The sequence below is a fragment of the Eriocheir sinensis genome, chromosome 53 (genome assembly GCF_024679095.1).
Source record: "Eriocheir sinensis breed Jianghai 21 chromosome 53, ASM2467909v1, whole genome shotgun sequence".
Classification (NCBI taxonomy): domain Eukaryota; kingdom Metazoa; phylum Arthropoda; class Malacostraca; order Decapoda; family Varunidae; genus Eriocheir; species Eriocheir sinensis.
The window spans coordinates 1,954,716-2,017,120 of NC_066561.1; the positions used below are offsets into that span (position 1 = coordinate 1,954,716).

At 42.1% G+C, this 62,405-nt stretch overlaps 1 protein-coding gene and 1 pseudogene across 2 annotated transcripts; one reads left to right on the forward strand and one right to left on the reverse strand.

Annotated features, from left to right (window-relative positions):
• Positions 1 to 13,119: 13,119 nt before the first annotated feature.
• Positions 13,120 to 46,566, reverse strand: LOC126983162 (uncharacterized). 2 transcript variants are annotated; one of them, XR_007735566.1, is made up of 6 exons: positions 46,180 to 46,566; positions 18,284 to 18,484; positions 16,355 to 16,418; positions 15,611 to 15,779; positions 14,907 to 15,048; positions 13,120 to 13,279 (listed from the first exon to the last, which is right to left on the reverse strand). XR_007735566.1 is itself a non-coding variant. In XM_050835654.1 (5 exons), the coding sequence occupies exons 1-4, from the start codon at positions 17,362 to 17,364 to the stop codon at positions 14,916 to 14,918; spliced, it is 906 nt and encodes a 301-aa protein (XP_050691611.1). In that variant the 5' UTR covers positions 17,365 to 17,371; the 3' UTR covers positions 13,120 to 13,279; positions 14,907 to 14,915. The 2 variants fall into 2 exon arrangements, 1 of the variants encoding a protein (XP_050691611.1); XM_050835654.1 differs by lacking the exons at positions 18,284 to 18,484; positions 46,180 to 46,566 and adding an exon at positions 16,825 to 17,371.
• On the forward strand, positions 27,262 to 29,053 carry LOC126983161 (uncharacterized; annotated as a pseudogene).
• Positions 46,567 to 62,405: the final 15,839 nt, after the last annotated feature.

A 62,405-nucleotide genomic window follows, 5' to 3' on the forward strand; every position in this document is an offset into this window, starting at 1 on the left:
AAATTGTTCTTTCGTGTGTTTATATGGTAGATTATCGATGCAAATCGGCACGTTTGCGGTTCATATAAAACAACTTGAGGGTTTTTTGCAGAGCTGGGCACTTCCGATCATCAGTCCGATCGTCCGATCTTCCGATCTGATCGGAACAGCACTTGACGATCGGAATGCAAAGACTGGATCATCGTTGTAAAAGGTAATCGGACTGTGGAGATCGGAACTTCACAAACTAACTTCCGATCACCGATCACAGAAAAAAAAGTGGTCAACGTTGTCATGGCAACAAGGGACTGCATAATTCTTACAATTACTTTTATACATGTTGCTAAATAGTTACTTCAATAAGCGTCATTATCTATAAAATTAAGCGATAATTATTGATCGTTAATTTATTCCTTCCTTCGACACCCCCCCACCCACCCGTCGGGTTCCCCCCGCAACAAGAGGAGGAGGAGGAAGGAGGTCTCGCGAGACAGTGCAACATGCCGCCCAGACTAATGTCTAAATAGTTTTATTGACATTGGCCCAGACCACGGCACCAAACTAACGCCCCATACCCCTCCCATCCAAGAACTTATCTAACCTCTTCTTGAATGTATCTATCGTGTTGGCGCTCACCACACGACTTCTACGTCTGTTCCACTCATCCACTACTGCTGGTAAATCAATTCTTGCCCATGTCTTTGTTGAACCTGAACTTATCCAACTTAAACCCATTGCTACGTGCCCTACCCGGTGTGGTGTCATCTGCCATCCACGTATCCTAAGACATCCCATCCAATCTACGCATGCGCGGGATTTGCTTACAAACAAGAGGTGGATGAATTGCGACACGGTACCGTGTCTTTGTCGACTGCCTATCGCGATATGTTCCACCTGAATTTTTTTTTTTTTATCTTTTTAAAAGTAAATGTTGACGTATGTTTTGAATTTGAAAATTGCTTGAAATATGAAAGTTTCTTCCTGCACCCTTTGTATGTCAGTAAATGAGGTAAATGAGGTATGTCGGTAAATGTGATAAATGAGATAACCTGGTCCCCTTGTATGTCGGTAAATGTGATAAATGAGATAACCTGCACCCCTTGTATGTCGGTAAATGTGATAAATGAGATAACCTACACCCCTTGTATGTCGGTAAATGTGATAAATGAGATAACCTACACCCCTTGTATGTCGGTAAATGTGATAAATGAGATAACCTGCACCCCTTGTATGACGGTAAATGTGATACATGAGATAACCTGGTCCCCTTGTATGTCGGTAAATGTGATAAATGAGATAACCTGCACCCCTTGTATGTCGGTAAATGTGATAAATGAGATAACCTGCACCCCTTGTATGTCGGTATATGTGATAAATGAGATTACTTACACCTCTTGTATGTCTGTAGATGTGATAAATGATATAACCTGCACCCCTTGTATCTCGGTAAATGAGATTTATGAGATAACCTGCACCCCTTGTATGTCGGTAAATGTGATAAATGAGATTACTTACACCCCTTGTATGTCGGTAAACGTGATAAATGAGATAACCTGCACCCCTTGTATGTCGGTAAATGTGATAAATGAGATAACCTACACCCATTGTATCTCGGTAAATGAGATTTATGAGATAACCTGCACCCCTTGTATGTCGGTAAATGTGATAAATGAGATAACCTATACCCCTCGTATCTCCGTAAATGTGATTAATGAGATACCCTACACCCATTGAATGTCGGTAAATGTGATAAATGAGGTACCCTACACCCCTTGTATGTCGGTAAATGTGATAAATGAGGTAAAATATTTTTGTTGTTTACATCTCAGCCTATAGCGCCGGTAGGCTTTCTTCAGGGGCCTGGTGGTCGGCCCAAGCCCGTCATGGCGCAGGCAATTTTTATAGTGGCGCTAGTTATGCTTGGCTCATGCTGCCCCCTGGAACTCATTTTTTATTCGCTTGTACGGTTTCTTCTAGAATCCGGGATGATAGGTGGTCTTCTGGACAGCCTGTGAGTAGTCTTAAGCCACTCGGCGGTGACTAAAAAATACCAGGTGGTAGCGTGGGGATTCGAATCGACATTGTCCATGGCGTGATGAATGCTGGCCCCGCACGCTAATCACTCAGCCACCGCCTATCCTTGTATGTCAGTAAATGTGAAAAATGTGATACCCTACACCCCTTGTATGTCGGTAAATGTGATAAATGAGATAACCTACACCCCTTGTATGTCGGTAAATGTGATAAATGAGATAACCAACACCCCTTGTATGTCGGTAAATGTGATAAATGAGATAACCAACACCCCTTGTATGTCGGTATATGTGATAAATGAGATAACCTACACCCCTTGTATGTCGGTAAATGTGATAAATGAGATAACCTACACCCCTTGTATGTCGGTAAATGTGATAAATGAGATAACCTACACCCCTTGTATGTCGGTAAATGTGATAAATGAGATAACCTACACCCCTTGTATGTCGGTATATGTGATGAATGAGGTAACCTGCATCCCTTGTATGTCAGTAAATGTGATAAATGAGATAACCAACACCCCTTGTGTGTCGGTAAATGTGATAAATGAGATAACATACACCCCTTGTATGTCAGTAAATGTGATAAATGAGACAGCCTGCACCCCTTGTATGTCGGTAAATGTGATAAATGAGATAACCTACACCCCTTGTATGTCGGTAAATGAGATAAATGAGATAACCTAAACCCCTTGTATGTCGGTAAATGTGATAAATGAGATAACATACACCCCTTGTATGTCGGTAAATGTGATAAATGAGAAAACCTAGACCGTTTTATGTCGGTAAATGTGATAAATGAGATAACCTGCACCCCTTGTATGTCGGTAAATGTGATAAATGAGGTACCCTACACCCTTTGTATGTCGGTAAATGTGATAAATGAGATAACCTATATTCCTTGTATGTCAGTAAATGTGATAAATGAGATAACCTACACCCCTTGTATGTCTGTAAATGTGATAGATGGGGTACCCTACACCCTTTGTATGTCGGTAAATGTGATAAATGAGATAACCTGCATCCCTTGTACGTCTGTAAATGTGATAGATGGGGTACCCTACACCCCTTCTATGTCAGTAAATGTGATAAATGAGATACCCTACACCCCTTGTATGTCAGTAAATGTGATAAATGAGAAAGCCTTCACCTCTTGTATGTCATTATATGTGATAAATGAGATACCCTACACCCCTTGTATGTCAGTAAATGTGATAAATGAGGTAACCTACACCTTTTGAATATCGGTAAATGTGATAAATTAGATAACCTGCATCCCTTGTATGTCGGTATATGTGATAAATGAGGGAATCTACACCTTATGAATATCGGTAAATGTGATAAATGAGATAACCTACACCCCTTGAATGTTGGTATATGTGATAAATGAGATAACCTACACCCCTTGTATGTCAGTAAATGTGATAAATGAGATAACCTACACCCCTTGTATGTCAGTAAATGTGATAAATGAGATAACCTACACCCCTTGTATGTCGGTAAATGTGATAAATGAGATAACCTACACCCCTTGTATGTCGGTAAATATGATAAATGAGATAACCTACACCCCTTGTATGTCAGTAAATGTGATAAATGAGATAACCTACACCCCTTGTATGTCGGTAAATGTGATAAATGAGATAACCTACACCCCTTGTATGTCAGTAAATGTGATAAATGAGATAACCTACACCCCTTGTATGTCGGTAAATGTGATAAATAAGATAACCTACACCCCTTGTATGTCAGTAAATGTGATAAATGAGATAACATACACCCCTTGTATGTCGGTAAATGTGATAAATGAGATAACCTACACCCCTTGTATGTCAGTAAATGTGATAAATGAGATAACCTACACCCCTTGTATGTCGGTAAATGTGATAAATGAGATAACCTACACTCTCTTCTGATTGATGATCATGTTTCTCAGATTCTCTCCATTTAATGGTAGGCTATCTGAATTATGGGGTCCATGTCATTTTTGAATTTGGCCATTTTCCCCTAAAAGCTGCCATGCTGTCTTGCCGCCATCTTGCCAGGACAAACTACGATATCAACACTGTGTTTGTAAACATCGGGTTCCGCGCATGCGCAGATCAGGATGGGATGTCTTAGGATACGTGGATGACAGATGACACAACACCGGCTCACTTATAATCAAAACCTTATTGCTTATGTTCTTCTTGTAACTGATTTATTTATGGACCAATATCTTTTATTTAGAAAGCTATTTAATCAGGAAGGATAGGAGATTATTGGTCACTGTCGCTAAATAGGTGTTTCTTGTGATTCTTATTTAAAAAGATAATAGTAATTATTATAAATTTTATTGATCGGATGATCGGAATGGTGATCAGAACGGCAGTACTTGAAAAATGATCGGATGATCGGAATCGGATCAGTTGCCCAAACTGATCGGATGATCGGGGATCGGAACAGCAAAAAAGTGATCGGTGCCCACTACTGTTTTTTTGTATTCACGAACATTCAAATATATCACTGAAAATATTCAGTTGATCTTCACGCAATCACGAACTAAAGCCGGTATTTCACGGGAACGATTTTGCTCGGGACCCAGACCTTCGGGCGGTGACTTTCGCTGAGCTGCTGTGTGAACATGACATGCACCAATCACACGAGGACGCTACGTTTGATGGGCATTGAGCAATCTTGGTTTTGATCTAGACTTTCAGGGACCGTATACCTACTCTCAATTAGAAATAAATGTTGATTAATTTCTCTCAGTCATATTATGTATTAATATAATTATTTTTACACCGACAACATAAATGAATTTACATTAAATTCACACCTCACCCTTCCTTCCTCCCTTCCTCAACTCACCTAGATGAATTAGATGAATTTAAGAGTTGCTCAGCTGATACAAATACGGCTGTAGATTTAACTGTAATGGTTAACAACACACCCTACAGACACGCAACAAGACTCTTGCATACTTCAACACCTGGATGAACACCTTATTCATCTCTTCCCCTCACAAGCTCAGGACATTGCATCAACCAACTCAACGCCATCTTTGGCGACAACCCAAAACTTTGCAATGTTCTCTCTCATGATGTGCAGCTATTTCCCGGAACAACACCTATTCGCCAGGCTCCATACAGGCTCAACCCTCAGAGGCGGGAACAAATAAAGGAGATGGACTATCTACTTGAACAGGGTTTGGCCGTCCCCAGCAGCTCTTCATGGGCGTCTCCCTGTCTTCTCGTTGCTAAGGAGGACGGTCAGCTCCGCCTCTGCACAGACTACCGCAGAGTGAACGCCGTAACCGTGCCAGACGCCTACCCTCTTCCTCGGGTAGATGACCTTATTGAAGTGGGTAATACTAACAACTGGCAACACCATCTACAGCAGATCAAAGAAGTGCTCCACAGGCTATAAGAGGCGAACTTCACAGTCAAGCTGGCAAAATCAACGTTTGGAGCAGCAATTGTATCCTCTCTGGGCCACCAGGTTGGCAGCGGCTGCGTGCAACACAAAACCGCCAACGTCGCTGCCGTCCTTCAGTACCCGGTTCCCGCTGCCCGCAAGGAGCTGCGTCGCTTCCTCGGCATGACAGGGTTTTACCGCCGCTTCTGCCCCAACTTTGCAGAAGCCGCTGCCCCTCTGACCCAGCTCACAAGCGGAACCGTAGGGTATAAGTGGACCACAGACTGCCAGCAAGCCTTCATCCAACTCAATAATATGCTGACTCAAGGACCGGTCTTGCAGGCTGCTGACTTCACCAAGCCCTTCGTCCTGCATACCGACGCCAGTGACATCGCCTCAGGTGCCGTCCTCCTCCAAGAAAAAGACGGCATCCTGCACCCCATAGCTTACCATTCCACAAAGTTAAAAAAAACATCAAAAGAACTTCAGCACCGTGGAAAAAGAACTGCTGGCCATCATAAACTCCATCCAGAAGTTTGAGAACTATTTACAAGCCGGTAGCCAGCCTCTACATAGACCATAACCCCCTGACCTTCCTTCATCGTGACAAGTTCTCTAACCAACGCCTCCTCCGGTGGTCTCTTATGCTGCAGCCCTACGCCATCGAAATTCACCACATCAAGGGACGTGACAACTGCATCGCCGACGCCCTTTCTCGCCCACCTAATACCTAATGACGAGGGTCCCACCATCCTTACGCCTCACTACTACACTCCTTCCAATCGTTACGTCCTTCCTAAGCAGGGAGGTATTATGGTACTCTCGTCCAACTGAGCCTCGAAGCGCGCCATCAAACAACATCACCTCACGAATAACTAGTTCACGCACGAATCCTCGAAGCTCCAGCCGCACCAGCTCATTCACTCGAGGACTCGTGACTCTCCACATCGAAGCTTCACCCACCATTCAGCTAAATGTCACGAAGCCTCACACTTCTCGGACCGACTCGCCCGCCGAGGTTATAAATACCTCCAACTGCTTACCCCAGCCAGTCTAACCTGAGGTAGCTCACTTTTCCGAAGATGCAAGGGCTCTTCATTCTCCGAGCAAACACACACACACACACACACACACACACACACACACACACACACACACACACACACACTTCATCAGTAATTCTCATATTTGGTTCCTTCTTTGTAACTCTAACTCTTAACTAAGCACTTCAGTGAACCAAGCCACTTACTCTTGTCAGTGTAACATTGCCTATTTTTTCATATGTTCTCTTCTGATGTCAAGTAATTATTTGTCTTATTGGGTTAAGTATTAATAATGAGTAAAATCACCATTTACTTTCACTTAACCTTACAATTATGTGTTATGTCACAGTTAGCTATCTTTCCAACACAAATCATCCCCTAGACGTCAGTTAACTGTATTCATAACAACAGTTTGTTATAAAAAGATCATTGATGAATAATAGGAAGTGGGTGATAAAACAGAATTGTGGAACAGCACAGTTAATAGATTTAGGAGAACAGTGACCGTCTACCGCAGCAGAGATAGAACGGAAGGAGAGGAAACTGGAGATAAAGATACAGAGAGAGGGATATAATCCGAAAGAGGGTAGTTTAGAAAGCAAAGATTTGTGCCAGACTCTATGAAAAGCTTTCGATGTCTAGCGGAACTGAGAAAGTTTCACCGAAACGGCTAAGAGAGGATGACCAAGAGTCAGTTAAGAGAGCAAGAAGATCGCCAGTAGAACGCCCCTTACGGAACCCATACTGGCGATCAGATAGAAGGTTAGAAGTGGAAAGGTGCTTGTGAATCTTCCGGTTAAGGATCGATTCAGAAGCTTTAGATAGACAGGAAAGTAAAATTATAGGGCGGTAGTTTGAGGGATTGGAGCGGTCACCCTTCTTAGGCACAGGCTGTACGAAGGCTTACTTCCAGCAGGAAGGAAAGTAGATGTTGATAGGCAGAGACGAAAGAGTTTGACCAGGCAGGATGTCAGCACGGAAGCACAGTTTTTAAGGACAATAGGAGGCACTCCATCAGGTCCATAAGCCTTCTGAGAGTTGAGGTCAGAGAGGGCATAGAAAACATCATTAGGAAGAATCTTAATAACAGGCATAACGAAATCAGAGGGGGGATGAATAGGAGGAATATGCCCAGAATCGTCCTGGGTGGAGTTCTTACAGAAAGTTTGAGCGAAGAGTTCAGCCTTAAAGACAGATGAGAAGGCAGTGCTGCCGTCCGGGTTAAGGAGAGGAGGGAAAGAAGAAGAAGTGAAATTGGAGGAAATATTTTTGGCTAGATGCCAGAAGTCACGGGAAGAATCAGAGAAAGCTACTACTACCATTAGCTATGTTTACTCCTCCTCCTCAGCCTATCAATACTATTACCACTATTACGACTAAAACTGCTACTACTTTTACCACGACTACTGTTGCTACTACTATTTTTTTTACTACCAATATCAATGTTTCTCCTCCTTCTTCCACTATTAGTATTATCACTATTACTACTAATGCTACTACTACTACTATTATAACAACTACTACTGCTAATATTACTACTACTAGTCTACTACTAATCTCACTTCTACTTTTTAGGGGGAGATACGGGGGTGAAAGAGGAAGGGGATACAGTAGGGTAAGAAGGAAGTGTGGGAAGGAAGTATGAGATGATAGGCGGCGGGCTCTCCGCCTTGCTATTCACGTGTTTTATGTCTTTCTATTAAGCGAGCAGGGGAGACCGGGTCTAGTTGTTACAATTTTTATTTTGTTGTTTTGGGGCTCGGCACATACAATGATTTACTGAAATGAAGTTTGTTTCCTAGTCTAATTAGGAAAATGTCTCCATTTATTGAAATCACTGGCAAAAGAACAAAACGTTAAGTAGTACAGCTCTAATTAATGAGGTGGTGTCAGCTGTAACAATTTACCCCGGGCAAGGGGTAAGTTGTGACACCCTTTGGAGTAATTTGTTACAGCTGATTTTATCTTAAAATTACATTAAAGGAAACCTTTATATGAATATGCCTGGTGGCACTTACAACTCAAAAGTATGTTTAAACAAGTTCTCGAAACTCTGAATTACAGCAAGTGGTCTATTGGCATGATTTAATATTCCTAGTCCTTGACAGCTGATATTCTGGGTTAATCATCAGTCGGAATCATTATCCTTCATCAGTTTCTGGTTGCACAGATCATTCAGATATTCCCGGCGTCCGTCGGTGCAGTCAGAGTGTGCCCAGTCCTTACAGATCATACACTCTACCCATTATTCAGCTGGAAGTTGTTATAAGCCTGGGGTAAGTTGATTTTTTTTTTTTTTTTTTTTTTTTTACAACAAAGGAGGCAGCTCAAGGGCACACAAAAAAAGAAAACAATAATAAAAAAAAAGCCTGCTACTCGCTGCTCCTAAAGTAAAACAAAAGAGGTGGCCGAAAGGAAGATCAAATACAGGAGGAGAGGTGTCCTGATACCCTCCTCTTGAAAGAGTTCAAGTCGTAGGCAGGAGGAAATACAGATGAAGGAAGATTGTTCCAGAGTTTACCAGCGTGAGGGATGAAAGAGTGAAGATGCTGGTTAACTCTTGCATAAGGGGTTTGGACAGTATAGGGATGAGCATGAGTAGAAAGTCGAGTGCAGCGGGGCCGCGGGAGGGGGGGAGGCATGCAGTTAGCAAGTTCAGAAGAGCAGTCAGCGTGGAAATATCGATAGAAGATAGAAAGAGAGGCAACATTGCGGCGGAATTTAAGAGGTAGAAGACTATCAGTATGAGGAGGAGAGCTGATGAGACGAAGAGCCTTAGCCTCCACTCTGTCCAGATGAGCTGTGTGAGTGGAGCCCACACATGAGATGCATACTCCATACGAGGGCGGACAAGGCTCCTGTATATGGACAGCAACTGTGCAGGGGAGAAGAACTGGCGGAGAAGGTACAGAACGCCCAGCCTCGAGGAAGCTGATTTAGTAAGAGATGAGATCTGAAGTTTCCAGTTGAGATTTTGAGTTAAGGATAGACCGAGGATGTTTAGTGTTGAGGAAGGTGATAGCTGGGTGTTGTCAAAGAATAGGGGATAGTTGTTTGGAAGATTGTGTCAAGTGGATAGGTGGAGAAACCGTGTTTTTGAGGCGTTGAAGGACACCAGGTTCTTCTTGCCCCAATCGGAAATAATAGTAAGGTCTGAGGCTAAGCGTTCTGCAGCCTCCAGCCTTGAGTCGTTAAGTTCCTGAAGGGTGGGTCTTCTATTAAAAGAAGTTGTGTAATGCAGAGTGGAATCATTGGCGTAGGAATGGACAGGACAGTTCGTTTTGGAAAGAAGATCATCAATGAACAACAGAAAAAGAGTGGGAGATAGGACAGAACCCTGTGGGACACCACTGTTAATAGATTTAGGGGAAGAACAGTGACCGTCTACCACGGCAGAAATAGAACGGTCAGAAAGGAAACTGGAGATAAAGGTACAGAGAGAAGGATAGAAACCGTAGGAAGGTAGTTTAGTAAGCAAAGATTTGTGCCAGACCCTATCAAAAGCTTTTGATATGTCCAGCGCAATAGCAAAAGTTTCACCGAAACGGCTAAGAGAGGATGACCAAGAGTCAGTTAAGAAGGCTAGGAAATCACCAGTAGAACGCCCCTTGCGGAACCCATACTGGCGATCAGATAGAAGGTCAGAAGTGGAAAGGTGCTTTTGAATCTTCCGGTTAAGGATTGATTCAAAAGCTTTAGATAGACAAGAAAGCAAAGCTATTGGACGGTAGTTTGAGGGATTGGAGCGGTCACCCTTCTTAGGCACAGGCTGTATGAAGGCATACTTCCAGCAAGAAGGAAAGGTAGATGTTGACAGGCAGAGGCGAAAGAGTTTGACCAGGCAGGGTGACAGCACGGAGGCACAGTTTTTAAGGACAATAGGAGGCACTCCATCAGGTCCATAAGCCTTCTGAGGATTGAGGCCAGAGAGGGCATAGAAAACATCATTTTGAAGAATCTTTATAACAGGCATAAAGGAGTCAGAGGGGGGATGAGTAGGAGGAATATGCCCAGAATCGTCCAGGGTGGAGTTTTTAGAAAAAGTTTGAGAGAAGAGTTCAGCCTTAGAGATACGTAGATGAGACGGCAGTGTTGCCGTCAGGACTGAGGAGTGGAGGGAAAGATGAAGAAGTGAAGTTGGAGGAGATGTTTTTGGCTAGATGCCAGAAGTCACGGGAAGAGTTAGAGAAAGCAATGTTTTGACATTTTCTATTAATGAAAGAATTTTTGGTTAGTCGGAGAATAGATTTGGCACGATTTCGGGCAGAAATGTAAAGTTCATAATTAGCATTAGTTTGAAGGCTCTGGTACCTTTTGTGAGCTACCTCTCTATCATTGACAGCACGAGAACAAGCGTGATTAAACCAAGGCTTTTTAGCGTGAGGAGTAGAGAAAGAACGAGGAATGTATGCCTCCATTCCAGAGACAATCACCTCTGTGATGCGCTGAGCACACACAGAGGGTAACTCTGATGTGCGCCCCTCTTCCAAGCTGGACGCACTTCAGATGGTGAATATCGATCCATCGTTTTCCTACCGCGCCTTGCACTCCTTATTCAAGCCATTTGGCACAGTCCTTCGTATCCGTCTCATTTATGATGGAGACTTCAAGTCAAACAGATGCTATGTGACCTTTGCCTCCAGCGCTGAAGCCCAGTCGGCGTGTGATGCTGTTGCGACACTGCCTATCGCAGGTGCTGCACTGTAAAAAAAAATCTGTAAATTTTACAGAAAATTCACTGGTAATGTGGCTGCCAAACTTTATCCGTAAAATTTACAATTTTCTGTAATTTTATTTTTCTGTAAAACTTTACAACTTTTCCGTAAATGATGTTCCGTAAAATTTACAGCTTTATGTATTTTTATTTTCTGTAAAATATTACAGTATAATTTCTGTATATGATTTACAGGAATTACTTGTAAATAAAGTGGGTAAAAGGGGAAATTACCTGTAAAAAAAATGAGTAAAAGGGTAAATTACCTGTAAAAAAAGGGTAAAAGGGAAAAAATGTATTTCTCAATTTTATTGTATTTTACTGGAATTACAATACTGGTCCAAAATATTTGTAGTTTACAAGAACTAGTGAATAAATTAACAGTAAGAAGTTGTAAGAAATTTCTGGTTAATGTCCACATTATTTACTCTTTATGTTAGCAGCACAGTATGCAAACCCTTAATATATCAATCCAATTGGGGTGAAGACTGAATCGAGAAAACCAAAAAAAAAATAAAGAAATAAAAAATAAAGAAATAAAATAAAATAAAATAAAATATAATATATATATATATATATATATATATATATATATATATATATATATATATATATATATATATATATATATATATATATATATATATATATATATATATATATATATACAGTAGTACCTTGAGATACGAGCAGCCTGACATACGAGTTTTTTGAGATACGAGCCACGATTTGGTCCGTTTTTTTGTTTGAGATGCGAGCGTAATTTTGAGATACGAGCACTAAAGAACACTAAATAAAACTTTTTTCTTTTATTTTATATATATTTTTTATGCATTGATAAAGTATACTGTTGTTGTTTGACATACGAGTAGACTGACTTACGAGCTAAGTTACAGAACGAATTAAACTCGTATCTCAAGGTACTACTGTATATATATATATATATATATATATATATATATATATATATATATATATATATATATATATATATATATATATATATATATATATATATATATAAAATGGTGTCATCATTTGCCCTTTTCCGTATAAACCATTTTATCAGGAAAGCAGAAGAAAGTTTGTTTACCTCTGTATGTGTAGTACCGAGTATACATGAGCCAAGAGAAAAGTTTTGTATATGCAGAAAAGATAGGATATTAGAAAAATCATGTTTGATAAAGACCAAATTAGATATATCAAGGTTCAATACTGTATACAACTTATCATGTGAAGCAGCAAATACAGATTTGTGTCAATTCCTACAGTAATGACAACCAAAAACATTTGACTGCATATCCTAAATCAAGAGCAACATTTTTCATGACAATCGTTTTAAAATGAATATACTGCGGAAAGCTGACTATTCAGCGCTTACGAGGCTTTTGAATATTTACCAACAATATTATTATATACACAATAAAATACTAAAACTAAAATTCAGTACTTAGAATAACTTACATCGACGGCTACACTTCAAGAACCTTTTTTTAATATGAACGATACTTTTCTTAACAGATCTTGAGTATCACATATCTACCTGATTTGGCAGGACACAGAAGTACAAAAATATTCCTTATCTCTGTAGGGAAACACTCCACCTGAGCCAAAGTACACAAAAATAAAATCACCATTCTTAAGGTAAGAGAGAAGCATTAAAGGAATGTAAGGTTTATCATATGCCAGGAATGCCTATTTGACAGGCTTGTTAAATGCTTATTTCCTTGTGTTCACATGAAAAAGATAATCTAGCCTTTGGAATCTGAATGAGGTAAAAGGAGAAATTACCCGAGCAAAGTTTTAAAACTAAAGCACCATAAAATATTATATTTATCCATGCACACACACACACTATATATATATATATATATATATATATATATATATATATATATATATATATATATATATATATATATATATATATATATATGTGTGTGTGTGTGTGTGTATGTTTCATTACAAAGGACCATTCCAGAAAAAAAAACTTACTTGTTGACATTTCATTACACTGTGCATCATCAGGCATGGAGAGTACTTTGATACAGTCGAGTAGCGCTCAGTTTCTATCACCTTCCAGTTCCTTCCCCTCCACTGGCTGACAGCACCTGTAATAATTAAGACCAAGATATAAACATGAAACAAAATTGGCATTGCTGTCTTGATTCTTGAACACGTAATATTACATGAATATCAGCTAGGTACATACTACAGGGCAAGATGTTTATTTATATTGAAGAAAACTGACTAAAGAAAAGACCCACTAAGCTTCCAGATAAGAATGACCAGCCCCCTTCCACTGTCACAAACATACAACCAATTTCAAACTGTCACTACGTATTCATAACATCGCTAATAAAATTTATAAGAAAATAAGTAATTTTTGGTGTGGTAACACTATAACACCTCTTATAAAAGCTATAAATCAACAAATAAATTTTGGGTGTGGTAGCAATAGGAGGAGATTCTGGGCAAAATCAAATGGTAAATCAATGAATGAAATACATAAATGTACATGAACTTCCTGGAGGCTACTTTCAGTTAACCAAATCCTATGAAGTGCTTCACAATTTCTTGGGAAAAAATAATGAGCATTATTAAAGACTGAGTACGTGTCTCAACGGAGGTAATGGGAGACAACAGGCTAAAAGGTGTAAAGACGGCAAAGTTGGCGAATTCCGATATTTGGGGTTCATGGTACAGTAGACTCACGTTTATCCGACCTCCGATTATCCGACCCTTGAGGGGTTGGATAGCAAGTCGGATAACCAATTTTTTAATTGTTATTTGTCTTAAGACTTCACAAACAACACAAATAATTACACAATACACAGCTGTCTAGGAATCATGAGGGTACATTTGTACCACCCCGGCCCTTTGCTTGCCTTAGGTCCATGCAGTGTACTAAGAGGGAAAAAAGGTAGGTTTCTTTCTTTCTTTATTTTTTTAATCCATATTTTATACTTTCAGGGGGTGCATAGGGCAGCTTAGGTGCTGTAGAGCCTGTATAAATAATTTCAGAAAAATTTTTGCTTTTTTTTTATTTCTAACCCGCTCAACCAAACTTTTCACTTATCTGACCACTCTCCGGTCCCGTTGGGGTCGGTTAAACGAGAGTCAACTGTACAGGGTAATGGAGAGTGTGGTAGGTAGGTAAAGAAGAGAGTTTAATCAAGATGGAATAGATGGAGAAAGACAGCAGGAGTGATATGTGACAGCAAGGTTTCCGCAAGAAAAAAAGGGAAGATTAATAAAACAGTAGTGAGACCCGCCAAGCTGTACGGTATGGAAACAGTACCACTAACTTTTTCAAAAAATAACAAAGAGGCAGAGTTGGAAGGAGCGGAATTGAAGACGCTGCAATTTCCTCTTGGAGTGACGAGGATGGATAAAGTCAGGAATGATTACGACATAGGAATAACACACGTACGCCAGGTTGTGGAACAAAGCAAGAGAGGCGAGGCTGAGGTGGTTTGGACATGTCAGGAGGAGAGACAAGGAGTATGTGGGGAGGAGGATGCTGGACAAGGATCTACCCAGCAGGAGGAAGAGAGGGAGACCAAAGAGAAGATTTATGGATGCTGTGAAGGGAGGCATGCAAGTGGTGGGCGTGACACAGGAAGACGCAGAAGACCAAGCGCGTTGGAGAACAGCGATTCGCTGTAGCGACCCCTAATGGGAGCAGTCAAAAGATTATTAAAGATTAAAAATGTTTTCAGAAGTAATGAATATTACCTTGTGGATTTAGCACCTCCACTCTACATCAGCAATAGCATTAATCAGGGACAGAACTCTGGGATGGACTTGGGTGCGTCTCTTGCAGTGCTTCTTTACTTCAATCTTGCTGCCCCGCTCTGGATTGATGCCAACAAAGCATCTGCAATGATAGACAGAAATATACGTGTTGTAAATACTGGAATTTTTTCTTCAGCCTTAACAACACTATGTACTAAATTTAATATGTAAGCTATAACTGCATACCACAGAAGTAGATGTTGCTCATTAACAATCTACTCAGTTTCAAAAGAATACCGTAAAGATATTTTAGAAGAAAATTATGATTTCTTGACAGGTAACAATGGAATTTTTTTCTTTGTTCTAGCCTGTGTGCACCGGTAGGCATTATGTGTCCTTTGATGTCGTTCAGGGCAGCCCGGTAGTGGTGGAGGCAAGGATTTTATAGTGACACTTTTAGAAACCCATGCCCCCCCTCCCCGAACTCAACTTTGTTGCATGTGCAACTAGATTTCGGTTATCAGGGTGACATGTAGGTGATTTTACGACACTCGGCGTATGACACAAAGTTTCAAGGTGGCACTGGTGGGGTTCGAACCCATGCATAGACATCAGTCCGACCCCACGCTCACCACCTTATCCATTCGGCCCCCGCCTCCCTCTAGACATTTTTACCCTTAAGTTCCATTTAAGAAAATAATTACCTTTGAATGAACTCCAGTGTCGATGCAGAATCAACAGGGTACATTATATTGAAGTTGTAGTAGGAGGCCAGCAGCATAGCCAGCCCAGTAGTAAATGTTGCGATATGGTCAGTGACAACAACACCATCAATTGACAACATATATCTGGTTGCCGTCAACCTTGATGCCCCTGAAATGTAATAAAGAAAATTAACATGCCTCTCTTGTAATTTTATGATACACCTCTAACATCCTAACCGCTCCGTCCACCCTTCTATGCTTAAGACGGAACTGCTTTTAGATGTTTAACCTCCTCCACCTCCAGCCTTTGTCCCAAAAGATCATGTAATAATAATAATAATAATAATAATAATAATAATAATAATAATAATAATAATAATAATAAAATAATCAAAATAATGATAATAGTTTCACCTCTCTTCTGTATAGTCTGTAGGGTGTTGCAATATAATTAACTTTGCCTGCTTTCTCTCCTTACAGCACTCATCACTCACCCTAAGCATCATTCTACTGAATGTATCCTTTTTTCCCCCCCGAAAAAAGCAATATTATCCATCTATATGCAAAATTACCTCCATAAACTGAATTATTCAATATTTTTGCCATAAAATTGTGTACTCCTACCACAATTTACACTGTTAAGGGTTGCAGCACTAAACCTCCTTTGGTTGCATATCATTATCCATAAAAATAAAAGCTAGGTTTCATGATAATATTGGTAAATATCAGCCAAGCTTAACTTACCAAAGCCTATTAAACATGGTGTCTTGGGAAGGTCCTTTTCCAATTCAGGTCTAGCTGCAGTTGGCTGAAAAATGAATAAGCAGAAATAAATATAAATGAAAGCCTTCACACTTAGGGAACATATAACAAATTACTCCTACAAGAACAACACAAACACATAGAGCACAATAGGCACAAAGAGTTCAGAGATACATGCAAACGGACAAAATGGCAAGACATACATACAGGTGCATGGAGACAGACAGGTACTCGGTGCGACGCACAGGTACAGATGGACGAACAAACACAGAGAAGGTTCACTTCAAGGGGTTAAAATCTTCCAGTTCCCAGAACTCAGCTGTCAAAGTACTGTACTACTACGCATTGTTAGAGGCACACAATGTATGATCATATTGGAATTTTTTAGATCATCAGTTTAGTATGGTATTTACTTTTGTATACAACTTGAACTATTAATATAGAAAACTAACCTTTACACATACATACAGAGAGTCTTCTTTTTCATTTAGGTAAGACATAGCAGCACAGATCATAGCTGCTACCTCTGCATTGCCATTATCAACAGAGCATTTAGCCTCCACAAGTTCCTGTTGAATTCTCCTTATATTCATGTTTGGTTCTTCTTCTATCCATTTTAGAATTCGTGCTCCCTTACTAGCAATGGCAGACTCTACTTTTTCACTTATGTTAATGCCAGTGAGTTCCATAAAATGAACGAACATTCCTGCTGCCTCAAATAAATAAGGCCATTCTATTTTTAAATGAAGAACATCCATTTTCCTTTGTATGATGTCTTGCCTTTGAGAAAAGTAGGTATCCTTCATCAGATATTCCACTTCATCATGAAGTTTTTCTTTGTATTTCTGTTTTAATAAGCTTTGCTTATCTTCTTGTGTTGTTTCTGATTCCCCCTCTGGGTAATCACTCGGCATATAATTAATGCATCCATACTTATCATGCAAGTATATTTTGGTGACTGGACCAGCTCTCACAGCATCTTCCTCCTCCATTACAAGGGAGTTTCTACCTTTCCTTTTGAATGAGTTACTGTCAGATTTTCTATTTATGTTGTCAAACCGTGACTGCAATTGTTTCAGAAGGAATCATAACCAGAACCAACACGAGTGCCTTCAATCTCATCTAGGAAAGACTGAGGATATGTCTTCACAATCTTTTGTGCAATTGTTGCTAGTGACCTTTTACCTGGCTTCTGAGAGATCTTACTTATTTCATCAACTAGAATTCTCACCATCTCTCTTCTTGCTGATGGTTTAGGTCTTAACCTCTTTTGTAAACATGTCATTAGATTTTTCTTTGAAAATTTTGACCATGGTATTTCAAATTCATCTGCCCAAACAGGATTTACACCAGGCCGTAAATTTGCTGCTATTTCTCTTTCTTCCTCTGAGGTTGAAGGTGGTGAAACCGATTCAGATATTATAGATGTGTCTGATAAAGCAGTCTCTTGTGATGTCTGAGATGGTGTGGACCCTGAAATTTAATTAAAAAGAAAACCTATATAACATGATGCCTCTTAAGTTTCCTGGGCAGTACAGTCAAACCTCAAAACTCAAAGTGTCAAAAAAGTAAATACAGTGTATAAATGAAAGTATTTATAACTGCATTGACCTTAGTGAGAAGTGCTGATGGCAAAAATTTAATAGCAAATTTTTCTGCCAGTGAAAACAAACGAGTTAAGAGCAGTCCTATATGTTATGGCCATCATCGGCTGCGTTTGAGTTCTAAGAGTTAAAGAAACAGTGTTCAGATTCCAAGTTATTCGGGTTTTGGGGCGTTTTTGTTTCTTGCATGTATCTGTTTATTTCATAAGGTATATTATCTCTGACAAATTCATGAAATGTTAAGAGTAGATAACACCCACATCTGCTGCAAAAATTAAAGAAAATTTAGCTTAAAATAATTCTGTACCTTGTTGCCAGTTATGAATAAGTTTCCGCACTTGAATGTCCTTCAGCATCGGAAGATCAGATGACTTAACATACTTTAGGTCATCTTCTGTTTCAACACCTAAACCTATAAGGTGTTCACACGCTTCCTCCAGTACTTGTGGAAGAAGATTGGGAAGAATACTCTGAACTGCATTCTTGATTTCCTCCATACTTCACAGCTCTGATGACAAAAAAAAAAAAAGATAAAAAACGAAAAATGCAAAAAAATAAGTAGTAATTTAGCATTTAGTACTAGAATGAAGAAGAGTACATAAGAAAATGGATATGATAATACAGTGGACCGTCGATATAACGCGAGATAGGTTTCAGGAAAGTTCGCTTAATGCTAATATCACGTTGTACTGAAATAAGGGTGCATGTCTTACTTAGCACAACGGGGGTGTTTAGGAAAAATGAGCGACAAATTCAACTCTCGTAATTTAGTGAGGATTCGTTTTCAATAGATTTTGGACTCCTAAATTTACACGTCACTTTATATGGAACATTTTATACCAATTTGTGTTATGTCAACGGTCTACTGTGTAAAGAGGTTCCCAAATTATTTATAGTCCTGTTTAGTTTCACTTCTGAGGTATACAGTAAACCCGCATAAGTCACACTAATCAGAGGAAAAGCAGATACGAGATAGCCAAAAATCTGAGATATCCGATGGGCTGTTTCCAGTCTGTTTACTACTGAAAACCCCAGGTCTTCTGGGACCCCCCCAACCCCCATTATTATTTCACTGTTTTATCATTTTGAAATACAGTAATTCCTCGATAAGTGACGGTCCGATAACCGACGCTTCACATAACCGACACCTTCAAATTACAACAAACCCTATATATCTGGCACTGTTTCCCTGGAACTACACACACTTTTGAGTAAATTACTAAAACCCTCACAGATCTGACATTGTTTGCCTCATGCAACCACCTACTTTGCCCAGATCTCCACAACCAGTCTCCTGAAATCCCAGCACAGTGAAATTTGGGATTGTCCAACAGTCCAGGAACTTACCCCCTTATCACATTGAAAATGGGGACCGTTGAACATCATCCAGCAACCTACCAACACCAATATCACACTGAAAATGGATCGAGATAACCTACGTTTTAGATATGGCATGACGTCAGAGGCCCTGTTGGTTATCGAGGATTACTGTAATATTAAATCATCAATTTTCTCATACACTTAAGACACCTAAAGTCATTGTGTACTGCTTAAGTACAGGTGTCCAAATTGCTTCCATTCCCAGTTATAGAGTTTCAGCGTAAGGCATCTGGTTGGCACCAGAAACTCTGACACACACATGATTAACTACAATCCGGGATATCCAGATTTTGTCCAAGGGTCATAAAGTGTCTAAGAGATCTGATATCCGAAAAGTGTATATCCAATTCATGCGGGGTTTACTGTATTTTCAGAACTTTACCAATGACGAATATTTCTGAATGAACAATTATATAAATACTTTTATACAAACTTGTAAATTTATAATCTATACAACTTTTCATAAAGCAAGTACAGTACCCTCATGTACAGCACAGTACATAGTAGTATTATATTAAGTCTGCTTTATATCTTTTTTCATCAAAAAATATCTACACAAACAACATATCTTACAAAAAAATTGATGGGTGTTAGAAAATAATCCTAAAACTCTAATGAGGAGTTTCTCTCCTTTGTTTACCTTGCACTTCCACCAACATCATGGCCAAAACAATCCTTTGTGGCAGCAATGTTGCCCTATCCATGTGATGATATTACATTAAAATCATAATTGGGAGCACCTGCCCGCAAGCATGTAACAGTGTTAGTCAGTATCGAAAGTTACCTCATGTGAAGCCACCTTCAATCTATGCTCGAAGAGCTGTGTGCTGGACTAAGTTGTCCTGTACAGTAGTAGGATGCACTCTTCAGACCTGAGGCACCATTCAAGACGATTCTGTGCAGCACCTGTGTGTGCTGTACTTTTACTTTTTTTTTTGGGGGGGGGGGCTTCAGTGGTGTACGTGAATTGTGCTGTCCAAAGTGTGTTGTAAGTGGGAGTACTGTACAAGAGTTACCGTTACTAATACATAGTATTTTATTAATTGACACTTACCTGTCTCAACAGGGCCCAAAATCAGTGTGTCTCGACTACTTGTACTACACACGTCACTATCACTATCATCAGCCTCATACCCATCATGGTCCTTGGGTACCACCAATTCAAGTCCACGTCTCAGTTTTTTTGTACGGAACTTTGACGATCAGTTTCCAGTTCAACTTAATCTTTCGTTGCGTCCTTCTAATCATGTTCCATTACTCCATACATTTTTACTGCCTAGAATACAGATCAGTATAGGGCATTGTATTACTCTCAAGGATTCCTAAGTATGCCACAATTTTTTTTGTGTGTGAGCAATATTATAATCCATAAAAATCTGGTGTCCCCAATGAATATTTTCATCAACTTACCTTACTCATTAAACAATGTCTTATGAAGATATGGTATGTTTGAGTGGGATGAATAGTGATTTTCCTTTCTTGTAGCCATTAAGAGGTACATAACTGATCAATTTTGAAGACTATACATTGAAATGAGGTGGGTGTCGAATTGTGCAATAGTGTGTATACATGTAAGCTTTTTGAAAGCTGTGACTTAAATTCTTGCACTAAAAAGTATACTTGTGTACAAGGATTCAATATAATGAACTGAATTTCTCCAAACAGTAAGCCATTTTCACTTTTACTTAATACAACATAGTGCCCTTTTTTGTAATGACTGCCTTTTATTACTACTTCCAGACTAACTTCTGCACTATCAGCAATCTGACACATCTTTATGGCTGTTTGGATACCTTGATTATATGTATCTGAAATTAGAGGAATGCTTTTTGTTACCTCTACTCTGTGTTGAAAATAGGGGCTGGCCTGTTTATAGGATTGTAATAATTGATGTTTTTCACTCATTGTCTGGCAGACATTCTTGAAATTCTGGGCACTTCTAATACATCTTTTGAAATAGCAATGCTTACTTTCAAAACGCAGTGTCCACAAGTGTATTAATGGACCAAACTGCAAAATTAGCTTCGGATAGTGTTTCAAAAAATGATGTTTGGGTTTAAGTTTCTCGTCCGGGAAACATGATAGCCTGTCTTCTAGATATTCATCGATGAGTATAGAAAGATATGCAATGTCTGAGTCTTTAATCTTTGGGGCACATACTATTTCCACGATATCATGCAGTAAAAGAAACAACTGCCAAACTGGATCATCTACATTTTCGTTCCTACAACATCACATATAATAACAGGTAACAGCCTTATTAAGCACCAGTTTTGTGCTGCTTGACCACCTAGTCTACCCCCAGAAACATTCACCTGACATGGCTTTGAGGCAGCATCTGTACCAAGATAAGGAAACAAATTTATACGCTGGTTGAGTTCTGCATACGTTAGCCATCTTTTAACATTTATGAGATTCTTCAGAATCATGGCTAAATCATAATCTCCAACACCCTCAAAAATATCATGACCTAAACATGGTGGCAGACCAGATGAACAAACATGATAATACTTCAAAGAATTGAAAGCAGAATTAAATTTAATACCATTAATGTTATTCAAAACAATGTGTTCTTGTTCAAGATGCCTTATTGCTGCATTATAATTTTCCACTGTTCTCTGTGTACCAACAAAAACAGGGTCACTCAGAAATTCTGTGAGGGTGATGGTACAGTACCGGCAGAAGTGTTCAACTGTACTAAAATTTTCAGTAAAGCCACCTACACCATGGGACCCCAAGTTGTCTCCTGTAATACAATACAGTGTCCCCTTCACAGTTTCATTATGTAGCTGAATCCCATTGTTCTCTAGCTTCTTTAAATCTTCAACTAAATCATGAAATATTTTATCATGGCCAAAATGCTCCAAGTCTACTTCTTTACACAGGAGAACTAAGAGGGTATTATCAACAACAGAGCGAAGATGAGGTCGAAAATTGCCAAGCGTCAAATAAACCCCAAGAATTTTGTGCTTCTTCTTACTTGACCCTAAAGGGTTGCATATTTCAAAAGCATCTTGATAAAGAATAAGCCGTAAAGAGTTAGGATAACTTTCAAATAGTCCATTACTCTTAAACGCAAGCCCATCAGTAATATCACTGACATAACAGTCACCGTGTGCTTGATCTTGGTACTCTGATGTTAATATGTATTCTTTGAAAACAGACTCGTCCTTAAAAAGGCACTGTAATGTTTCAAGTACTGGAATATATTGATAGGTGCACTCTTTGTTCTGACTGTTCCTTCCCAGATAATGACACCGAGGCTGAACGTAATTAAAGGTCTCTTTGAAGAATTTATTACGACTGTAATTAGATCTTAATGGTCCACTGTTACACTTAGAAAATATATCAGATTCTTCAATGCCATTTATAATTTCTTCAATTTTTGGTTCAGGAATGTCAAGCTGCTTCAATGAAGTGGTAAGTTTCTGCAGGCAATAAGAAAACCCAAGTGAGTGAATATTTTGAAATTCCTCCACAATGCACTGAATAACCGATGATGGCAGCAAGTATTTTGACAACAATTTTAAATAAAACAAAGCAAGATTTCTTATAAATAATTCATCATCTGTGGTCTGTATTTCCTCATCACTGGTCCCTTCACATAGGCCTATGGAATATCATTTTCTGTTGTAGTGGAATCCCCCGAGCTTAGCGACATGTCACCAAAAAAATCTGAATTTGATGAGCAGATCATTTCACTTGGCAGGTCCTTAACTGTCTGATATCTGTGATATCTACTTAAATGTACACTAAATGTGGTCTTCTTTGAGAACATTTTGGAGCACTGATTAAATGGGCACTGAACCCTGGTGCCGTCATCCATGTGCTGTCTTAAATGATTAAACAAATCTTTGATCCCATCACAAACGTGTTGGCACAGCAGCGTTTTACACTGTAATTTCATATGGAGACTCAAAGCCAAATTTTTTTCATGATTTTTTGACCTTCGTTCTTGGTGGTCACGATATATATGAGCCTTTAGCCCTGTATATGAGAAAAGCCTCCGTCTGCAGCCCCCTAATGGGCAACTGATAACTCTTCTGTATTCATTTGAATGTAACAGGCAATGATTTCCATAATTTCTAATAGACCTAGATACATGATTACAGTGGGGACATGCAAACTCTGAATCCATGTCAGAACTGATTACTCGAAAATAACTAGTATGTACTTAAATGTACTTGCCCTTTAGCTTTTAATATTCTTATGTTCAGAAGCCATTAATTTTTTTCTGAGTGGTGGACTCATGGAACAGCCTGGCGCCTAGATATTAAGTAAGACCCCTAATCATTAGTAACTGGAAGCATACATTTAATTTCAAATATACACAAGCACCCTGACCAGTAGACTCTGCTTTAAGGCGAGCACCAAAAGTGCATACTATTACTATGGCTTATGAACAGACTGACACTACACGTTATGCAGGAAAGTAACGGTTGGGTGGTTAGGGGTGGTGGCTGTGGAGGGGTGGTTATGGGGTGGGGAAGCTTCCTGCGGTGAAAGCTTATGGGCCTGTCACACCTTAACGTTTTAGAGAACGTATGGCTAGCGTACGGAAAACGGTGGCACACGCTCAGCATACGCTTGAATAAGTTATGGGTACGCTGCTCCATCGTTAGGGTACGTTGAAGTACGGTGGCGTACGGTGCCGTACGTCGTCGTACGCAGGGACAGCGAGAAGTTTTTGAGCATGCACAAAATTCTCGACGTATGCCAGCGTGTGGCCAGTACGTTATGCATACGCTGGGGATAAGTTAAAGGCACGTTAGGCGATCGTTATCATTCGTTCTCTGATCGTTCCTCACGCGTTGTATTCATTAGTATAATGGACAGCGTTCCTCACGCGCTGAGTACGTTCCCCGATCGTTGTCTTATACGCTCTGCATACGTCGACAACGCGCCGAAAAACGAAGAGTTCAGCGTACGCCACCGTTTAACATGTTTACCATACGCTAGCCATACGTTCTCTAAAACGTTAAGGTGTGACAGGTTCCTTATTAAGTACTGTGAGTATATGAACAAGACACATTAATACTGAAATGGCATACAAACTGAGGCTTGGCACTACACGTTAGGCAGGCAGGTATAATGGTTAGGGGTGGTGGCTGTGGCCACGGTGTTGCTGTGAGGTGGGGAACTTGCTACGTTAAAAGTTTACTAAGTACTGGTATTATGTGAATGACACATTAATATTGAAATGACATACGAACTGAGGCTTGGCACTACACGTTAGACAGACAAGTAATGGTTGGGGGTGTTGGCTGTGGGGTGGGGAAGGTTGCTACGTTGAAGGCTTACAAGTACTGGTGTTATTATGAATGACACATTAATATTGAAATGGCATACAATCTCTTTAAAGACGCTTTGTTAGAGCCAACTCCCAGGGACAGCCAGGTCCCTCCCCCTCGTTGGTTTGTTGCATACTATAGGAATGGGCGTGGCAACTTAATTCATGCTGCTAGGTACCTCGCCAAAGAAATTGGCACGATCCCTGAGGGGAATCTGAAAAAGTATGGGAAGGGAGTGTTAGTCAGGGCTAAAGATACTACTCAAGCTAAAATGCTGCAACATCTACCATGCCCTGCTGACAGCATGTTTGAAACGGTCAAAGCACACCATACCTTCAATTATAGTAAAGGCAGTATATATAATAATGACCTTTGAGTTCTCTGAGGAGGAAATACTTGGGATGTGCCCTAGTTCTGTTCATAAGGTGTCTAAGATGAAGGGTTCAGCTAACATGATACTTCTCACCATTTTTGGTTCTACCCTCCCTGACCGTGTCAGTATTGGCCCCCTCCGTCTTCGGGTAAAGACTTTTGTTGACCGCCCTCTACAGTGTTTTTCATTTTACGGGTATGGTCACGGTAAGAAATACTGCACTGAGCCTTCTCGGTGTGGTAATTGTTCTGCATTAGCCTCACACTCCACGGCGGAATGTGAGTCAGATGCTTATTGCTTCTATTGCCAGGATGCTCACCGGTTGTCTTCCAGACAGTGCCCACGATATCGCCTGGAACAGGATATTTTGCAACTTGCAAATAGTCAGTTTATCAGCCTTGGTAGTGCGCGCCGTGAACTCCTCTACCACCAGAAGGCCGGTACTGGAGCAAAGACGTACACCTCATCGCTAGGCACTCGCTCTTCTGCCAGCCCGCTGCTCTGGTGTCCTCTACGTCTACGGTATCCTCCCGGCCCTTTGAAGCTACTGTTACTACGTCCCAGAATAGATTCTCCCTTTTGTCCTGTGATTCTGTGGAGTTACCTCCAGGTTCTGATGGGGCTTCTGCGGCCTCGTCCCAGGTGATGCATGTTGATGTATATGCACCTCACATTGCTTCACCGAAGTCCGCCAGAGGTATAAACAAGCGGTATCGCGGTTCTACAGATTCAGTTGAATCTGTTGAATGAGTGACTTAGTATCCTGGGTAGGCGGTGGCCGAACTGGTAGCGTACTGGGTCCACATTCACCGCGTGATGGACGACGCGGGTTCGAATCCCCACGCTACCACTCGGATTTTTCAGTCACCGCCGAGTGGCTTAAAACTACCCACATGCTGTCCTGAAGACCACCCATCAACCCGGACTCGAGAGGTAGCCGTCCAAGCGAATCAAGAACGAGTTCCGGGGGGCAGCATGAGCCAATGCAAGATGGCGCCACTATAAACACTCGCCTGCGCCAGAACGGGCTGGGCCGACCATCAGGCCCAACCTGGAAGAAGCCTTGGGCCGACCATCAGGCCCCACCGGGAAGATGCCTACCGGCGCAATAGGAAACAACGTAAAAAAAAAAAAAAAAAAAAAAACATGGCAGGGGAGGAACACTACGTGTATCTCAGTAATTTAGGGAGTCGAGATATTTACCCGGAAAATGCCCCCAACCACTTTGAAAATAGAATTAATCCTCCTATACAACTCGATCCAAATAAGGAATATGAAGTGGGCATGATAAACTGTCTTTACCCTAAAACGTATTACGGTATATCAGAAGACGATTATACTTCAAGGATTGAAATCTGGGGAAAACTCCATAAAGAACCCAGGAATTCTTATCTACTTTATACCTACGTACCACAGGTTAACATCGCGGCTGGTGATACAGGGAACTTGATAGATATATTAAATTATGAGCTGGCACAGACCTTTCATGAAAATATGAAGGACCAGTATTCACGATACTTTGAGTCTGACGTGTTTTTTAACTATAACGAAACAATGCAAAGGGTAGACTTGCTTGTTCGTAAGGGAACCTGTACGAGCGATAATCATTTCTGTCATCTGGGTTTTAGATATGGTTCTAAAACAGCCCAAGCATTAGGGTATGACCAATCGCCTAAGTATATTAGTTACGGACCGGAAGTAATATATGAGGACGAAGTCACGCTGGTACCCGCGCCTTTCCCACCCCGAGCAGACGGAGGGGTCGATTTCGCCATGTTTTATGTTGATTGTGTGGTACCGACTAGATACAGCGGACAAAATGTGAAACTACTCGAAATGAGAACCATGGAGACAACGGGAGGTCGAGCTTATAACCAAACGGCGTATAAACCCGCGTATAAACCCCTCAATAAATCAATCATAGACTCTATAGCCATTAAGGTTACAGATCAAAAGGGTAGACCGATTAACTTTGGGAAAAGGAAAACCATGACGCTTCTACTCCACATTCGTCCTAAATAAATACCGCGACTTTATACGACTGCATGTTATTCTTCATCTAGCAGTCACGAAGACAGCTTTCATCCCCCCCACGCGTCATGACTTTGACACACTATTGTCTAAGAGTCATGCTAGAGGTGCAGGGATAAAAGATATTAGCGTATTTATTCCGCCTCTTCCAATACAACGCGCTGGACTATTCACTGTGTTGAGTGGTCTTGCTAAGAAAGCCATACCTTTCCTGATCCGGAATGTCGCTCCAGAAGCATACCGAATGACTGAAAGGGTTATAGACGACGTTTTAGAGGGGAGACGACTCCGCGAGTCCTTAAAATCAAGGGGTTTAACAGCGTTAAAGGGTGTGGGGAAACGAGTGGCCCGTGGAGGTGGAAGAACGATTCGACGGAAAAAGAAAAAGAAAACGGGGAGAAAAAGGCAACTGCGACGTAAGGTTGCTAGGGTATGCTATAAAAACGACATATTTAGCAATACTCCTGTAGTTTAACGTAGAAGATGAGCGATTACGGAGTAAACGTACAAGGTGGGGGTGTCTCCACCCCTCTTAAGGAATACACAGCCACAGTCACCGAGTCTTTTCCACGCGTGACAAAGTCACGATTAATAGAAAGTTCCATCGCGGCGAGGAATAAGTTAGACGTCCTCCCCATTAATTTGGAGTGGGGAAATGACGGCGTTACAGATAACTACATAGAATTTAGAGTAGCTGGAGTTCCGGGTCAATTTCTCGACCTTTCTACCCTAACCATCGACCTTCAGTGCAGTGTGTCGAAGGAGGACGGAAAAGAATTTGAAGACTCTGATCAGTTTGCATTTGCTAACGATCTCTCAAATACTATCTTCAAAGCATGCACGTGTTATCTTAATGAACAAATGGTCGAATCCAACCCCCTTTTTAATTACCACAGTTATATCAAAATGATTACGTCACTCCCCCAGGACAAACTCGATTCTATAGGACAAACTGCGTTCTACCATCGCGACTATGACCATGCAAAGGGGATAGTCGATATATATGATGAAGACTATTTTATAAGGGGAAACAAACGTGCGAAAGAAATAATTTCGTCCTGTAAAGAACATGGTATGTCTATAACAGGACCTATATTCATGGACATCGCCAGCATTGATTCATACTTATTGGATTCAGTTGACCTGAGAGTACGCTTGGAATTAGCCCCCCAAAATTGGATCCTAAATACACATCAACCGGGTGATGGCTTTCGTTTCAAGGCTAACTCGGCCCGTCTCTGAATTTATCGCGTCATCCCTCACTCGGCGGCCTTGGAGTCACTCAACCATTCTCTGATGTTGAAACCCATGCAATATACATATAATAGGACATTGTATAAAACGTATGTGTTAGGTGTAAATCAAACGAGTCTTGTAGCCGAGTTACCCTTCGCACAAATTATCCCACAGAGCATTTGTATGGCAATTGTGGGAATGGACAGTTTACAAGGTTCCTTTGAGAAAAATGGTTTATATTTTACCCACGCTGACCTCTCTCAGGTTCACATTACCACAAATGAGTCTACGGTATATAATATTCGAAGTGACTTTCCACATCACACCACGAGACTGTTCTACACTACCATTGAATCGCTAGGTTTAGAAACGGGTAACACACTACTTTTCCACGCCTTTAAGGCAGGAAGAACCGTATGTGCTTTCAACTTTGTACCTGAAGATGTGCGTAATGGAATTCCTCTTGAAAGATCGGGAAATTTACGAATTAATCCAGCTTTTAAAAAGGGGTCAAGTAAAAATCTCATTGTCATGTTCTTTGCGGAGACCACGGGTATACTAGAAATAGACAGTCATCGTCACGTGAGGTGCATTGTGCGTGCATAAGTCAATATGAACGCATATGAGATAGAACTAGGTCTCACAGGAGTGTTAGGTGACAGAACAATTTTTCTAGGTTGCCATACAGAGGAACGAACACGCGACTTACTCCAATACTCCGAAACCAGGTTAAAACCTTGCGTATTTATTCTTCTTACGCAGAAGTCTAAAGCTTCTTCTACTCAACAACTTGGACACTGGATAAATGTATATATTAATAATGGATCAAGCATAATAGGATACTTTGACAGCTATAACTTACATCCGAGCTTGCTTTCATCTGCTTTACAAAACTATATACAAACTCGTCCGAATATCACGGTGCGTCGGCTAGCATACCGAATCCTGGTGTGCGGTATATACAGTATGTATTTCTGCTATTTAGTAATTACGACCTAAAACGTGTCATGCAATGGACACGGGACATTTAAAAAATAAGTTTCTCTATAACGACAAATTAATAACCCATTTGAGTTACCGTCTCTTTAGAATGCCCAACTGCAAAAGGACATTCTGTATATATGCAAATAAAGCAGATTGCCAACGAGAAATATGCGATGTCGGACCACGTGGAGGTCGAAAGAGAAACGCATTATAAAAAATGAGAGTGAAGGACACAACAGCTGCATGGGGGATGGGGGGGGGGGGGGTGAATATAGGAGGTGAGCTGACTATTCACTTCTATTTTGAACCTATTTTAGTCCCTATATAAACTCGATGAGACTGGACTGCATCACTCATTGAAAAGAGCTACCTGTACCTTCGACGGCGGTATGAATCCCGCAAAAAGATTAACTCGAACCAGTGGTTTCGGTAAGGCTTGTTTTAACAAAGCAAGGAAAACTTAACGTTTTAAAGACGTTCGTAAGTATTTGATTATTTTCTGATATATCCATGCATATACTGTGTGTGTAAGTTATGAACGTATTCATGTATGCTTACCTCTTCATGAGTGTGTGTGTGCGCGTGTGTCTTGTCTTAATAGAGGTCATTTGTGTGTGTGTGTGTGTGTGTGTGTGTGTGTGTGTGTGTGTGTGTGTGTGTGTGTGTGTGTGTGTTTTCCTGATGACACGATGAAAAAAAAAATCCCTGTATAACCTATGAACGTATTATTTCCTGCTTTTTCAGGTGGGCTGGTGATTAATATCAACTACTATCAGAGTGATGCAGGCGAGACTGACCTCAAGAGGAAAAACCAACCTGTCGTAACTGTCGATTCCGAAGATTCTGGGGTCGATATGAATGGCGTCGCTCGTCAGATTCACTTCAGTGATTCTGAACTACTTTCCCCCGACGCCTCACCTAAGAAGACAGATTCGTTCTTCGATGCTACCATCGACATAGTTTCGCCAGACCACCAGAAACCAACTTCACTCCCTGGGAAGGACAAGACAGGAAATTCATCCACTCTAAAGGAAAAGACAAACCACGCTGTGATAACGTCGAATGAGAAAGACCTCAAACCAAATGAAAAGACCTCGTTGCAGAAGGAAGGAAATGAAAGGAAAGAAAATATGAAGAAAGGAGTAGACGTAAGTGACGCGAAGACGCCCAGCGATTTGGGAACTTCAACTCCGAAGAACTTAGCCCCACCGAGGATTCCGAAAAAAACGTGTATTTTCTCGTATAGTGAAAAATGAACAAGTTTTGAAAAATAAACCGGTAATGAATAATGGACCAGTAATAGACAGTGATGAGGAGGACGACTCATTGGCTTCTGAAAAGAAGGTGCTCGCTCGGGTAATGAAGAATATACCGGCGGTCGATAACGATGATGACGACCTATTTGCATCGCAAGCGTATTGATACCCAGTCCTATGTATGCGATTGTCTGTATACATATACATCTCGCAGTTTACTTAATAAATAAAATATTAAATAAAACAGACTTTGATTTACAGTTTGTGGGTTGGCAAGGAGGGAAAGAGGATGGAAAGGGGGGGGGGGGTCCAGTCCAACGACTTTTTCTGTTAGCTGGTATGGGAAGCTGGGAGGGGGGAAGGGGGATGAAGGGCGGAAGCAGGTGTGTGATTTGTAACGAGTGTTTTTTCATCCCTCCGTATAGTTTCCTTGCCATTCTCATTTTGTTCACACGCAGTAAGACCCAACAGGTAAGTCATCCAGTCATTTTCACATGTTGTTTCTCTTTCTCCCTTTCTCTTTCACCTTTTTTCATCTTCTCTCTCTCTCTCTCTCTCTCTTTGTCTTCTCTCTCCCTCTCCTATTCTCTTCGTTCTTCCTCTCCTTTTCTCTTCTCTCTTCCTCTCCTTTTCTCCTCTCTTTCTCTCTCTCCTTTTCTTCTCTTCCTCTCCTTTCCTCCTCTCTTTCTCTTTCTCTCCTTTCCTCCTCTCTTTCTCTCTCTCTCCTTTCATCTTCTCTTTCTCACTCTCTCTTTTCCACCTCTCTCTTCAACCTTGGACAAGGCCGAACCACATTCTAATCTTACCCAAACCCGCCACCCATCCCTCCCTCCCTCCTACCCATCCAAAACAATAACATTGGACGGGTCATTGACTTTTCGATCCTTCGCAGATACTCACCTCTTCGTACCCTATTTCCGGTCACAACAACAACATTCATACTTTCCGATCAATCACCTCATTCGGACCCTAACACATCCCATACTGTATTTCCGCCCGTTTTCACAACCTCTTCGTACTCAAACAACACAGTCATTCGTGCTGTATTTCCAGTACAACTGGTTCGCGACCTCTACGTACCCGATTTCCGGTCTAACATACCCTACGAACACACATTCGTACCCGATTTCCCGTCTAACATACCCTACGAACACTCATTCGTACCCGATTTCCCGTCTAACATACCCTACGAACACACATTCGTACCCGATTTCCCGTCTAACATACCCAACGAACACACATTCGTATCCGATTTCCCGTCTAACATACCCCACATCCGGTTATTCGTTCCCGATTTCCGTTCCCGATTTCCGCTGTAAACAACCCCGTAAAACGACATTGCCGTACGTATATCATCATAGCCAGGGGCAAAAATGATTTACATATGGCATTTTATCCCCTACTCATCTCGCCATAATCTTATTCATTCCGTCGTTAAGCAGCACATGTTCATTGCACAGAGCTCATTTCCTTGAGTTTTCTTTAGCTGGTAATAACGCACATATTTTTATCAGGCCCTAGTGTTCACAGTCTGTTTCGTCTACATCTGCATGCTCTCCTAGGTGATGGATAATGCGGGTTCGAATCCGCCGCTACTACCTAGGATTTTTCAGTCACCGCCGAGTGGCCTAAGACTTCCCACCCGTCAACCCGGACTCTAGAGGAACTGTCCAAGGAAAAATCAAGAATGAGCTCCCGGGGGGCAGCATTAGTCAAGAATAGATAACGCCGCTATAAATACTTGGCAGGGCCATGCCGGGCTTGGGCCGATAACCAGGCCCAACCAAGAAAGCGTTCGGGCGCTATGGGCCAGACTCCATATCTGGGAAGCGGGCCAGTAATGTCCGAAGGTCTGACCCCACCTCTGGTGCTCCTCTAACTCTTTCCTCATTAACTTTATAACGTTCACGGCTCAAATCTTTATTCCGTGGACCGTCTTGCCCCTTCCTTGAATCATCATTTTTTTTACAGGAATACTGTTTTGTTGTAAGTTTCGTCTGGGTACGCAATGATATGCCTTGTTCTCATGCTGACGACTTTGAATAACTGAACTACTGAGTGGAGCTAATCAGGACTCACTCTTTTTCACTGAATTATCTGTCTAAGATGATTTCAATAGTCACCGACATCTGTGTTATTTATTCTCTTTCACCGACAAAGTCGTTGAACAAAAGTACGTCTATGCTCTCTATGATAATGTTGTAGCTTGGTTCACAGAAAGCCTGGGGAAGATGTGAGCCAAGGTAACCCGGCTTTCACACTTGCCTTGGGTCTGTCGTGATGAATTCTCACCCAACATAGTAGCAAGTGTCAATGGAATGGAAATTAGAAACAAGACCAGGAAGAGACAAAGTGTATGCCCACAACTGTACTTATACATTTCTTATTTTTTGGAGCACGTTGATCATACCTACTCGTATCTGTGGCCACCCTGGAGACACCCACCACGCCAACCCCCTTCCCGATCTCCCCTTTCAGCTTATTCTCTGAGGATAGGGAGGTTAAAGAGGGGAAGGAAGGGGGATAGAAAAAAGTAAGAAGTAGGTTAGGGATATGAGCAGTGAGGAAAGGGAGGAAGGAGCGGAAGAAGGATGGATATTAAAGCTGGGAGCGTCTATTAGACGGGCAGGAGGGAAGAGGCTTTGGGAAACGGACCGAGTTAATGGAGGAGAAGCAGGGTTGGGAGGAGGTGTTGAAAGAGAGGCTGATGGGAAGGACTGTTGGTGACGATGAAAGGTGGAAAGGGGAAGGGGAAATGGGAGAGAGTATAGTTGTGACCATTACGTTGTAGTTAATGGAAAAGAAGCAGGGTCGGGAGGCGGTGTTGAAAGAGAGCCTGGTGGGAAGGACTGTCGGGGACGGAGAAGGGTGGACAGGGGAAGGGGCAGTGAGAGAGAGTACAGTTGGAGAGCGGGGTGAAGGGAGGGAAGAAATTGGTAGCATGTGGGGGAGGGGATGAAGAGGAGGAAAGGCGAGCAGGAGAAGGTGAGAGAAGGAGCAGAGGAATGAGGTGAGAGAGAGAGAGATAGAGAGAGAGAGGAGGAAGAATAAGGAAAAGAGGGAGGTGAGGACAGCACTGGAGGTGAGGGAGAGGAGGGAGAGGAAGGCGGTGAAGGGGAGGAGGGAAATAAATGTGTGGGATGGGAGGAAGAGGAGGGAGAGGAAGGAATGAAGGAAGAGGATGAGAGGGTTGTTGGTAGGGAGAGGAGGAGAGGAAGGGAGAGGAAAGATTAGGCTTAAAAGGATTATAGGAGCGAGAGGAGGGAGTGTAGAGAAAGGAGAGGATGGAGTGGGACGATGGTAGGGTGAGGAAACATGGAAACATGGAAACATGGACTAGCAGGCAGCAGAAAGCCTGTTGGCTCATTACTAGGCTGCCTGCGTTCAGTGATTTAATCAATCCGTTTGCCATAGGAGTGGCTTGCAGGGAAGGATTAAAGCACTTGTGTACCTACTCTTGGGAACGTTCAGTTCACACCCGTTGCAGCAAAGTGGCGATCAATGCGTTTCTTGAAGGAGTTGATGGTCTCTGCGCTAACCACTTCTGCAGGAAGGCTGTTCCAGTGGCGAACAACTCTGTTTGAGAAATAACTCCTGCCGCTGTCGGTATTGCATCGCTTTGCTTGAATTGTTTTTCCGTTGTTTCTTGTTCTCAGGTTAGTTTGTAGCGTGAAGAGTTTGGAGTGATCAACGTTGCTGAGCTTGTTCAGGTACTTAAAGACTTGTATCATGTCTCCCTGCAGTCGTCTCTTTTCCAACGTGAAGAGGTTGAGTCGCTCGAGTCGTTCTTCATAGGGTTTCGTCCTCAGTGATGGTATCATCTTCGTGGCGCGGCGCTGTACTCTCTCAAGTAATTCAATGTCTTTCCTGTAATTAGGAGACCAGAATTGCACGGCGTATTCCAGGTGGGGCCTTACCAACGAATTATACAAGGATAACATAACTCCCGGCGTCTTGTATTCGAAGTTCCTCGATATGAACCCAAGCATTGTATTGGCTTTCTTACAGGCGGACTTGCAGTGTTTTGTTTGTTTCAAGTCACTGCTGATGGTGACCCCGAGGTCTCTTTCCTCTTGCACAACATGTATTGGTTCGCCACCCATGTGGTATATGTGGTTGCTGTTTCTGGATCCGATATGCATTACTTTACATTTGGTAGTGTTGAAGGACATCTGCCATTTTTCCGACCACCGAGTGATCAGGTCCAGGTCTCTCTGGATAATTTCGCAGTCTGCCGTCGTGAGGGCCTTCCCACCCACCTTTGTGTCGTCGGCAAATTTTGAAAGATTGGATTTTAATCCTAGTTCTAGGTCGTTGATATATATGATGAAAAGTATGGGTCCCAGCACTGACCCCTGTGGCACTCCACTTGTGACCGGGAGCCACTCGGAGGCCTGTCCGTTGAGTACAACTCGTTGTTTTCTTTCAGTGAGCCAGTCTTTGATCCACGCTGTCAGATCGTCACCTAATCCCGCCGACTTAAGTTTCTTGAGGAGTCTTTCATGTGGCACTTTGTCAAAGGCTTTCTGAAAGTCTAGATATATAACATCACTGGGGATATGATTATCCCAGTTTTCATAGATACCTTGGAAGAAGTCCAATAAATTGGTTAAGCATGAGCGCTTGTTCCTGAAACCGTGCTGAGCATCGGAAATGATGTTGTTGTCTTCAAGGAACCTAACGAGTTTGTCTCTGATGATCTTCTCGAGGATTTTTCCCGCCACTGAGGTCAAGCTGATTGGTCTGTAGTTTAGGGCCACACTTTTGAAGATCGGTGTTACGTTCGCGTGTTTCCAGTCTTTCGGGACTTTGTTTTGTTGTAGTGACTGATTGTAGATGGCGGTGAGTGGCTTGAGGATTTGCTGCTTGAGTTCCTTGAGCAGCCTGGGTGACAAGTCGTCGGGTCCGGTAGACTTGTTTGTCTCGAGTTTGTCTAGGTACTTTTTTCACATCCCGTTCGTCGATTGTACCAATTTCTAGGGGAGTGATTCCCATCGGTGGGGTAGGGCTCTCGGGTACGGACTGGGTATTCTCGACCGTGAACACAGACGCGAAGTTCCTGTTTAGGATTTCGACCATTTGTCTACTGTCCTGTGTTAGTACGTCACTTTCATCTTTTAGGGGACCGATATTGCTTTTTGTCTTCTTTTTGGTTCTTATATACGTGAAGAACTTTTTCGGGTTGGACTTGGCTTCGCGTGCAATATGCTTTTCATAGTCGCGTTTACTCTGGCGAATGAGTGTTCTGCAAGCTCTGAGGCTTTGGTGGTACTGTTTGCGTGCCTCGTCAGTGCTGTTTTCCTTTAGCAAGTTGTATTTTCTCTTCTTCAAATTAATCGCCCGTCGAACTTGGGTAGTCATCCATGGTGTCCTTGTGGCATTATTTGTTCTCCTTGTCTTCATGGGAACAGTCGTTCTCTCTACCTCCAGGAGTTTGTTCTTAAAGCCGTTCCACGCGCCGTCCACCGGAGTGAGGTTCATGGGTTCCCAAGTTGTCTGGGTTAGCAGCTCACGAGCGAAGTTAAAATTGGCTTTTTTGTAGTCTGGAATCTTGGACGTGTTTTCGGTGAGTTCATGGTCTGTTCTGATTTTTAGGCGAATTAGGTGATGGTTGCAACCATCCAGTTTTTCGCCGACTTGACATTCACGTGTGAGATCTGAATCACTCACGAGTACTAGGTCTAATAAGTTATTTTCCCTCGTCGGTTGGCTAACAATCTGAGTAAGAAAAGTGTCCTCTAACATTTCGAGCAATCTGTTACCCTCCCGATCTCCAATCATCGTGGTCCAGTCAATGTTGGAACAGTTAAAGTCCCCGATAATGACGGACTGTTTGTTTTGTGTTATGGTGTGAATTTCCTCGTACAGCGCTTCGTCGTCCGCTGCTTGTTGCTTTGGAGGTCTGTAAACGGTTCCAATCGTTATTTTGTTGTGCTTGCTAGTCTCCAGTTCAACATATACAGTGTCGTATTTCTCTGAGTCTTCTTTGGTTATTTCCACGGCAGGGTATTTGTTCTTGACGTAACAGATAACACCTCCTCCTTTCTTGTGAAGTCTGTTTTTGTAAAAGCTCTTGTATCCCGGAATTGAGAATTCGGCCATTAGGTGGTCAGAGGTGGCCCACGTTTCGGTGATGGCAATCACGTTCGGACTTTCTACGTCAACATAGGCAAGTAGCTCATCCCGTTTGGGTATTAAGCTCCGCGCGTTGGTGTATAGGACATAAATGTCCTTCTTGACTTCAACACTTCGAGGCACAGTAGTCTGGTGTCTGCTTGTGTTTTCTGTTGGGGGCCTTGGTGTGTAATGAGCGGTCCCTACTGGTTGGTTGTTTACGATACTTTGGTGCCCCTCCCGCGCTCGGAGTTTTTTGAGTACAAAAGTACCTCCTCGTTCAGCAACCTACCAAGCCGTGCTGATCCAATCGCATTGAGGTGAAGACCGTCAGGACGGAAAAGGTCGGGGATATCAAAAAATGATTCCACTGACTTGCGAACGAAACTTCCTCGTCCTGGCAGAGGTGCTTCAATCTGTTGTTGATGTTCGACGCCTTTCTGTGGAAGCCTGTGAAGGCGTTGATTCTCGGAAGAATCCCGGAGACAATGATGTGGCTTGACTTTTCCTTGAAGCGGCGGATTACTCGTCGGTAGTCAGCTATAATTTCCTCCGTGGACATTGTTTGAACGTTGTTCGTGCCAGCGTGCAAAACAAAGAGTGTGTCCTGCTCCGTGCGGTCTGAGACGAGGTCTACCGCTTCTTCTATATCTTGTAGTTTTGCACCAGGAATACAGTAGCGTCTTCTGTTCTTGATACTTCGTCCACAGAACTCAGTCAGGAAAGGGAGGGAGAGGAAATAATAGAGGGGGGAGGATTATAGGAGCGAGAGGAGGGAGGGTAGAGAAAGGAGGGGGAGGGGAATAATGGGAGGGGATGAAAGGGAGGGGTGGAGTGAGAACAGAGAGAGGAGGGAGGGTAGGAAAGGATGGCGGAGAGTGTAAGGTGGAAGAGGAGAGAGGTGAAGGAAGAGAAGAAGTGGAAGGAGGGAAGGGACGTGAAAGATAGGAGAGAGGAGAAGAAGAGAGAATACGGAGTGGAAGGGAAGGAGGAAGATAAAAAAACGGATTATTGAGGAAGCAGTGGAAGGAAAAGAAGGAGAGGAGGCAGGAGAGGGAATGGAAGGAAGGGGGATAAGGTGAGTGAATTGAGGGATTAGAGCAAGGTGAAGGACGACGGAAGGGAGAGAAAGGAGGGGTGGGAATTAAGATGAGAAGACTGAGGTGAGGGAAAGGAAGGAGAGGAAAGAGCAAAGAGAGAGGAAGGAGAGAAGAGAGGAAGGGGGGGACAAGAGGATGGAGGGGGACAAAGAGGAGGGGAGGGAGGGAAAGGACCGAGAGTCAGGAGAGGGAAAGGATTTGCAAAGGATTACATAAGTAGTCAGGACACACAGACCCTTTGGTCCAGACGAGGTGGTCTGTCCTTAAACCTAAATATAATGTATTAATTCAAATGCCACCATGACTTTGTATTTCTTCTTTACTGAATACTAAGTTGAAGAAGGTGTCGGTCATGCTTGTTTTGAGATGAGTCAGTCGTATTGTACTGGACCATTTTGGGTCGGAGCTTATTCACATCTCGTGCTACAACGTTGGTAAGGAAAAGAATCGTTGGGAGAGAGAGGAAGGTGGGAGGGAGAAGAGGAGGAGGTAGTGAAAGTTGAGTCTGTTCGCTTCCCGCGCGACAAGGGCCACACACCACTTCACGAAAGTGACACCATAGCTTAGCTTAGCTTTACACGCCGGGGGTATACAGACAAGGTACCCGATGCACAATAAACAACACCAGAACAACTAACGACCCTACACCATACAACTGCACACTCCTGCTGTCTTTCCTCTCCCCCACCTGTACCTTCGCCACTAACCCACTTCGTCTTCTTACAATACCCTTGATTAAAAAAAAGTGATAGTAAGGAGAAAAAAGTGTGGGAGAAGAGTTATGAGGAGAAGGAGAGGGGAAAGAAAGAGAGAGAGGGGTAGGAAGGAGTAGAAAGGGAGGGAGATGAGAAAGGGGAGGGAAGGAAGTGAGATAAACATTGAAGGAGGATAGAGAAAGGCAGAAGGTGGAGGGGGAATGGAGAGAAGTAGGTGAAGGACGGGATGGAGATGGAGGGGAGGGAGAGGAACACAAAGAAACACAAAGGAAGAACAAACAACAGCAGACCTGCTGGTCCTTACGAGGTTGTTTGTGACAAGCTACACTAACTATCTAATCAAAGGTGAAAGATGAAGGACAGCAAAGGCGAAGGCTCCTCCCCACCCCCCCATCCCTCCAGCCAAAGCTGGCAGGAAAGGAAAAAGAACCATGCAGCATGGAAAAACTGCATGGAAATTATGTAGGAAAAAGGAAAGAACTACCATTACTGCTACCACTAACCGGGCGATAAAAGCGGACAAGGACACCAGTATTCGAAAGAACTTAACGTTATTACGACAATGAGTAATATCTTAGTTGCTGGTTGGATTCAAAACACTTGTCTAATCTATTCTTGAAGGCCGTAACTGTTGTACTATCAACGACATCACAGGGTAGAGAGTTCCAAACATTAACAACTCGATTGAAGAAGAAGTGTTTAGCTTCGTGGGACGAGAATCTTTTACCAATTATCTTCAAATTGTGATTTCTTCTTGTTCTATTTGATCGATCAATTGTAAAGTAATCTTCCGCATTAATATCACTGAATCCTTTGAACATTTTAAACACTTCTATTAGATCGCCTCGCATTCTTCGTTTTGATAGGCTGAATAAATTTACTTCTTTAACCCTTTGTTCATATGACAAATTTCTCAACCTAGGAATCATCTTTGTTACTCTTCGTTGAACTCTTTCCAACTTTTCTATGTCCTTTCTGTAATAGGGAGACCATAACTGTACACAGTACTCTAAACGGGGTCGAACCAACGAATTATACAGTTTTAATATTACTTTTTCCGATTTATTATTAAAGACTCGTCCGATGAAGCCAACCAATTTGTTTGCAGTTTTAACTACCTCTGAACAATGCTGACCGGGCTTTAAATCGCTTGATGTAGTGATTCCAAGATCCTTTTCTTTACTTACTGCAGAAAGTTGTTGGCCATTCATTACGTACCGAACGCGATTGTTATTTTTTCCGATGTGCAACACTTTACATTTGTCAACGTTAAATTTCATTTGCCATTGACTGACCCAACGTGCAAGTCGATCTAGATCTGATTGTAAAGCTTCTTCGTCGAGTGTCGCAGTTACTTTACGAGCAATTTTTGTGTCATCAGCAAATTTTGATACTTTGCAAGTGAGCCCATCATCGATATCATTAACATAAATTAAGAAGAGCATGGGGCCAAGCACTGATCCTTGAGGTACGCCGCTTTTGACATCGAGCCAGTTAGATGTTAAACCGTTTAGAACTACCCTCTGTTTCCGCTCAGAGAGCCAGTACACAAGCCAATTATGAATGTTACCTGAGATACCGTACGCCAGTAGTTTGCTGAGCAATCGTTGGTGGGGGTCCTTATCAAATGCCTTTTGAAAATCCAGATATATGATGTCTACTGATCTGCTTTCATCGAACACCTCAAACATATAGTGAAAAAAATCAAGTAAGTTAGTTAAACACGAACGTTTACTACGGAAGCCATGTTGCGAATTATTTATTATATTATTTTCTTCGAAGAATTTCACCATATTGTCGCGAATGATAGTCTCCATTAACTTACAAACAATCGATGTCAGGCTAATTGGTCGATAGTTTCCTGGATGAGACTTGTCCCCCTTTTTGAAAATTGGTGTGACATTTGCAAGTTTCCAATCCGACGGAACTTTTCCAGCTGTTAAAGATTTATTGAATATGATGGAGAGCGGTTTACAAATTTGATGTTTGATTTCTTTTAAGACCCTAGGGGTAATTTTGTCTGGACCAGGAGCTTTGCTTACTTTAATCTTTTCAATTGTGCGTAAAATGTCACTTTCTACGATGAGCACGCCACTTAACATCTTTTCGGCCCTTCTAACCTCCGGCGGTTGAGGTGATAAACAATCTTCGTCGGTAAATACGGATGCGAAAAAGTTATTTAGGATTGTAGCCATTTCATTTTCATCGTTCGTGTGGTTACCATTTTCATTAGCAAGCGGTCCGATACCACAATGGTGTGACTTTTTATTATTTACATAGCTAAAAAATTCTTTAGGATTAGATTTACTCGTTTCCGCTATATATTCTTCAAGATTCTTCTTGCTTCCTTTTATTAATTTCTTGGTTTCGCGGCGAATTCTGTCCAACTCTAGTTTGTCAGCCTCGCTCTGAGTTGATATGTATCTACTGTATACGCATTTTTTAAGAGATAGGCTATTTTGAATTTCGTTATTCCACCATTTGGGTTTCTTCTTAGAAGCTGAACGTCTGTTACGATAGGGTACGCATATGCTTATGGCATTGTTCAATATTGTGGTGAAGGCCCCTCAAGATTTATCAATATCTGTTTCCGCCGTGATTTCAGTCCAGTCAGAATTATTTAGAATTGATCGGAGTCTTACGAAATTCGCTCTCTGATAATCAGGCACCTTTTCTTTACTAGGAGTTACTTTACTTTCTTTCATGTTGATGCTGAATGTGATTGTTCGGTGATCGCTAGAACTAAAAATTGGACCAACATTTACTTCGTTAACTAGATCAGCTGTCGTTGAAAAAATAAGGTCAAGTATATTATTTTCCCGAGTCGGTTCTTAAACGTGTTGATGAAAATCACTTTCTAGTAAATTTGTGTACAGGTCGAGCCCTGTATGACAGTTCAACGGTTCACCCCATCTTTTCACTGGCAAGTTAAAGTCCCCAACAATTACTGCCTCGCAACTGCTACTTGTTTCTAATAATAATTCACTTAATGCGTGGTCGATATCAAGAGTCTGCCTTGGCGGTCTGTAGATAAGTCCAATTACTATTTTACGAGATTTATTTTTAATTTCAATGAAGACCGTGTCTACATTGGTTATAATATCTGTTTTCACGGATACTGGATGGAGAGAGTTGTGGATATAAAAGATAACGCCTCCACCCTGTCTGTTCTCTCTTTCATGACTAAAGATGGTATAACCCGGTAATCTATATTCCGCAATGAAATCTCTATTTGAAGTGTCAATCCAAGATTCTGTGATTCCGATGATGTGATAATGATTTGTAGCTGCGAGGACTTCTAAGTCTTCAAATTTGTTACGTAGGCTACGAGCGTTTACATAGCAAGCTTTAATGTGATTCGAGTCGGGAGTTTTTCGGGTTGAGTGCACCTTACGGGGGAGCTGCTTGTGTTCTCGCCTCCGCGTTTTGTGGCTTTCGAAGAGCCACTTGGTCACAGAGCAGCCTCCCGAAACGGGCTGCTCCAACAGGGTTTAAGTGAATGCCATCAGGAAGGAACAAGTCTGAATCGTAGTAAAAATTGTTCCACAAGTTAGCGAACTGGACGTTTTCTTGTGAGCAAAGGGACTGAAGCCTGTTGTTTTTGCTGAAGGCCTTACTGTAAAAACTAGATTCGGCACCGACCCTCGGGAGGATTCCTGAGATTATGATGTTACTGGCATCCGTTTTACGTTTATACTGCTTGATCATGCGGCGGTATTTCTCAAGCAGTTCCTCAGAACGGGTTGTCTTTACGTCATTCGTTCCCGCGTGAATGACAAAGAGGGTGTTTCGGTCGGCATTTCTCGTGACATCATCGCACGCTGCAGTGATGTCGTCCAGTCTGGCACCTGGATAGCAGTAACGTTTTCTGCGGCCGTTTGATGAACGACCACAGAACTCAACCAGCTGGCCACGCACCATGGAGTCCCCAAAGGAGAGGAGAGGAGAAGGAGAGGGAGAACGGAAAGGTTAAAGGGATGAAGGAGGATGGGAGGGAATACAGGAGAGGACGGAGAACGGAAGGTTAAGGGGCTGAAGGAGGATGGGAGGGAAATAATGGAGGGAAAGGAACACAAAGAAACACAAAGGAAGAACAAACAACAGCAGACCTGCTGGTCCTTACGAGGCTGTTTGTGACAAGCTACACTAACTATTTAATCAAAGGTGGAAGATGAAGGACAGCAAAGCCGAAGGCTCCTCCCCACCCCCCATTCCTCGAGCCAAAGCTGGCAGGAAAGGAAAAAGAACCATGCAGCATGGAAAAACTGCATGGAAATTATGTAGGAAAGAGGAAAGAACAACCATTACTGCTACCACTAACCGGGCGATAAAAGCGGACAAGGACACCAGTATTCGAAAGAACTTAACGTTATTACGACAATGAGTAATATCTTAGCTGCTGGTTAGATTCAAAACACTTGTCTAATCTATTCTTGAAGGCCGTAACTGTTGTACTATCAACGACATCACAGGGTAGAGAATTCCAAACATTAATAACTCGATTGAAGAAGAAGTGTTTAGCTTCGTGCGACGAGAATCTTTTACCACTTATCTTCAAATTGTGATTTCTTCTTGTTCTATTTGATCGATCAATTGTAAAGTAATCTTCCGCATTAATATCACTGAATCCTTTAAACATTTTAAACACTTCTATTAGATCGCCTTGCGTTCTTCGTTTTGATAAACTTAATAAATTTACCTCTTTAAGCCTTTGTTCATATGATAAATTTCTCAACCTAGAAATCATATTTGTTACTCTTCGTTGAACCCGTTCCAACTTATTATCTTTGCCTTTTCTGTAGTAGGGAGACCAAAACTGTGCACAGTACTCTAGACGGGGCCGAGCCAACGAATTATACAGTTTTAATATTACTTTTTCCGATTTATTATTAAAGACTCGTCCGATGAAGCCAACCAATTTGTTTACAGTTTTAACTGCCTCTGAACAATGTTAACCGAGCTTTAAATCGTTTGATATAATGATTCCAAGATCCTTTTCTTTACTTACTGCAGAAACTTGTTGGCCATTCATTACGTACCGAACGCGATTGTTATTTTTTCCGATGTGCAACACTTTACATTTGTCAACGTTAAATTTCATTTGCCATTGATTGGCCCAACGTGCAAGTCGATCTAGATCTGATTGTAAAGTTTCTTCGTCGAGTGTCGCAGTTACTTTACTAGCAATTTTTGTGTCATCAGCAAATTTTGATACTTTGCAAGTGAGCCCATCATCGATATCATTAACATAAATTAAGAAGAGCTCAGGGCCAAGCACTGATCCTTGAGGTACGCCGCTTCTTACGTCGAGCCAGTTAGATGTAACACCGTTTAGAACTACCCTCTGTTTCCACTCAGAGAGCCAGTCCACAAGCCAATTGTGAATGTTACCTGAGATACCGTGCGCCAATAGTTTGCTGAGCAATCGTTGGTGGGGACCTCATCAAATGCCTTTTGAAAATCTAGATATATGATATCTACTGATCTTCTTTCATCGAACACCTCAAAATATAATGAAAAAAATCAAGTAAGTTAGTTAAACACGAACGTTGACTACGGAAGCCATGTTGCGAATTATTTATCATATTATTTTCTTCCAAGAATTTCACCATATTGTCGCGAATGATAGTCTCCATTAACTTACAAACAATCGATGTCAGGCTAATTGGTCGATAGTTTCCTGGATGAGACTTGTCCCCCTTTTTGAAAAAAAGGAGGAGAGGGAGAATGGTGGGTTTAAGTGTATGAAGGAGGATGGGAGGAAATAAAGGAGGGAAGGAGAGGAGGAAGGGAAGGTTAAGGGATGGAGGAGGAGGGAAGGGAAGGGTTAAGGGGATGGAGGAGGAGGGAAGGGAAGGGTTAAGGGGATGAAGGAGGATGGGAGGGAAATAAAGGAGGGGAAGGAGAGGAGGGAAGGGAAGGGTTAAGGGATGAAGGAGGATGGGAGGGAATAAAGGAGGGATGGAGGAGGAGGGAAGGGAAGGGTTAAGGGTATGAAGGAGGATGGGAGGGAAATAAAGGAGGGGAAGGAGAGGAGGGAAGGGAAGGGTTAAGGGGATGAAGGAGGATGGGAGGGAAATAAAGGAGGGGAAGGAGAGGAGGGAAGGGAAGGGTTAAGGGGATGGAGGAGGAGGGAAGGGAAGGGTTAAGGGTATGAAGGAGGATGGGAGGGAAATAAAGGAGGGGAAGGAGAGGAGGGAAGGGAAGGGTTAAGGGGATGGAGGAGGAGGGAAGGGAAGGGTTAAGGGGATGAAGGAGGATGGGAGGGAAATAAAGGAGGGGAAGGAGAGGAGGGAAAGGAAGGAGAAGGAGGATAATGAAGAGGGTGAGGAACATAATTCAAAGCAATCGTGACCACAACCACAATATTGTGTCCACCACCACCATCACCACCACCACCACCACCACCATCACCACCTACATAAATACCATTACCACAACCACCACCACCACCATCACCACCTACATAAATACCATTAACACAACCACCAACAGCACCACCTCTATAACCATCACCCCCCAACATCACCCCCAGCGTCACCACTACCACCACCACAACCGCCACCACCAATATCACCACCAACATAAATATCATTTAAAGCCACAAGAACACAAGAACACAAACGCTATAGCCATCTCCCCCACCACATCTGCTTCAACAACCACAACCACCTCCATCTTTACCACCACCATCACCACCACCACCACCACGACTATCACCATCACCACCACCATCTTCACCATCACCATCACCACCACCACCACCACCACCACCACGACTATCACCATTACCACCACCACCATGTGTGTGTGTGTGTGTGTGTGTGTGTGTATGTGATTCCAAGATCCTTTTCTTTACTTAATACAGAAAGTTTTTGGCCATTCATTACGTACTGAACGCGATTGTTCTTTCCGATGTATAACACTTTACATTTGTTAACGTTAAATTTCATTTGCCATTGTTTGGCCCAACGTGCAAGTCGATCTAGATCCGATTGTAATGCTTCTTCGTCAAGTATCGTAGTTACCTTACTAGTGATTTTTGTGTCATCAGCAAATTTTGATATTTACAATTGAGCCCATCATCGATATCATTAACATAAATTAGGAAGAGCATGGGACCAAGCTTTGACCTTGAGGTACGCCGCTTCTGACATCGAGCCAGTTAGATGAAACACCATTTAGAACTACTCTCTGTTTCCGCTCAGAGAGCCAGTCCACAAGCCAATTGTAAACGATACCTGAGATAGCGTGCGCCAATAGTTTGCTGAGCAATCGTTTGTGGGGGTCCTTATCAAATGCCTTTTGAAAATCCAGATATATAATATCTACTGATCTGTTTTCATCGAACACCTCAAAAAAATATAATGAAAAATATCAAGTATGTTAGTTAAACACGAAGGTTTACTACGGACACCATGTTGCGAATTATTTATTATATTATTTTCTTCGCAGAATTTCACCATATTGCCGCGAATGATAGTCTCCATTAACTTATAAACAATCGATGTCAGGCTAGAGGAAGGAAGATAAAGAAAAGGGGGACGGAGAGAAAAGATGGAGTGAAAGTAAGTAAAAAACGGGAAGATGGAGGGAAGGGAGAGGCAAGAGTAGAAAGAGGGAGAACGGATGGATTTGGTGCCCCTATAAATAAATAAATACCATTACCACAACCCACAACAGCACCACCACAACCCATACCACAACCGCACCACACCTCACCTGCTTTATCTGCAGCCAGCGGGTCTGCGCCAAGGGTCAGCAGGTCCTGCACCGTTCTCGTGTGGCCCTGCCAGGCAGCCAGCATCAGTGGTGTTCGGTCGTCGCTGCCCCGGCCCTCCACGCTGAGCCCCGCCCCCAGCAGGCAGGGCAGGAGGTGGGCGTGGCCATGATGGGCAGCCAGGGCCACCAGGCACCACGACCCACCTGTGGCAACGGGGACGGTCACCTTGGGGTCTCCTCCCCCGGCGAGGAGCACCGTGGCCCTGACCTCGTCTCCTTCCTTTACGCTGTGTATGAGCTCCTGCGAGTGTGTGTGTGTGTGTGTGTGTGTGTGTGTGTGTGTGTGTGTGTGTGTGTGTGTGTGTGTGTGTGTGTGTGTGTGTGTGTGTGTGTTGGGGAGAAAAACACACACAGCTTAATATTCAGTCACAAAACCATTGAGTTAGTAATTACTGGCAACAACACGACAACTCACCTGAGGTGAAAGTTTATAAAGGATATGATTATAGTAACATAAATAAAAATTACAATAATGATAATGATAATTGTATTCGGGTAGGCGGTGGCCGAACTGGTAGCGTACTGGGCCCACATTCACCGCGTGATGGACGACACGGGTTCGAATCCCCACGCTACCACTCGGATTTTTCAGTCACCGCCGAGTGGCTTAAAACTACCCACATGCTGTCCTGGAGACCACCCATCAACCCGGACTCTAGAGGAAGCCGTCCAAGCGAATCAAGAACGAGTTCCGGGGGGCAGCATGAGCCAATGCAAGAAGGCGCCACTATAAACACTCGCCTGCGCCAGAACGGGCTGGGCCGACCATCAGGCCCCACCTGGAAGAAGCCTTGGGCCGACCATCAGGCCCCACCAGGAAGATGCCTACCGGCGCAACAGGCAACGACGTAAAAAAAAAAAAAAAAAAGTACTACTACTAATAATGATAATAATAATAATAATTATAATAATAATAATAATAAAAATAATGATGATAATAATAATAGTAATAATAATAATAATAATAATAATAATAATAATAATAATAATATTTATAATAATAATAATAATAATAATAATAATAATAATAATAATAATAATAATAATAATAATAATAATAATAATAATAATAATAATAATAATGATAATAATAATGATGATAATAATAATAATAATAATAATAATAATAATAATAATAATAATAATAATAATAATAATAATAATAATAATAGGTTGACCCTGCCCCAGCCTCGGGGGTACACGTGTGTCACCTTGCTCCTCAGTGTTTCGACGCTTTGGCTCCTTATCTGCTACTCAGCGGTTCCTGAGGCTGTTCTGTTGCTGTAGTGTGCTGCAGTGACTGAACAACAACTACTACTACCCAACACTCTGCTCTGCTAAGTGTTATTTCTGATTCATTACATTCCATCACCCTCACCTTAACACACTTGCTTTCCTTCGCTGTACTAACCCCATACATCTCACAACCTCACAGTGGTGCACGCAAGCTCCTTCTAAACGTTCTACACGTATTTTTTTTTTTTTCCTATTCATTTTCCAGGAAGTGTTCATATTAGGTGCTGTTTCAGGCTGAAATTTTCCTTGTTAAACGGAAATTTCCCGGCCACCAGACGACACCCCGCTCGCCGGCCGTATTCCCAGGGGACCCTTTGTTTCACCCGGGACCCTCTGTTTCACTACGCTCCGCGGAAGGATCAGCCAATATGCCCTCAAATTAGAAATGTTGTTCTAACTGTGGCCTTCGCCAAGCTCCGCAGTACTTTAGGACAAGTAACGGGGCAAGCGAGACTTGCCGTTTCTGCATCAAGGCAGAGCAAGATGAAAGAAAAATCAAGCACCTGGAATCCACGATCCACTCGTTAACACGGGACATGAAATATTTGGCGGAGCGAGTCACCGCGTGTAGCAGGTGTTCCTGCTCATCTACTCACGGGGGTACCTCACCCCCCCTTCCTTCCTTCCACCCCTGCTTCTCCCCATACAGCAGCCTCCCTTCTCCCGCCTGCCTCCCCCTCCTCGCTAGTGCCTTCTCCATTCACTTCCCCCTCCTCCTGCATCTCCCTCTTCCCTTCCACTCCTCCAGCCGCTTCTCTCCTCTCCTCCCCTCTCCCCTCTCCTCACTCGCCATCTCCCCTCTCCACACCCGCCATACTTCCCTTCCCTTCTGCCACCGCTGATTCTCATTCATCACCCCCCTCTCCCCTTTCCTCCACCTCTTCCCTCCCTTCCGTCTCTTCCTGCTCTTCCTCGCATTCTCTCTCCTTGTCCTCCCCCACATCACCTCCCACCTCCTCTGCTACCGCTACCTCCCCCGCCTGCTCCTCCTCCCCCGCCTCCCTCCCTCTCCCCTCCTCCTCCCACCCCTCCTCCCCTGCCTCCCCCACCACCTCCGTACCACCTCAGCCACCTCCTCCTCCCCCCCTCCCCCTTCGACGTCATCCCCTTCATCTCTCTCCTTCTTCCACTCTTCCTCCTCCTCCTCCTCCTCCTCCTCCTCCCCGCCCTCTTCCTCCTCCTCCTCCTCCCCCTCCCCTGCTGCCGCCCCTCCCTCTCCTCCTGTAGCGGCTTCCATTCCGTCTACTGACAAAGTTAATAAGAGGAAAGTACTGGTGGTTGGGGACTCTCAAGTCAGGTTCATTGACAGGTACTTTTGTTCAAGGGATAAGGAAAATAGGCTTCGAGTGTGCTTTCCCGGGGCAGGCATCAAGCACGTATCTGACAGAATGGAGGAAATTTTAGCAGGGGAGGGGACACAGCCAATCGTCTTCTGCAGTTTCGGTGGTAATGACATCAGTAAGGTGGGTAGCGAAGAGATATTTCGGCGCTTCAGAGAATCGTTTACTAAAGTGAGGGACTTCGGAGTGGTGCCGGCTGTTTATGGGGTTTTGCCGAGGAGGGGGGTGGGAGAGGGATGGCTTTCCAGAGCCTTAGCAGTAAACAGCAGGCTGGCGGCCCACTGTAAGCGAAATGGTTGGCTTTTCCTTGACAATTGGGACCTCTTCTCCAATAAAGGCACCTTGTATGCCAAGGATGGCGTGCACCTGTCACTCCAGGGGGTGGAGGTTCTCGCAGACTCCCTCGAGCGATCACTTAGCACCCTACAGAATTTTTTAGAGTAGGCGAGGGGGGAGGGCCAGTCAGTGCATCGCAGACTGGGACTAGGGGCGCAGGAGAAATCGAAAGGATATCAGAAAGGATGGGCTAACGGCTTATTACACCAACAGTAGGAGTCTGAGGAACAAGATAGATCTACTGAGGGGGAAAGCATGTGTCGAGAAATTCGACATTATAGCTATCACGGAAACATGGGTGGATACTGCAAACAAAAACTTCATATCTGAGTATGAAATAGATGGTTACCAGATGTTTCACAAAGATAGAAAGGGAAGAAGGGGAGGGGGGGTGGCACTTCATGTTAAAGACACACTTAAATGTTCCGCTAACAACTCTATTCAAACAAATGGCGACTCAGAATCAGTTTGGATGGACGTCCACAAAGGGAAAGACAAACTAATTCTAGGGGTTCTTTACAGGCCACCCAACCTCAGCAGGCAGGACACTGACATATTACTACAAGAGGTAGGCAAGGCGAGCAGGAGCAAAACTGTCTGCATAATGGGGGATTTTAACTATAGGAATATAGATTGGGATGGCGTGGTGGGTGATCTAGAGTCTGAGGATTTTTTAAAAGTAATACAAGATAATTTTCTCAAGCAGGCAGTAACAGAGCCCACCAGGGGTAACAACATTCTGGACTTGGTCTTAACTAACACCGAGTATATCATCAGCGAGCTAGATGTTGGGGGAGAATTAGGTGGCAATGATCACAAGGAAATTAGGTGTAAATTAGACTGGGCGGTGACCCATGAACTCAACCCTGTGTTGGTGCCCGACTTTAGAAGAGCTGATTATGAGGGGCTCAGAAGACACCTTGAGGAGGTAAATTGGGAAACCTTAGGGCTGGATGAGGGCCAGATCTCAGGGCTGGAACCGGAAAGACAGGGGAATCATGTAGAAATGACCTACAATAATTTAGTTAGAGAAATTGCAGAGGGTCAGAGACAGCATATCCCTTACCAAGCACGTAGGAAGGAAAATAACGACCCCAAATGGATGACCCGCAGACTCAAGCATGAAATAGGCTCAGAAGACACCTTGAGGAGGTAAATTGGGAAAACCTTAGGGCTGGATGAGGGATCTGAAAATAACGACCCCAAATGGATGACCCGCAGACTCAAGCATGAAATAGGCTTGAAGAGAGGAATTTATAGGAAAATAAAGAACGGAAAGATCCACCTCAGGGGTAGGTATGTTGAGCTAGCCAGGTCGGTGAAGAAGAACACCCGCCTAGCAAAAAGAAATTATGAGATTAGGGTAGCCAACGAGGCCAAGAGCGATCCCAAGGGCTTCTTCAAATTGTACAGGACGAAAACTAGGGACAGAATTGGACCGTTGAAAACAAACACGGGCGAGCTCGTTGAGAATGGAGAAGATATGAGCCAAATGATGAATGACTATTTCCTCTCAGTTTTCACGCAGGAAAATCTAACAACCATTCCGGAGAGAGTTCAGATATATGAGGGTGACGAGAACGATAAGTTGAGGGATGTGATCATCACTAGGCAAGTAGTCCAGGATGAGATTGGTAGGTTGAAGAAAAACAAATCGCCGGGCCCAGACGAAGTATTCCCAAGGGTTCTGAAAGAGTGCAAGGAAGTCCTTAGTGGCCCTCTTGCCGATATCTTTAAGATGTCGGTAAATTCTGGGCATGTGCCCAATCAATGGAAAGTAGCTAATGTGAAGCCGATTTTCAAAAAGGGAGACAAGTCAGCCACCTCAAACTATCGCCCAATTAGCTTAACATCAGTTGTAGGAAAGATGTTAGAGTCAATTATAGCCCGGAGCATTCGGGACCATCTAGAAAAGCGCAATTTAATTCATGATTCACAACATGGGTTCACAAAGGGTAGGTCTTGCCTTACTAATCTGTTGTCCTTCTACACTAAAGTAATCGAGGCGGTTGACAGAGATGAAAACTATGACATATTATATCTAGATTTCAGTAAAGCGTTCGACAAAGTCCCTCATCACCGGCTATTACTAAAATTACAGGCTCATGGCGTAGATGGGAAAGTTTTGAACTGGATCAGGGCGTGGCTTAGTGGTAGGAAGCAGAGAGTGCAAATCAATGGTAGGAAATCTGAATGGGGCAGTGTTACGAGTGGAGTCCCACAGGGGTCGGTGCTGGATCCTCTGATTTTTATTATTTACATCAATGTCTTGGACACAGGAATTAGTAGCGATGTCAGTAAGTTCGCAGATGATACCAAGATAGGTAGAGTAATCCAATCAGACGGCGACGCTACCGTTCTCCAGGATGAGCTTGACAGACTATATGATTGGGCGAGGAAGTGGCAGATGGAATTCAATGTCGGGAAGTGTAGCATTTTGAGCGTAGGTAGGAATAACCCCTTATACAATTACTCCTTAAATGACACTCCTCTAAGCAGGTCTGGGCGTGAGAGAGACTTAGGAGTCCTAGTGAGCGCTGACCTCCGTCCTAGGGCTCGATGCATTCAGGCTAAAAATCGGGCAAACAGAGTACTAGGCTTCATCTCAAGGAGCGTGAGCAATAGGAGCGCTGAAGTCAACCTCAAACTTTACGTAGCACTAGTTAGACCTCATCTCGTTTATGCAGTTCAGTTCTGATCCCCCTACTATAGAATGGATATCAAGATGTTAGAATCTGTACAGAGGAGGATGACAAAGATGATTCAGGGGGTGAGAAACTTGCCTTATGAAGACAGGCTGAAGCAATTAAATCTACACTCTAGAAAGGCGAAGGGTGCGAGGAGACTTGATCGAAGTTTATAAATGGATGAAGGGATTTAATAAAGGGGATGTCAATAAAATTTTGAGAGTGAAAGAGCCAGGTAGGACGCGTGGAAATGGTTTTAAGTTAGACAAATTCAGATTCAACAAAGACATAGGCAAGAATTGGTTCACCAATAGAGTGGTGGACGAATGGAACAGGCTTGGGAGCCATGTTGTGGGTGCCAATACCATAGATACATTCAAGAAGAGGTTAGATAAAGCCATGGATGGTGAGGTAAGGTGGGGTTGAGTGTACAGGAGCTGCCTTGTATAGGCCAACCGGCCTCTTGCAGACTCCTTACGTTCTTATGTTCTTATGTTCTTATGTGTCAAAACACTCCAAAAAGGCATAGGTACAACTTTCAAAGCTGGTAAGTTATGTAATTACTGGATTACTGGATTTTTAATAGTGCGTTCCCGTTCTTCATCCATATTTCATCAGATTTTATATGAAAAGACTTAATGTCACGCTGTCTAATAGCAATGATGTACAAGAACAGAAAACAATGCCATTTGTTACTGTTTTACGGTCAGTGTGGGAATCCGACACCAAATTTGTTGGAAGTCTGTGGAATTTTATGACATTTCCAAAAATGCGCAACACTTTGAATGAGTGTCCCTTTGTTAAATATGTATCCAGATCAATGAAACTCGGTACAAAACTTCACATATGTTCCCTTTTGAATAAGAAATATTAACATAATAGCTACTGTTAGTTAAATATTTATTCAATTATTTCTGAAAAAAAATCATACGTCTGGCATCCTAGAATATTCCCACTTGTGTAAACATAATTCCCTGCAGTGCAAAAACCTCAAGCAGTTTGCACTTTTTTTTTGTTTGTTTTTACATCTCCACCAGTAGCGCCGGTAGGCTTTCTTCAGGGGCCAGGTGGTCGGCCCAAGCCCGTCAAGGCGCAGGCAATTTTTTTTTTTTTTTATAGTGGTGCCAGTTATGCTGGGCTCATGCTGCCCCCCGGAACTCATTCTTGATTCACTGGACGGTTTCTTCGTAAGTCTGGGTTGACGGGTGGTCTTCTGGATAGCACGTGGGTAGTTTTAGGCCACTCGGCGGTGACTGAAAAATCCCAGGTGGTAGCGTAGGAATTCGAAACGTCGTTGTCCATGGCGTGGTGAATGCATTGCACACACGCTAGCCACTCAGCCACCGCCTCCCTTGTGCGTTTGATATGTAACAAAATTATATAGAAATCACAAGTAAAGTGGGTTTTCTTTGGGCGTAAGTGTTTGGACAGGTTATATTAAGCTGCCTTACATTTGATGCGTATTTACATAATGTGTGCAATGCCATATACACTTATCACGCAATAATTATTAAAGGTGATTTTGGTTTTCACTACAGACGTGCACAGAATATATTTTTTTAGGTGCTTAGTGATGTCCCGATGAACATTCAAGTAGAATAAAGTAAAGCAGCAATATACCATCAAGATGAAGCATGTTGAATTGACGCCTTACCTGGCTGAATAAACTATGTTGACAAAGACTTATGCATAATGTGTCAGGGAAATTAAACGGAAAAAATATTAAGAACTGAAAATGGACGAAAAAGAATTCTTGACCCAAGTAACATTCGAGGTGATATGGTGACAAAAAGACTGACTTTTGAACTCGTGACGGTTTTGTATAACATCTCAATAATAATTAAAATAAAATGTACACAATGGACAGACAGGATACATACGAAAAAAGTGCTTAAAAACATTGGATTCAAGTGGCTCAGAATATCTTGGTCATACGTCGTTTCGTATTGAAACACCTAGAAGTCCTCCCAGCATATATTTATTCGAGACATATCGGTACTATAATATACCTGGCATTATCTGTGACAGCAGCGTCCACAGGAGAGCGTATGGAAAGTACAGAATCAGTGAATCAGATTGAGCAGCTAAGTTCCTCTAAGCAACAAACTCTTTTATCATAATGCAGTTTTTACTAGAACCCGCGATCTTAAAAAAAAAAAAAAATACTGTATTTGGTGCTGACATTTATTACCACAATGAGTGCATGGTTAAGCACATATACAAGTAGTCATAGTCTATGGGCCCACAATGCCTCCTTAGCAACATGTATGGAAAAGGACTGTACCTGAATGAGGTATATTCCAAAGTGCCAGCCAGTGGGTTTTGGGTCACAGGGCCCACGAAGCTTGAGCTATTCTTTCAATTATCGTAATTTACTTGTGTTTCTCTGGACCTTGCAACAATTACACTTCAATATAATAACTGACACTATTGTTAATAATTATGTAGCCGATCATTCTTTTTTTCTGGTAAACGAGAGAAATTATAAATGCTGTCCGGCAGCCTCTCCTCATCCAAAATCGTTCTTGCATGAAAGATCTGCGAAATCAAGCAGGAATGGGCTCTTTAGAGTTATTCTATTTACATTACAATATTTGCTGAGTACCTGCCGTTGGTGTATCAGTGTCGCCTTTGGCGAAATGTATCAAAAACATTAGGGCGTCAGCCATCTGGACAACCTTCTCCTTCACAACAATAGAAAGGCTTTCGCTCCCGGCTTATTATACCCCACCCTCAAGTGACTGCTGGTTGTTGTTTGAGATGAACCAAGACCTTGGGTGGACGTCTACCACTACCAGGAGCGTGGGAAGGTCAAAGGTGGTGGCGTTTAGTCTGGGAGTTGTTGGTGAAGGGAAACATTATTGGACGGAAGCCAAAGTCGCACACGGACAAAAAACAAAGGAGGCTCGCTTTCTGCCGAGATGCCTGGCGCCCACATATTTTTGAAAAATTTCGTCGAAGGAGACACTGATGCATCCAAAGCAGATACTCAGCATATATATATATATATATATATATATATATATATATATATATATATATATATATATATATATATATATATATATATATATATATATTTAAAAAAGCTCATTTTTGCTTCATTTCACAAGTCTTTCACTCAAGAACGATTGTGGATGAGGAGAGGCTCCAGGGCATCATTAATACTTTCTCTCGTTTACAAAATAAATAAAACAACGAGGATGATCAGCTACATTTTTATTAACAATAGAGTCACTTATTATATTGAAGTGTAATTGTTGCAAGTCCCAGAGAAACGCAGATAATTTACGATAATTGAAAGAATAGTTCCAGATTCGTGGACTCTATGGCTCTAGCGGTGGTGATACCTGCTAAGGATGAATGTACCCCTTTATAACGAGGGCTGATGGATGGAACAGGTTATGAACTTAATGAAATCAGAGACCATCTCAGTAGTGTAGATAATACTAGTCTTATAATTCTCGCAATAGAGATGCTACGATTGTCCCCGTGAATCAGTTCAGAAATGGTACCGACTTAACCTATCCACAAGACAAAGTTAAATCAGTTATGGTTTATCATACATATATCTGTACATCACATGTTCTATGAGATTCAATAAACTCCACAGACCCCATAAATGTAAGTGCTAACATCATCAGAAAACCTTTTGATGATTATGATCTTGGTTTCGAAGTCAGATTTTGTGATGCCCAAGACTTTCAACTTGCATGCAGTGATAGGCGTATCCCTGGTCCCATTCTAAAGTTCTTAGGTAGTCTGAATGCTTCCAAAGTTATGAAACGGTCCACCATAACCATCATGCATGAAGCAGAGAATTGTGTACAGCATGTAGTTTCTGAGGCATCTCGTTCTTTTGCTAAAAGCTCAGTTTATCTTTAAAAAAAAATGTCGAAAAACCCGCTCGCTTTATAAGCAATGATTTACATACACCATCATGGACGAAAACGAACACCCATACATGTCATGAATGCAGAGTCTGTCGGACCATGGATACACATATTACTGCACGCATGTTGAAGGTCTTCGGCATCACAAGGTCTGTCTTCGAGACCAAGATCATAACCATCAGGAGGTTTTCTGATGATGTTAGCACTTGCATTTATGGGGTCTGTGGAGTTTATTGCATCTCCTTGAATATTGTGATGTACAGATATGTGTATGATTAACAGGGACAATAGTAGCATCCCAAAGGCGAGAATTATAAGTATTATCTATATACTATTGAGATGTCTCCGATTTCACTCAGTTCATAACATATCCAGTCATTAACTCTTGTTTTAATTCAGGTGCAATCCTATTCTATGCTTGTTGTTTAGGAGACATTGTGGGCCTTTGGACTGTGACCCATACATGTACATATATTTCCTTAACCATGCACTCATTGTGGTAATAAATGTCAACACCAAATACAGTGCTGGGTTTTTGAAGATCGCAGGCTCTAGTATAAACTGCATTATGAAAAAAAAAGGTTGTTGCTGAGAGGAACTTAGCTGCTCGATCTGATTTACTGATTCTGCATTTCCCATACACTCTCTTGTGGACGTTGCTGTCACATACTGCCAGATTTATTATTACCGATCTGTCTTGAATAAATATGTGCTGGGAGGACTTCTAGTCCAGCATCAGACACAACCAAAATTTAGATTCGTTCAACATACCCTATAGAAAAGGTTTGACTATACAGAGTGGTAGAATAGGCCCTTCAGAACACCCCAGGTAGTTAGTGGATTCAGATTGTGGTATCATTTAAAAACTATATACCATTTTATCTCCAGACGAAAAAAATGAATACCGCATAGTCAATTCACAGTTTTTACAATACAGCAGTTATTTTCAACAAAACAAGAATGTTTTACATATCATAATGTCCGTAATGAGATGTTTTTTAGGTACATATGTATAGAATTAGTGTAATACTTCACAAGTAAATAGGATATTACATTAAATGTAAGCACATAAGCAAAAAAAGTTTTTTTTTTCTTGTTATTAGGATTTTATGATAGTATATCCTTCTTTCTATAATAATGAATGCCTGTATTTCAATGCTCTAAAAACTTTCTCAACTATCCTACTATACACTGTGAAAAATTAAGCTTGATACATACATTATTATTACCACAGGAGGGAAATGAGTATAAAGTTCCCATGGTCACACCGCACCGAGCAGTTCGGGGGCTGCTCCGGCGCGAGTCTGAGTACTTGCTTAATAGCATTGGTATCCATTGAATATTGATAGCGAAATGAATGTAAACATGAGTGTTGTGTTGTTTACCGTATTTTACGATTAAAGTCTAAATAAAAATTAGTGCAGTAAGCTTTCAGATAGTTTTTTTTTTTTTACCCATTTGTAAAATGTCTCCATACATGTTACTGATCATATAGCGACGTTTGTATATGAATCTTGTGCATTAATGTTTTGTTCTTGTTTTGTTGTTAAATCTATGATTGCCTCTTCTATGAGTAATCTATATTTTTGTATTTCAGATTGTGAGAAAACAATGGCTAGCGAGGAAAATCAGGAACGGTTGGACCTTTTGCCTGCTAAAAAGCGAAGACGTCATACAGATTTCAATAAGTGCCTTATTTGTCAATTGGATTCCAGGGAAAATCTTAGAAGACCCACAGTATCATCTATTCAGAAACTTGTTGAAACACTTGAACGTAAACAGGATGATGTTTATGAACGTTTGATGGGAGATCTTGGCACACTTTCCACTGCTGACATTCAGTTGTACTCAAAATGCTATGCAATATCTACTAGCAAAAGTTTATCAAAAGCAGTCAGTTTGATGATAAAAAAAATTATGTGCACAAAAAGGAAAATAAATTTGTGGAAAGTTTATCAAAAGCAGTCAGTTTGATGATAAAAAAAATTATGTGCACAAAAAGGAAAATAAATTTGTGGAAAGTTTATCAAAAGCAGTCAGTTTGATGATAAAAAAATCATGTGCACAAAAAGGAAAATAAATTTGTGGAAAGTTTATCAAAAGCAGTCAGTTTGATGATAAAAAAATCATGTGCACAAAAAGGAAAATAAATTTGTGGAAAGTTTATCAAAAGCAGTCAGTTTGATGATAAAAAAATCAGAGGCATCCACTTCTGTTTTATCACGATCCCAGTCATCACCCACTGACTGGTCTGTATGTCTTTTTTGCAAAAAGAAAACACACAAGAAGGTTCTACATATAAAAAAATGCTACTTCCCTCAATATCTTCAAAAGAAAACTAAAAGAAAACATTCTGGATACTTACTGAACATAGCTAAAATTATGATTTTCAATTTTCATCTTATAAGCACGTCTTTTGCAATTTCAACTAGTAGAATATGAATCTTGTCTCTAATATACCTATGTATCTGTCTGATTCCAGAACTCATTGAAACTGATACTTCTATAAAGGTTCTTCTACCTGTATGTTCATTCGAGTTTGAATCTGAAAGTTCACTTAAAACCTACCCATAAGCTTGTATTGTGCAAGGGATGTACTGTACTGTCCTATTCTACATATTGTTTTATTATCTGTCTACATCTTTTGTATTTGTTTATATGTATCTTACACTATTTTGTATTGTACATTATTTTGTATATTACTTTGGTATTTTGTATTTTACATTAATTTGTTTATTACTTTGGAATTTTGTATTTTACACTAATTAGTATATTACTTTGGTATTTTGTATTTTACACTGTTTTGTATATTACTTTGATATTTGATATTTTACACTAATTTGTATATTACTTTGGAATTTTATATCTTATACTGATTTGTATATTACTTTGGTATTTTGTACTTTACTTTTGAATTTTGTATTTTACACTATTTGATATAATACTTTGGTGTTTTGTATTTTACTCTATTTGTATTTTAATTTGGTATTTTGTATTTTCAATTATTGTTTATTGTTTCTATATAATACTTCTTTCCCATATTATGTTTTTTTCTTCTTAAGATTTGTTCATTATGCTTTTTATTAACACTGCCTGAAAAGCTTTGCTTGGTATAAGGGCAGGCCTCTGTATGGGTAGGCGGAGGCTGAGTGGGTTCTGGACGACGCGGGTTCGAATCCGCACGCTACTACCTTGGATTTTTCAGTCAACGCCTAGTGACCAAGACTACCCACATGCTGTCCTGAAGACCACCCATCAACCCGGACTCTAAAAGAAACCGTCCAAGTGAATCAAGAATGAGTTCCGGGGGTCAGCATGAGCCAAGAATAAATGGCGCCACTATAAAAAAAATTGCCTGCACCATGACGGGCTTGGGCCGACCACCAGGCCCCTGATGAAAGCCTACCGGCGCAATAGGCGAACACATAAAAAAACAAAAAAACACGCAACCTAATTACCACTGAATTTCTTCGGCCATTAATAGATGGTTCTAATGTTTCAAAATTAATGTTTTATTCTAGTTTTATTTTGTCATGAAGCTTGTGAATAAGCATCACTATAACAGTTAGGTTATATTTCAAGATACAATGCATTGTGACATCAGTAGCACCCTTGTTTAAAATCTTCTCGATTTTATTCTCAACTCAATAGATCGAGAGTAAGAATTCATTCCTGTTTAACCGCGTCTCAATCATCTTATCTGCGGTCTCCTCGTTATGCACGTTAGAAATCATGATCTTTGGCCTTAATTTTCCCACACTTTTTGTGCAAAGTTACTCTACATTTTCTAATTTCTGAGCTGCTTCATTGCTTTTACTCTCATCATCAAAGTTCATAACAATGTTACCAGCATTAGTGATTCTTGAATGAGATATCTGACTGCCGTGTGGTGCCTGGGAAACTTATTTTTTCATCTCAGTTGCCTCTTTTTCTTGATCAGATGTTGATCAGATGACGACAAGGAGATTCTTCTTTACTCTCCTCCTCCGTTTTGCAACATCAGCCCATTTCCCCCCCCCCCCCCCCCCACACACACACACACTCTTCAGACTCACTGCGGAGCACATCCGCGACCTCGCTCAACCTCCGGTTTTCAACAACTAATATTCCTCTTTATAATTCTTGCTTAATTTCATAATTTTTGTCCACAATGTTCTTAGCCAGAGATGCCGTGTGAAGTGATGTTATATAAATCAGGTTTATTTTAAGTGTATTATCCTGCTTGATTTATGTCAGATGAGCACATTGCACATGGTACCACTTAGGACACAAACAGCATGCAGTCCACTTCTCGCATGTAAAATCTTCACATACGTAACACCAATCTCTCAAGGCTCCTCGCTTTGCCAGCTGTTGTCGAGACAGCAGCTTCCGTGTGGAGGTCATGCTCACACGTCCGCTCCCTACACAAACTCACTCACAACTTCACAACTACTACTACTACTACTACTACTACTACTACTACTACTACAATTACTACAGCACTACTGCACTACTACTACTACTACTACTGCTACTACTACTACTACTACTACTACTACTACTAGTATTACTACTACTACTACTACTACTACTACTACAACAACTAATACTAATACTACTAATACCTCAACTACTTTTCTTTTACAGCATAGGAAGCAGCTCAAAGGCACACACACACAAAAAAAAAACGCTACTTGCTGCTACTAAAAAGATTACAAAGTGGCCAAAAGATAGGTCAATTCCTGGAGGAGAGGTGTCCTGATACCCTCCTCTTGAAAGAGTTCAAGTCGTAGGCAGGAGGAAATACAGATGAAGGAAGATTGTTCCAGGGTTTACCAGCGTGAGGGATGAAAGAATGAACATGCTGGTTAACTTTCGCATAAGGGGTTTGGACATTATAGGCAGTATAGGTATAGGCAGTGGCAAGTCGTGTGCAGCGGGGCCGCGGGAAGAGCGGAGGCATGCAGTTAGCAAGTTCAGAAGAGCAGTCAGTAGTAACAAATGTACGGAAGTGGGGGTAACAGAGTGGGGGGGTGACGGAAGTGGGGGTTGGGGGGTAACGGAAAAGGGGGTAGCTGGACCCCCCCCCCACCCACCCAACCCACATCTTTCACCCCTCCCCCCGACCCCCCCCCTACCCCCCAACCCCACCCCCTCTCTTGGGCTATAGTAAATCCACGAGGAACTGGCGGATTGGGGGGTTTCTGCGGGGGTCTCTCCTCCCGTACCACGCTGCCACATCTCTTGTCTCCAATTGTGGGATTAGAGTCAAGGTGTTAAGTGGACCACCATTAGCCTCCCTTCATTTCCTCCTCCTCCTCCTCCTTTCTCTCTCTCTCTCTCTCTCTCTCTCTCTCTCTCTCTCTCTCTCTCTCTCTCTCTCTCTCTCTCTCTCTCTCTCTCTCTCTCTCTCTCTCTTCTTCGGGGACGAGAATACAGGCTGTCTTGGTGACCTGTTCGTCATGCACTCATGATCCAGTTTGGCGCCGACTCTTTCCATAGTTCTTTCACTAACATTAGTGGCTCTCGCTGTTCTTGCAGCTACTCTTGTGAGTGGTATGATAAATCCTCTGTTGTTGGTTTTCGTCTAAAAAGTACTTGTTTACATTGTAAATGAGTTTTTTCTCGCGGCTGTGCAGCCAACGACGTGGAGAGGCAGGGAGAGGGAGGGAGGGGAGAGGCAGAGGCGGGAGCGGGCCACCCATGGGCCCACCTGCTGACCCTTCCATGACCTTGAGAGAAGTGACCTGGGCTCTGAATGTGTAGAATGACAACGTTGGAATACAACACTGTCAAGTGTCGTGGTATTTATACAAAATATTTGTTATTATCTTAAAAACGAAACAATCTTAACGCTATATGACCTTATTGGATTATCCAATTATTTAATTAAATTCATTTAAAGGTAGTAAATAGCTGACATATGAGAGGAAGCGAGAAGTGTTGAGAGTGTGTGGCAAGGTGCGGGGCGGGGCTGACCCGCACCTCTCACCCCCCAATCCGCCAGTTCCTCCTGGATTGACTATAGCGTACGGAACCGGGGGGGGTGACGGGAGTGGGGGTAGGACGGTCAGAGGGGGGGGAGGGGATAAGATCGCGGAAAAAAGGGGCTCGGATGACCGCCAGATTATAATCACGGAAAATGGTAAAGACATTAACTCCCTTCCCTTCCTCCCTTCCTTCGTTCCTTCCTTTCTTCCTTCCTTCCTTCCTTCCTTCCTCCCTTCCTTCCTCTCTTCCTTCCTTCCTTCCTTCCTTCCTTCCTTCCCTTCCTCCCTTTTTTCCTTCCTTCCTTTCTTCCTGCCTTCCTTCCGTCCTTCCTTTCTTCCTGCCTTCTTCATTTCCTTCCTTGTCTCCTTATCTCCTTTATTGCCTCCCGAATATCGACTGACCACCACTTGCGTATAACCCTTAAATAGTCCGGGTCGATAGGTGGTCTTCAGGACAGCATGTGGGTAGTCTTAGGCCACTTGGCGATAAATAACTATACATAGACTAAACCCCACAATATTATCCATACTAGAGCAGGCTGTTCTTGGATGATACATATGGCACACTATCCAGCTCCTTTAAAGTGTAATTACACCATCATAGTACTAAATTATTGTTAGTGCTGGCGTCCCAGCAGATTC

What these genes read in the sequence shown, in the direction of transcription:
- LOC126983162 (XM_050835654.1), bottom strand. Translation starts at nt 17,364, where the DNA reads ATGGAGGAGGAAGATGCTGTGAGAGCTGGTCCAGTCACCAAAATATAC. An exon ending in CTCTGTATGTATGTGTAAAG is followed by an intron (nt 16,419 to 16,824) that starts GTTAGTTTTCTA and finishes TTCATTTTTCAG; the next exon opens with CCAACTGCAGCTAGACCTGA. An exon ending in ACACTGGAGTTCATTCAAAG is followed by an intron (nt 15,049 to 15,610) that starts GTAATTATTTTC and finishes CTATCATTGCAG; the next exon opens with ATGCTTTGTTGGCATCAATC.